The sequence below is a fragment of the Gordionus sp. m RMFG-2023 genome, chromosome 2 (genome assembly GCF_954871325.1).
Source record: "Gordionus sp. m RMFG-2023 chromosome 2, tfGorSpeb1-WG-v2, whole genome shotgun sequence".
In the NCBI taxonomy this organism is placed as follows: Eukaryota; Metazoa; Nematomorpha; class Gordioida; order Chordodea; family Parachordodidae; genus Gordionus; species Gordionus sp. m RMFG-2023.
The window spans coordinates 54,550,367-54,611,314 of NC_088776.1; the positions used below are offsets into that span (position 1 = coordinate 54,550,367).

At 27.4% G+C, this 60,948-nt stretch overlaps 2 protein-coding genes and 1 non-coding gene across 6 annotated transcripts; 1 reads left to right on the top strand and 2 right to left on the bottom strand.

Annotated features, from left to right (window-relative positions):
* The first annotated feature begins 15,462 nt into the window (after positions 1–15,462).
* On the top strand, positions 15,463–27,631 carry LOC135924855 (serine/threonine-protein kinase 38-like). Its single transcript, XM_065459979.1, has 13 exons — positions 15,463–15,651; positions 15,693–15,744; positions 16,003–16,125; positions 17,843–17,926; positions 21,048–21,171; positions 22,120–22,274; positions 22,595–22,697; positions 23,746–23,831; positions 24,055–24,172; positions 24,635–24,758; positions 25,013–25,111; positions 26,503–26,591; positions 26,780–27,631. Exons 1-13 carry the CDS (start codon positions 15,533–15,535, stop codon positions 27,250–27,252), a joined length of 1,749 nt encoding a protein of 582 aa, XP_065316051.1. The 5' UTR covers positions 15,463–15,532; the 3' UTR covers positions 27,253–27,631.
* A 1,495-nt stretch (positions 27,632–29,126) lies between these two features.
* Trnaq-uug (transfer RNA glutamine (anticodon UUG)) lies at positions 29,127–29,198 on the bottom strand. Its single transcript has one exon. It is a non-coding gene; the product is annotated as a tRNA-Gln (tRNA).
* Positions 29,199–36,101: 6,903 nt separating this feature from the next.
* On the bottom strand, positions 36,102–60,469 carry LOC135924853 (uncharacterized). Of its 4 annotated transcripts, none has more exons than XM_065459977.1 (18): positions 60,366–60,469; positions 55,269–55,393; positions 53,142–53,370; positions 52,518–52,816; positions 51,607–52,031; positions 45,244–45,548; positions 44,873–45,061; positions 44,549–44,682; positions 44,165–44,406; positions 43,808–43,862; positions 43,241–43,365; positions 42,442–42,528; positions 41,636–41,785; positions 41,311–41,541; positions 40,280–40,492; positions 39,285–39,404; positions 36,507–36,647; positions 36,102–36,370 (listed from the first exon to the last, which is right to left on the bottom strand). In XM_065459977.1, exons 3-18 carry the CDS (start codon positions 53,300–53,302, stop codon positions 36,299–36,301), a joined length of 2,949 nt encoding a protein of 982 aa, XP_065316049.1. In that variant the 5' UTR covers positions 53,303–53,370; positions 55,269–55,393; positions 60,366–60,469; the 3' UTR covers positions 36,102–36,298. The 4 variants fall into 4 exon arrangements, with proteins under 4 accessions (XP_065316049.1, XP_065316050.1, XP_065316047.1 ...); XM_065459978.1 differs by having other exon boundaries at positions 36,104–36,370; positions 43,241–43,383; positions 51,607–51,956; XM_065459975.1 differs by having other exon boundaries at positions 36,104–36,370; positions 43,241–43,383.
* Positions 60,470–60,948: the final 479 nt, after the last annotated feature.

Genomic DNA, 60,948 nt, shown 5'->3' on the forward strand with positions numbered 1-60,948 from the left:
GAAGCTTCACAAAAAATAATTTGAACATGAGATTTTTGTATTAAAACTAATCTTGTAATGTGTCGTTTCGTTTAAAAAATTATACATTTAGCCAAGTGTAGGAAGTAGTGTTGTTAATTGACTCACGATTTTTAAAAACGACCAATATTTTCATAGAGATATTGCCTAAGGCTCCAGATTCCGCTAATGGATGTCTATTTTGTGCCATCTATGAGAAAAATCTTCAGGCTTGAATATTTTTTTTTTGGATAAAGTTAGCTGTTTTTAAAAATCGGCTCAAATCGAGCCGTTTAACAACACTAGTAGGAAGGACCAGGGTAACAAGGTCAGTATTTTGCATTTTTTACAATAATTAAAAAGCATAGGAAATTATAAATCAATATCTAGCTATCCCAATCCCTCGCTTACAAAAAGAGTGTAACAACTCTCTAACTGTAATACTTTAGGAGATAGGATTTATATTATGAATGTGAAATTCTTTCTATTTTTACCCTGCAACCTGAATAAAATGGGTAAGAACAATAGGGTAAAGTGGTTAAAATTAAAATTTGTTTTATTGAACAAAAATAATTTCAAAACTTATTTATGATTTTTAATTGTAAATTATCGTCAATACACTAATCGCGTCAAAGCAATTAGTGCATTTGGAAATTTGTTTATTTTAGGCATAATTTATGTTTTAATTATTCTTCACTTTTGTTGCTATTTAAAAAGAAATTACCGCACGAAACACATAACTTATCATTAATCCTCCTTTTTTAATCAATAGTTTATCACAGCTAATATCAAGTGCAATATTTTTACATTTTATTTTTGCCCATCGGATTTCAAAAGAAAAATGACAAATTGATTTTATTTTTTTTCCCTGCCAATTTTTACTTTATTTAACAATAATTTATTTTATAAAAAAAAACATAATTTAATTAAAAATATTGTTAAATCTGTAAATGGGTTCGCTGCTGTGTACCTTAATTTTTTTTAAAAAAAATTTAACATTAAATAAATTAAACTTGTCTTGACCATGAATCAAGAAAAATAATTCCCCCCCCCTTCCAAAAAAAAAAATCTCCGTTTTTTAAGATATTAAATATTACAAAATTAATAAAATAAGGAGAAATAATTCCTTATAAATATATCCCCGATATAAAAAAAATAATCCTCAAATAAAATGTTTAAAAATTTTGAGAAAATCAATTCCGAGAAATTATTTTCTGAGAATTATTATTGGGGATTTTTTTTTCCGGGCAATTATTTTCCGCTTACCTGTATACATATATTTGAAAATCAATAGAGAATGAAGCACTGTCAAGAAATTTAACCCAATTAAATTTTTATAGATATTGATATTATTTTTTTTTATTTTTAAAAAATAAAGTAATTAATATAATTGCAGATAGATGGAATGCCTTTATTTAAAACACATCTAAAAATAATTTTATTTTATAAAAATTAATTTTTTTTAATATAATTCTGGTTTTAATAGTTGTATTGTATTTGTTATAATTGTATTTATAATCTAATTATAATTGAAGTTGTTAACATCGCATTTCCTATTACAAGTTTTTTATGATTAAATTTGATAAAAAGATTAGATAGATATCCTGAAGCCTTATGACATGAATTCTAAATCTCTCAGTTTTAAATAATATATGAGGGCGATTTTTATATTTGAAAAAAAATCAGATTTTTTCTTAACAAAATTAGAATAGGAGAGGCTGATGCTATTTGGCGGGTGTTTTGCTTTGGTAAAATGACAGGACCTTTCGGGGTGAGATGGCAAATATAAAATTTAACATAGATTTTTATAATTGCCACTTTAGACATTAATAATGTTTTCCTATGAAATTTAATCCTTTTTTATTTGCTATTTTACCCCCTGGCGCTTAACCAGGGGGGTATCGGGTTAGCTTAATAAAACTTCCTGATAAACCAGAAAGATCGGACTAAGTTTAATCCCGAATATATTCAAAATAAAATTTTATTAGCAGATAAAACCCCATAACAATATAATAAGAAAGATTTTAATTGAAAATAAAAGTTCCTAAATGAACTTATCTCTGCATTAGAAGTCAATAAACGTCAGAATTTTTCTTGAAAGCATTTCATGATGATTAACAAAAACTAAAAAACTAAAAATAATTATTAAAAAAATTAACTGGGCACTCTGGCTAAAATCACGTACATAAAATCACCAAAACATTTTCTACAAATAATGTGAAAGTGATAAATGCAAGAATATATGCCATATTTATCATGTTTTTATGCACTATTCATTAAGGTCAAATTATTTATGATTATGACACATCTACATTTTTTAAAAAAAAATTATAAACGTGATATTTAACGAAAAATCATATTTATGACAATATTTCGTAGCGATATTACGATAAAGATGGCAATAAATAAAATTAACTTTTCTAAATACTTTATGTTACATGTTAAAACAGTTCTTAAGGTTTATTAAGTTATACATAATATATAAACATGTATTATGTACCACTATTATGTATTATTATTATGTATTACTATTATGTATTATTATTATGTATTACTATTATGTATTATAATACATAAACATGTAATTCCACTAAAAAAACTTAAATTTTTAACTATATTTTAAATGAAATAAATCCTTTTATCAAGTCAGCTTGGAATAATTTGTGTTTCATCAAAACTTGATGAAGGTCCTTTTTTTCAACTCCGTAAAAATTAATAATTATAGAATTATTACATAACTTCAAAAAAATATAAATTAGTATAATTAAGCTCGGGCCCTCCCTATACCGCAGGTAGTGTTAACGGCCAAATTCGAGTCGATTTTTTAAAACGGGTGGATTAAGATATTAATCAAAATATCATCACGTAAGTTTGGAGATTTTGCTCATAGATAGCAGAAAAATTTGAACCTCTTTACCAAATTTCGAGACTTAGATAATATTATTTTGGCCAAAATCTTAATCGGAGAGTTTTTTTAAAAATCGGGTCTTTTAACAACACTAACTCCACGCAATATTGATACCATAAAAGAATGCCCTTATATAATGACCTCTTTCTCATTGGGTTAAATTTTTTAGTAAATTCACTCTTCTAATTCATAGGGTCCCTAATGGCAATTTTTTAATTCCGCGTTAAAAATAACGCTTATTATTAGTTTGCTTCTTTTTTTTGCTTTATTATTTAAAAAAATAGTTGAACCAATTTAAATAACAAAGTGTTAAATTACAATGTAAGACGCTTCTGCTTAATTTGTAAGAACGATTGGACTACCCCTTTGTAGATTTGATAAACATATTATAATCCGATTAATTATTTTTTTAATAATTTGTATCTTATTTTTATTTTTTTTTAAAATTGTTTATTATACAATCAGGAAATAGCTTTTTATGCATACCAAATCTTAGCCCTCGTATCCAAAGATGACCAGAGAAACAAAAGAAATTCAGAACTAGTGAACGCTTTGCTGGGCCTGCCAACTAATTTAGATCGAGCGGGTAGAAGAAAGCGACGTTAATTAAAAATTATAAATTTGACTCATAACAAATTCTCCTTTATATAAATATAGTTTTCCCTTTCTTTTTCCTTAAAAAAAAGAAAAGGAAATGTTAATCTTAATTTTGTATTAGGCTTTATTTATTATTAATATCATTATTTTATGTTTGTTATTCTCAAGAAAAATGAATCTTGATTTTATAAAAACATCGAGAGAAAAGTATAAATATACATTATAATATAATATAATATATAATAACAAAGAATTATTAATAAAAAGCAAACACCTATAGTGTCCTTAAGTATACATTGTGTCAATTGAAAAAATAAATATTAACATTTTGATGATTGGGAATTTGCTATTCCTGCATTAACATTCAAATATGGCCAAATCTTTTATTCATAAACTTATGTTTTAAAAAATAATATGAGTGTCGAAACCGAATTCAATAAGAACTAAAATAATTTTATCTAGAAATTTCGTATATTTTATAATGAAGAACATTTGATTGATATGTTTATAACTATAACTTTTATACCATTTAGGTTAATTTCTCTAATTTAGTTTCCTTAAAGAATTTCTGTTACTTTAAATTAAACATATTATTTTTTTTTCATTGTTCCAAAGTGTTAATTACATTTTTTATGCTAAAAATTTAATTAACGAATTTTGAAGTCACAGTAAAAACACAATCTAATTGTTTTGACTGGGGTAAAATAATAGACAATAAAGGGCATCACCCACTACACTGCAAAAAGCGGAAGCCACCCTGGCAACAAATCTATTAACCACGAACAAAATCAGTTGGCTTAATGATAGTTTGAAAAGACCAGATAGTACTACTTTAATACTACTTTGGTCTAATGGCGGACTATTCTTGTATTAATTTCTCAGATAAATCAAACATTTCACACTTTGACTTGGCCCATACCGAAACTTTAAAAAAAATACATCCACCTTCAAAGTGCAATTTTCATGCCTATAATAACCAACCTCCCCACCCCCCTCTTGAGAATCTTTGGAGATTAGACTTTCCAATTAATTAGAAGCTTTGTAAAAAATTATCCTTGGACACCGGAGATCCAAATGAGGAGTTTTATCTGTGATGGAGGACCTTTTTAGGAGATCTCTCGATCTAACTTCCTAACCATGCACCCCTCTCTTGGATGATCCGACACCTTTTTTAAGAAAATTTAAAAAATTTCTCTTTAATCACCTATATTAGTCATACTTTTGAGAATTATTTTTTTAAGTCATTCTTTTTATACACCCATGGTTGTACAATATATCTTATTTAGGGTTAGGGTTTAAATATACTAGCTGATAGCCAATCAAGAATTGGGGAATCAGAATTCTCTCCTTTATTTTAATTAGCTCCTATTTTATTCCCATATCAATATTTTTATATTGATAGAAATATTCCTGCCCAATACCTACCGACCACCTAAAGTGTTGTTTAACATAATAGTCAAAAGATATTTTGATTATCTTTTATTTGATAGTATCAATATTTTATGTTGATAAAAATTTTCCTGAGACCTACCCCCCACCCACCTTCTACACATTTAATCCTAGGAAATTCATATACCTTAAGCAGGATATTAAACAGTTTTAAATTTAACTAATGATTTTCTTAAAATCCTTTTGGTTCAAAATTTTTTATTTTTTAATCACTTTTTATTTGGCTTTCGTAAGAATATTTTAAGTTGTTAAAAATATACCTGACACTCCCCTCCCCCTTCCAAGACAGGCCCACCCTTGTTTGAAATTTATCAAGTAGGTATTTCAAACATGGTGAAATACATTTCCGGTTAGATCTAATTTTTAAGTTTTAAAAAATGCGCTCAAAAAAATGATTTAAAGTTGAAAAATAGCACATTACTGGGAAAAACATTGCCGCTGATGTTTCAGTTATTTATATCCGACGTACAATACATTATAATTTTAAATTTAATTCATCTTTAATAAAAAAAATTTAAGTGAATTAAAACTTTTCAAAAATTTCCAAGTGATGTAAAAGCATTCAACAAAGCGACGTAGTTAATATTTATAAAAATATATGAGGTTTTTTTTATTTTGACACTTTTCAAAAATATATCGTTTTGAATCTTAGATATAATAATTTTCAAGCTTTTTCACTTTATTCAAATGCATTTGTAAAAAAAATTGCATAACACAGTACAGTTTATATTCACCTTTTTTTCTATAATATTCAATTAATTATTAACACTCAAAGAAAATATTATAAAAAATATATTAGTTAGATGGCATAAACAAACATAATATTTTATAGTAAAAAAATTGACTAAAAAATTTTTATAAAAAAGTGGCTATAAAGAGTTACTAGAAATAAAATAGTAAAGCCTTTGTTTTCGCTACCGATTAAAAATGGGGATATCACGCACGCTCATCAATAAAAAAGACATTATTTTTGCTAAATGCGCATATTCACGATTTTTTTTTAATTCCCTGCGAAAACAAAGGCTAATAATCCATAATTTATTCTATACTTTTTTTAAAAATTCTTATCGATTAATTTAATTCCTTTAATTTAAGCCAGAATTTTAAGATCAAACATTAATTTTATTATTTAACATTCTCGAAATCTTATTTTGATCAAATATTATCCAAACTAAAGATCATAAATTAATATTTAATCAAAAATCAATTTATGAATATCTTAATTTATTGTATATTTTAAATTTATTAAAATTCATAAAGTATTTAAGTGAGAGTATAATAAAGAGTTACACTTTTGAAAAATATAGAAAAGTAAGGATTATTTTTATTTTCAGAGTAACGAGAAAAGTAGCATGTAACATTTTACTAAGTAACGTTTAAAATATTGATATATGTTTCTTAATTATTCATATTCTAGGTTTATTTTCAGAAAAATGCAGGAGGCTTGAGTGAGTAGGCGGCAAGAGTGAGTTCTCTAATCATTTCTATGGCCCTATATTAAAAAAAATAAAAATAAAACTTCTTCTAATATGTGAAATTTTTTGGAAAATATTTTCATTATGCTAGGGAAATAATTTTTTAAAATAAATTAGAGGTAATTAACGAATAAATAAAATTTTAAATTATTGTTAAAAAAAACAACTAATAATGCATTTTAAATGGTAGAGTACAAATTGTATTTTTTTACGGTAAGCGTTAAAATTAATTTATAAAAAGGTTAACTGGTTTGATTTTATGCGTTTTTAATTATGCTCTAAAATTCGAAAATGGATAAAAAATTTATTTCATTTATTAATTGATATTATATAATTTTAGAATATATTAAAAGATATTTATATAATTTTGGTATATATTAAATAATTTTCGTATATATTAAATGATTAAAAACTCCATATAAGTATTGAATGCTTTATAAACCATATGATTAAGGTAAATATATATGAATAATGAAAAATTATATTATTAAATAGTTTGGAGATGGAATTTCCACTACATCATGCTTAAAGAAGAAATTGAAAATCTTTAAAAACCAAATAAATAAGATAAAATGGACTAGGCCTCAGGAGCTCCTGGCTCTGAACTTTCTTACAGATGATATGAATGCATTAAATTCATGGAGCCAACAATAAAGGATGGAAATACTACTGATAGTTTTAGTCAAAAGATAATATATTAAAAGAAAAGGTTAAAATTAAATGCATTGTTGTCAAAGCAGACATTCTGTGTTTGTAACAGAAATGTTGGGAACTAGTATTTTGGGATATTTTATGTATATTTGTTTACCATCCAAGGCCTCAAAATCAATTTGGAAGATTGAATCATAAACTCTTAGGCAATATAAATAAACAAAATATATATGTAGATTACCTTATTTTACTGTAAGATAAGAAATAAACTCCATTTAAAATTTATAAAATTTTCAAAAAATTTATAAAATTTTAAAATGACCCTTCAATGAAAAACATACTTCTTTCAATTTAAACAAAAATTTATTACGCTAAAAGACGTACTGCAAACGCTCAAATTATGTGCATTTTAAGGCTTATTGAATGAAAAATTTAACATAAAATCGATATTCTCAATAAATCCCCTTTTCAAGTGGAGTTAACTGCTATCCCCACTTCTTCATGTGATTGAGAGATCCCAGTTAGTTTGAAAACTATTCATATATAATTTCAAAATTAATATAAAAATTTGAAGGCGATATTAATCATTTAAAAAAAAATTATTTCTACAAGATTACTATTTTGGAATCAAAATGATATCTCTTCTTTTTTTTTTTAAATTTTGAAATAGTCTGATGTTTATTACCTTCAAATTTTATTTAGATAATATATATATATATATATATTAAAATATAATAATAATTTAATTAGTCTGTCAGTTTTTTTTTTACTAACAAAATACAAAATATAAATCTTAATTATCATCGTATTTAATTAATCAGTCAGGTAAATAAACTTTTAATGATTTTAGTATAATTTTTATTTTCAATTTTAATCCTTATTTTTCCTCTAAATTAATTATTGTACAATTGAATTTTTCTTTTCACTTCAGTATTTTCAATTAGATTTGATTTTATCCATAAATTAAAAAGATAAATATAAGTATAAAGATCGATTTTTACTCTCGCACAGAAAAATGTATGTCTTAAATTTTACGCGTGACGTAAAGATGGTGTTGTTAAGGCTCGATTTCTAAAAACAGTTAATCCAGTATATTTTAGCCAAATAATTGAAAGGTTTTGAACATCTATTTAACAATTTCTCTATGCTTGCTCATATTATTTGGAGTAAATCCTTTAAAAATAGGTTGAATCGAGCCGTTTAACGACACTAGTGTTACCCTTCTGTCTGATAACTTGATATTTATTTAAATTTATCATCAGATTAGGTTGAAAATCTATTTAGGGAAGGATTATTTGGACCGGGATAAGGACATTGCGAGGGACTGTTGTAGTTAAATCGCAATTAGAAATTATATGTTTAATATTAAAATAATAATTCCTGGTTATATTAAAAAATTTGTGTGTGCAAAATTAAATTGTCTCGCAGACCTTTACTAATCTTTAAAATTTAATTTTATGGCCTTTGATCAAATAAGGCATAATTTTATATAGAATAGGGTTTGGTTTTTTATAAAATAGTTAGCAATTATATGCGTATGCCGTTCACAGGGACAGTCAATCAATATTTGCAATCAAATAGGTAAAAACTTTAAAAAACCAGCAAGAAATGATATTTAAAATTCTTCGATTCCGATTAATATATTTTCAGATATAATTTGATCTAACTAAGCATAATTTTTAGAAATTTAAGCTGCCTCTGTGACCCAAAAATGCCCCTGAATAAGGTCATCCAAAAAAAAAGAATTATAATAGGAATTGAGTAATTATTAGTATTATTGGAATTTAAGCATATGACATATTATATATTATAATCTGTTAAATATGGTTTCCCTTATTTTATTTTAAACTAGTTTTTTTTTTGTCCCTTTTTTTAGCCACATATAAATTAAAAATAGTTTTTTTAAAAAAATCCCTCCTTTGTTTTACATTAAATTAAAACATATGATTTTTGTGTTTTGGATTTTTCATACTTTTGGATTCCTTAGTAAGGTGTTCAGTAATTAAAATTCAATATTTGGGTCCCGGAGATCGCCCTCGGAGGTATAATTTGAGTTCCTAAAAGTATAGGAGGGTTGGTTTTATCCCCAATTATGTAAGATAAAACTAACACAACTCTCTTTTGCAAAAACATTTTTTCCTTTGCCCCAATTTTATTTTAATTTATAATTGCGCTTTTTATTTTCCCTATAAAAGGGACTAATTTTCATGTTTATGATTATCTTATATTTTTTGGTTTATATATATGATATTAAATTAATTCGATTTTACTGGATAAAATCTAAATAAAGCATTTTTTTTTATAAAATACTTATCCGTTATTTGCATGAATTAGAAAAATTGAAAAATAGGATAAAAATAAAGAAAAAATCTAAGAACAAAAAAAATGATATAAATATACATTGCAGGAATTCAAACACTGCACTCCATTTCCCTAGGTTCCTACAAAATTTTATAAAGTTTAAATTATCTATAAAACGCGTTTATAAATTTTGAAAGACCTGGGAGGAATGGTATTCTAAGTAAATTTATATTAATTTTTTTGATATAATTTATTTCACTTTCATTTATAAAAAATGTATTTTTAAACAAATGTTTAGAGCTAAATTGTCTAACTCACAGGGTTAAGTCAGAGCTTAGAACCCGACCTAACCTCAGAGTTGGGGTTCGGTAAACCTGTAAAAAATTTCGGCCGGGCAGGTAAAATATTACGAACCAGGTAAAAATTAAGAGATGCCAAGTTAGTTTATTAGAGATTATAGAAGATAAAAAAAAAATTATTAAAATTATTTTACTGGCTTATGATTTTAATGATTACAAATTATTAATATATTTTATTATTTTAATTTAATCTCAAAACAGGGTTATAGCAGAAATAGGACATATTTTATAATGTATATTAGAATTATTGTTGAAATTTGATATTTGATAGAAGTGATAATCCATAAAAAAATAAGCATTTTTTTTTAATTTAACCCCTCCCCATATTATAAATAGTGGTTCATTTTGGTTTTCAACTACAAATATTTCAGGTTATATCGTGCGAATTTTGGAGAAACCTTGGTAAAAAATTAAAAACTGTCAGGGTCGGGCAAAAAAATAAATTCGCACCAGTACTGATCAGGACTGGGAATTTTGCCATTTGCAGACCACTAGTCAACCATTTGAACTCTACCGATTTAACTTAACCTAACCCTTTTTTTAGAACAAAATACGCTGAATTATGATTCTGTAAAACTTTAAATTATTTAAGTTTTAAAGATTTCCTAAAAACCTAAGTCGATTAAATTCCGTCATAATTTTTGTAAACCCACTACGGCATATACACACAATTATCTTTACTATGTAGAAATGTTAAATGCTAACCTTTTTTATATTAGTTAAGAAAAGTAATTATTTGCCAAGGTTTAGAGTGTCCAATGGGAGAACTCTCCCCATTAAAATCAATTTTCAAAATTTTTTATTTGATCATTTACTTAACATTATGAATTTAATTTTAGCAAGAAAAGAAAAATTAAGTAAATTTTTAAACAAACTTTGGGTCTTTTATGATTTTATTAAAGTCTCTGAGTCTAATTACAGGCTTCTATTATAATTTTTAGATTAATTAACTAGGAAACTGTTATTTTAAAAACTCCGCAACTAATATTAGTTTGATAAAAAAATGATTAAGAGTTATAAATTTTATGCATCATAAATAATTTAAATAATATTAACAATCAATAGTTGTAGACTTTAATAAACATGTATTATGTTTATTAAAAATATATTATTCTTATATTTCCCCTTTGTGTATGTATTTATCCTTTTCGATTTTAACTATACTTATCTTGAAAGCGTTTCTTGAAACCTCTACATCTACCCATATTCAGGTAAATAGGTCTGTTCAAAATAGGTTACGAGACTCCTACCTGAGACATAAACGCGGAATAAACATTTTAGATCGTGTTTACGACTACAACAAAAATTATCCCGCGGACCCTAATAATTATGAGGAACATGCTCTCATAAATGATATAGAATTTCCTAACGATCTCTTGGACACGGATATGATGGTTAATGAATATCAGGATCATGACAACTTAGCTAAATATCGGAATAACGCCAATACTAGGTTCCGTGATTCTCAAGACGCTTTAAAAAATGCTCATAGGCCAAATATAAATTCTCTCGAAATTATGCCAGACAATACCGAGTTCGAAAAAGATTTCGTAAAGAATTATTCAAGCAAACATGGATATTCTGATAGAAAGGGAAATGATGTGGCTATGATTAAATATAACGTGAATAGCTTATTCGACGATATTACCGGCATCGATATGTCTGAATCGGTATTAGAACCGGATTTGTCGGGAATTGATTTTTCTTTCGATAAAGAAGAGGAAAGATTAAATAAACTTTCCGATTATTATGATATGGGTAGAGCTCATTTTAAAATGATAAATAACCATTTAGTGGCCAAGGTTCACACCAAAGCAACTGGTAATACTTGGAATGTCTATACTCCCATCAGTAAATTTACAACTATTAATTCTGTATCATTATCAGACTCACAAAATGATTTGTACCGTATTCGTATATCGAGCGGCGGAAATGCAACTAAGAACGCATATATCCCTCAAAATACCATGATTGTTGATCATTTTAATGTCAGTAAGCAATATGGTTCTAAACATAATGGTTCGTATATTCGGGATTCGCAGAGAAATTTATCAGGTATACTCAAACAATCTAGGCTAGAACCTAACAAAATCAGTTTGCCAGATGACACTAATTATTCCTATCCAGCCATTATGTATAATTCGATAAAGATCCATAATATAAATAATAACGAAAGCGGTGATAAAGTTGGAAAGCTAGAATATTTTCCTTTTAAAGAAAAAAGTATAGGGCTTGTACAAAAGAATGGATTATTTATTACCTTAAGCTATCAGAATATTACGAAAATTGAAGGGCATTCAAATATAAACACGTCACCGCTGCATAAAAAACACCGCAAACATCACTCTTTCAAGAAAAAACAAAGATTTTTGATTAAGAACTTGGATAAAAATAATTTTAGAAAAATGGCTCTGAAAGATAATCAAGGAATAGAAAACTTTACCACATTCTCGTTAACATCTGATATGCCCCAGCATAACATTAATAATTTAACCATGAAACCTATGCAGTCAATGCTCATTGCTAAAACTAATAATGTAAAATACGATATGATTATTGATGAAACTTATAAGCAAATACCACAATCATTTACAAAATATGATATTTCTCCTAAGAAAATTTACAACACTATTATTAATGTTAACAGAGTTTATCATCCGACATCCAATATTGCCAGAACTTATAAGCAAATGCCAAAATATTTCTCCAAATATGATATTTTGACTAAGAAAATTTACTACAACACTATTATTAACGTAGCAAGAATATATTATACAACACCTAAGGTTGTTTTTAAATATTTTCAAAATTCTAATCATCATGACGACATTGTTAATTTAATTTAACCTAATTTCATTTTCATTCCATTTATATCTGAGGTGGGTATTATTGCTTTATTCAACTAAATAATATTATTAAATATGTAGTTAGAATATATATTTTTTTAAATAGAAATTTAATCAAATTTAAAGATATTGACTAGTTTTTTTTTTGGTAAATATAGTTTTTTGAATTATTTAGTTACATTTTAATCTCTAAAATGATTTACGGCGTAATCATGAAAACACAAAATTATCTTGGGGAAGAGAGATTGAGATAATCATGTATAGTATACATTATGATGTAAGGTAACCTCAATGCAAATAATGACATTATTAACGACTAAATTAATAATTGCAAAGTGTGAGCGAGCTTTAGAAATGCATTCGTATTAAATTATACTATTATTTTTTATACTATTATTTTTTATACATTCTGTAGACTCCTTTCAAATTTTATTTAATTTATTAAATTAATAAGGGCTAGCACGTGTTCCTACTACATGTATTGTAGTTACAAGAGCTAATAAAAAGTTGCTGTTAGAGTTTCCGATTCGGACATTCTTACCTCTTAATATATCTCTTCCTTGATGTACTGTCAATTATACGAATAATATTTTAAATTTTATCGATGATTATACATTCTGCACAAGATCAGTGTTAAATATGTCCAATGCAGGTTCTTAAAAAAAAGGATCTAATTAAAATAGAAAATGTACTTATATGCAGAACAAGTATTTTATAAAAAAATATCAAAATGATACAATATATAAGATACTTATATATTTGGCTAAATAAGATTATCTTAGATACAAGATACTTTTATGAAATATTTATCTATTCCCTCTGTACAATAATCCATAAAGCTGTTTAGGAGGTGAAGATAAAGTGGTTCTAAAAAAAATAATATCATAGCTTTAAATGACTTGTGTATGACCCAACAATAAGAGTGTATATGGAAAGATATATAAACCAACCAAGAGAAATACATAGAGAAATAGCATATAATTATTAATTATTACAACAGGTTAGGTATATTTCTTTAGAGGAACTATCCCCCCAAAAAGTCAACTTGTTTAGAAATTATGCAAAATATTAGCAAGCACATTATATTTCAACAATTATAATAAAATATTCTTATACTCTTTATGTTATTATGGTCAAAAATCAAAAGTGTATTATTATAATAAAATTTTAGACAAATAAAATCGAAATTGAAATTACGCAAAATTACTTATTTTATACCAAGTATATTGTGTACAAAGAGCAATCCAAAATGTTGGAGAGTGAAATAACAATAATTATATTTTATATTGCCCTAAATAAGCTATGTATATATGGACGAGAAATTATAAGATTGAATTATCTAATTTGCATACAACAATCATGTTGGTATGCCAATATAAAATAATAAAAATTGTTAAATTTTAAAATAAAATAACAAGGAATGCTATTTAAAATATAAAGATGGAAAGCATAATAAAATTAATCCAAAAATCTACAAGGAAAAAAAATAACAAAATTAAATATATTTTTATAAACAAAAATATATAGAGATTTAAAAATAAAGCAACCTGAATATAGATATAATAAAAATGTCAAAAAAATATAGATAAGATTCTCTAATTATCTTACCCAATTACTCCAAAAATGTTCAGAAACTATTATGACAATTGTCACATTTCTAGTGTACATTTTTTAAATGTTTATTTGCATCAAAAAAAAATCAAAATTTTAAGAATATATATTTAACCCATTTGTATCAAAGGAATTAAAAATAAAAATTATTATTGTCATTTTTCTATGGTATTTTAACTGAAATCATAATTCAACATGTTAAAGTATAATCCATTTACTTCAAATTCAAGGAAATTATAAAAATTAAATAATAATACTAAATTTGAACTTACCCAATATAAAATATAACATTTTATTTAACCTAATTCTGAAAAACAAAATTTAAAATTAAAATAATGATTTAAATTATCATTTAAATGTTCATGGTCAGTTGGTATAAAAAAAAACAGATCTTCAAATTTTATGTTCTTTATAGATCGCTGCAAAAAAATTTTGGAAAAATATATCTTCAAATTATAGACTATTCAAGATCTCGCTCGAAGTAAACTTTGGAATATATCAAAAAAAATATATAAGGAAAATTCGTGGAATCTGCTAAAGGATTACCTATTTTTTTAGCAAGAAACAAGATCAAAATAATATAATGATTATGTGTAAAAATCTGTAATAGTTATTCCTTTAAGAATATGGTGCTGAATTAAGGAATAAGATCCAGACCCCGGTTAATTTTTGAAGATGCTATAACTTGATTAAAAAATTTAACGAGACTTTTTTCAGTTAAAATTTACATATAAAGCAGCCATTATCACAACAAGAGAATAGTGGTAACTTCTAATCTTTCCAACGGATAATAATTAATTTCTTCAATATGTTCAATAACTAATTATTACTGTCTTTAATAAACAAGGATAATGGACCTATAAAAAAAATTTAAAAAATAATATATAGAAATATAACCTATAAACAAGTCAGGCTATTTCATAATTTTATTAATTATAAATATAATATATTTTATATATTCTGCAAAATAAAAACTCTATAGTATTTTGCCATGCCATTTTCTAATTAGAATTTCTATCATGATACAAATATATGATTTAATTAAATATTTATACCATTAAATCAGAATATTTATTTTACATTCTTAATAAAGTGTTGTAATTTGAGGTTGAGCACTAACAGATTTTTTAAGTAATGGTAGTAGTTGCACCACCTAAAAAAATTGCCATATTTGCAGTCCTTACATGTAATTTTTATCTTTTTAAAAATATAATTGAATGCGAGTACTTAAGTTTATTTTGTGGATATATATATATTTGATCATATGAAATTTTTATTTTATATTTTTTTCTCAACTTAAAAAATAACACCTTTTATACCTATAAAATTGTTTTTAAAATGACTACTAACTATAGTGCCATTAGTCCTCATACCTTTGAAAAGGTTCAACGAACTAAAATCACCCTTGAAAACTTTTATAGTAATTTGCTGATGCAACACATTGAACGTCAGAATAGGTATTAAAAAATATTGCAAGTTTATATTATACAAATTTTAGGCAACGCCATTTGGAAAAATCTATGAATGATGAGGGATTATCAAACGAAGAAGTAAGGCATTTCTTAAATAATTATCCTGCAATTCTAGATGTGTTCTTTAGCTAAAGTTGTATAGTTTTATTTATATAATGTTATGTGTTGTCACCTATAATAAGCATTTATAATATATTAATTTCATTGTTTATATAGTTTTTTATTAGAATTAAGTTATTTCAAAAAATTTAACCCTTAAAAATTTAAGCCACACTATTATTCACAACATTCATGAGCATTTATTTTATATATTATCTTGCAAATTATATACACAAGAAAGTGATCAAAAGGCAACAACATGCAATAAAAGAAACAGAATTCTTAAGATTAAAGCGCTGTAGACTTGGCGTTGATGATTTTGAACCAATGAAGGTCATCGGGAGGGGAGCCTTTGGAGAAGTATTTTTTATTTATTTATTATGAGGATCGATTATAATTTTTAAAAAATGTCAAATTATAAAAATCTTATTTTCTCATTTGACACCACGATTCAGAATGGTTTATGATATTTAGTTATAATTAAAATTATTTAATAGTATGATGCCATATCACTTTCTTCCTTTAGCCTTTTCTAGAAAGAGTATTTTAGTTTATTTTTCTTTTATATTCAAACATTTAAAACATTAATTTCTTTTCAAATTTACATTAAATCATTCTCAAATAGAATAGTTTTGGATGTTTTATATCAATTTTAGTGAAACCTCTAAAGATAACAACATGAACATTGCAATCAGGACAATATGGATTAAATGCCTATTAGATTTAGAAAAATTAACTAGTTCTTTCTCATGTGAAATATTGGAAAACATGAAAATTTAAGAGCAAAACTATTTGCAAAAGAGTGTTGTGTATAGACCCTTCAATATTGAGTATTGAGAAAAACATATTTCTAAAGACCATCTTAAATAGTTATAGGATAAGCAACACTTTTACTGGTTGTATTGATAATAATGATAACACCAATTGACTTTAAAAATTTACTTTTAAATGGAAAAAATAAAATTAACATCTGATAAAAAGGAGGAACCACAAATTTCTATTACATCTCTAATCGAAAAGTTCTCACAGGTTAAGAGAATATATAGGGATACAAATATTTTAAAATTCTGGGAAGAAAATTCTTCAATATATCCAGAACTATATATGATCTACTTGTACCAGCAACAGAAGTACAATAGCTATTTATTTTAGGCCAGCATAGAACGTGAATTTTATTCTTTAGAATACGTATTGTCAGAATTCACGTAGAAATCTCAAAAAGGATGATATTTTAGAGGATGTTACAATTTGTGCGATTTAAATAAATCAAAATATAAATTATATATTAAATTTAAAAAAATTTTCTACTTGTAATCTTTATGTTATCCAAACTCGGACCCAAACCCCCTTTTTTTAAAAAAAAAATTCTCTTATTTATTTTTTCTAAAATATTGGATCAGCTGTTTTTTAAAAATCGTTTTACAATAAATATTTAAGAAAATCTATCAATCACGTTTCTCTTATCGATGTTATTATATTAGCTTACATTTTAAAAATGAATTTAAATCTATACAGTAGGCTTGCCTTAGCTATCTTTTATTTAGATATATAAATTAATATACTAACTAATTTAAACTAGTATAATTGGGTAATGGCTAAATGTCGCTAATTCTGCTCAATCTTCAGGCGTCTGCCGGAGAAAATCCGTTAACATTAAGGCGTTGTAATTTATATTAGTATCTTCCAAATTTGAGCTGCTAACTTTGAGAAAAATCCCGAGTTCAAAGTGATGGTTTTCGGCTGAAAACTTGGTTTAGCCGGTTAAAAATGTAGTGTAATTACCCAACTATAATAACTAGTATCAAGAATTAGAAATTATTTATATGAACCGTTAAAAAATTTTTAATTATCGTTATTTTATATTATTGTTTTAGATTAAAACTTTATTAAAAAAAATTATTTCATTTTTTTGATTGGTCAATAATAATAAAAAAATTTTAGAATTTAAATCAAATTGATTATTTTATTTTTTAAAAAATAAGCTTTGAAATCACTATTTAAATCAAAATGATTTTTTTATTCGATCAAACAATTTATTGTTATATTTAAAAAAAATATTTTAATTTTTTTATTATAGGTTAGATTGGTACAAAAAAAGGATACGGGTCATGTCTATGCCATGAAAATATTAAGAAAATCTGAGATGCTAGAAAAGGAACAGGTCTTAATATATATTTTTTATGTGTAATTTTATTTACAAACTAATTATAATATTTTTACGTTCGAAGGATATTTTTTTTCTGCATCTCAATTTGATTTTCAATTTTTTTTAGAAAAAATTAGTTATGACATAAATTTAAGGAATATTTTATTTTTATAAATCTCTTGATTTAATCCTTTTAGTTTATAATTTTTTAAAAAGTTTCAAATTTATATTAAAAAAAAATATAATAGTAATAAAAGAAATGGAAGCAGTAATATTGTGACAAAGATGTTATTTTAAAATCTATAAAAAAAATTGACACTTTCTCTTAGTAAAAGTTGCGAACTATTTAAAATGTGGCGATTAAGTTTTCAAAAAAAAATACTTAATTCCATTGGAATGATTTATTTAATACCTCGATTTAAATTCTAACTAGGCAAGTATTGCTAGGGGGTTAAGCTCCCCCACTAATTTTTATTTTTAGCTTTTTCAAATTTTGAGGAGTTGAGCCCCTTCCCCAATAATTTTTTAATTGTGTATGAATCGCTTTTTTCTATATTATTGTTATAAAAATTGAAATTTTTATATAATCAGGAATTTTTTTTATATTTTTTTTATAGCCACATAAAAGTTAGAGTAAAATGTTTTATTTTCTAATATTTTTACTTCTGCTTTATGTAAGGTTATAGAGTGAGTTTCACCGCCAACAAATAATTGATAAATAGCTCCATTTTTAACAAGTTTTGACGTTACTCTAAGATTAAATCAAATTTTTTTTAGCTAAAACTCTCATCTTAGTCTCGATCAAGGTTTAAATTTAAAGGATGGCTCAATCTTGATAATACGATATACTCTTGCCGACAGCGAATATTTTTAGAGTATTCGGATTTCGACGATTTAACAACACTACAGGCAAGAAATAGAGCAATTTTAACAAAATCTTTTCAATATTTAAATAGAAATTTGAAATTTTCAAATAGGTAAAATGTTGTAATTTTCTATGAAAGAAATAATAAATTGGGATATTTTTTTTATCAGATTCTTAAGTGACCTTTTGCCAATTAACCATTTTTTTTATTGATTGAATGATATTAAAAAATAAAATAAATTATTAAGGAACATATTGACAATAATAAATTATTATTTAAGCCATCTACATTACAGAAAATTTATTGGAGCCAAACACCTCTGAAATCTACCGCCTCCCTAAATCCGCGCTCTTCGGCCGCGATAATTACTCCCCCCCCCATTATGCTCTATTAACCCCATGATATTAATTTTAAAAAATATTATAATGAGCCACCATTTATAACCTTAAAACAATTCTAATTAAACTCTTCCAGGCATCATGATTATTTAGGCCAGGAATTAAATATGAACATTAGTTAGTGATAATCAACTAGTTATTACAAACAATATTCTGAACATTAGCGTTTATAACTTTAAACTGAACTCAAATAAGAGAAATAAATATTTATAAATAAATTTAAATTCTATTTTAGCATTCATTTTTATCATTAGTCTACATATAGTGTTTATTTTTACTTATCCCCATTTGGAGAGATGCCTTCTCTTTTTACCCCTTCAAAAAAATTGAAGGTAAATCGTTTCTACTTTCCTCTCTCATGTTAACGTTATATGCAGGTAAATTATTTACAGATGTCGCTCGATTCAAAAATCCCATTTATTTAAAAATATATCATTTTAAAAAAATCCATAGAGTAAGATTAAAAATAGACCAATTTATAATTTCTCCACAAGCATCATAGTGCGAACAAATTGAGCCTTTTAAACGCTGCGTTGCAAGCGCCAATAATGCCTTTCAAATGAGCTCGTGAAAATTAGTAAGATTAACGTTTAGCGTTAGCAACCATTTAAAAAAAACGCAAACATGTTTGCTTTTTCAATACTTTTTTTATACTTCGTTTTGTAATATTATATAAAATATAATATAAATAACTTACTAAGATCCTAAAAAGGAATATTTAGAAATTAAAGAAATAATAACGCAGACGATATTATAATTTTCAAGCGTTACGTTTTTTTTATTTAAAAATTACCGCAAAACGTAAACGCACAATTTGTGCGCACTATCATGCGGCAGTCCTGTCTAATGGATAGCCTTGAAAACGAGAGTTAAAAAAATGAGTTGAATAAATTTTTATTAAGATGATTTTATTTTTTTAATTTTAGAAATTCTTTCCGATATATTCTCTTTTTTAAAAAAAAATAAAATTGGCCTAATAACTGTCTTAGTATGTTAAAATATATATATATGTATATATTCTCATTAGACGTCAATCAGATGGATTGTAGACATCTGATTGGAGAAAAATATTATTATTATTTAATGTAAAAAAAAGAAATAATAATTATAGTAGTAATAATAGTTATAGATTTGTATTATGGATATTGATGATATTGTATTTTTCGTATAATTTTTATAAAAAATAAAGAAATTTTGAATAATTTAAATATTGTGGTTTTTATATATATATATATATATATATATATATAATTCGAAAAATATATTCAGGAATATACTTCAAAAGAATATACTTAAAAAGTTGAAAATATATTCAGGAATCCAAGGATTAAAATTGTACCAATACTTAAAAAATAACCTAGATGCGTGATTTGGCGAAAGGACAAATAAAAAAAATCTGCCAAAGATTTTAAATTAAATGAATATGGGAAGATGTTCCTACTGAAGATTTTTAAAAATTCTTAAATTATGTGGATACCTAGATTTTCATAAGTGGAATCTTGATATCAGAATAGATTTTAAATCCATGTATCAAAATATTTAAAAGGAATCATCGCGTGTGAAACGATACTTTTTAAAGAAAAATACAGCCCAAAGAGAAATGAAAAAAAAATGAAATTTTTTTAAAATTTTTTATAAATATCTGTTATTTAAAATTTGTAACATTATTTATAAAATATAATAATTAAAAAATAAAAATTTTTTATAAAAAATCGATTTTATATATATATATATCATTTTTTTTGATTAACATTGATTCCAACCCCTAAAACCCACCAATCAAAATTTCTATTTATTATTTAAAATCTCACCTTGTAAAACAATTTGAATCAAATTGAAATATGTATTAATTTTATTTTTTCTAAATTATAGGTTGCCCACGTTCGGGCTGAACGGGATATTTTGGTTCAAGCGGATCACGAATGGGTCGTTAAAATGTATTATTCCTTTCAGGACGCTCAAAATTTGTACCTTATCATGGAATTTTTGCCAGGAGGTTTCTTTTTTTCCTTAAAATGAAATTATAATCTTCGCTCAATATTTTGCTTAATTTTTTATTTTAATAATTTTGAAAGAAACAAACAATATGACAAATCTCATATCCAATTAGGTGTTATTTGAGAAACTAAAAAAAATATCTTCAAAATTTTTTTCTATTTCATCTTAAAAGATTTTTTTATGCATGAAAATTATATTAAAAAATTGACATTTTTGGGAGAAATTTGATCAAAAATATTTGTTCTTCAAAAAAAAGAGTAAGAAATTTTTGTTTTTTTAAACTCTGTTAGAAACTAATCTTATTCAATACTTAAAAAATAAGATTATCTTTTGAACTAAACCTAATATTTGAATTTAAGGTAATAATCATCGTTATATATTGTCCATTTCAAGTTTTGTTTAATCGGCTGATTTTTTTTTAAGACCTCCAAAATATTTTAGCCAAAGAATATCACGCAATCCTGAAGGTTTTGCTCATAGATGGCAGAAAGATTTATACATCTATTTAACAAAATCTCTAGCCTCAGCAGAATATTATTTTGGCTAAAATCTTAATTTAAAATCAGCGAGATCGAGCCGTTTAACAGCACTGCTCAATTCTTGATAAAACTTTTAGGCTACGTCCTAACTGTCTAAATAGAATTTAATTTTTAGACTAAAAAAATAATAAAAAGAATTACATCCTTTAAGCGTGTTTTATAAGGTAGCGTCATTTAACCCTATGTCAAAATCATTTTAAAAAATCCAAAAGAAAATGTATTGTCTGAAGAATTGAGAGCAAAAATTAAGGCACGTTTCTTTCTTTCTTCTTCTATTAGAATGCTTCTTTAGAAAATATAGTTGATTTAATTTTACTTTATTTGCCCTTCTTTCTCCCTTTAATTAATTTTTTTCTCCTATTACTCTAAATGATGTCATGAAACTATTTTTTTTTATTATACTTAAGGTGACCTGATGACTCTCCTCATGAAAATGGACACCCTGAATGAAGAGTCCACAAAGTTTTACATTGCCGAAACTGCCTTGGCCATTCAATCTATCCATAACCTGGGATTTATCCATAGGGACATCAAACCAGACAATTTATTACTCACTGCTAAAGTTTTTGCAATTATTTATCGTTTTAGAATTGGAGTCCATTATAGCTATATAATCCACTTTATAAGTTAAGAAACGCGGAGAGATGTCGCGCGCGATTTCCGCCTTAATAGGGCCTGAGATGATATCCTCAACAACAACAAAAAAAAAATAGACAAGGCTTCATAAGAGGGGGGGGGGATCATATGGGATGGAACCCGAGATTATTCGGAGAAAAATCAATTTGTTTTAAAATAAGGCCAACCTTGGATTATACATTTAGGCCCAATATTTTCAAAGAAATATATATACAATAAATAATTTTGTTTTTATCAAAATAAAAGGGTCACATAAAATTATCCGATTTTGGCCTTTGCACCGGGCTTAAAAAATCTCACAGGACGGAGTTTTACAAAAATCTGTCTCAAGTCCAATCAGAAGAACTAAGTAAATAAAAAAAATTTTGAAAGCAATTATATTTATTATTTTATTAATCTTTTAACATTCAATCCCTACTTTTTGGGCCAAAATTATAGTAGTTAGGAATAAATTGCGTATATAGGGATTCGAGGTCTGCAAGGGGCGGGTTCTTAGCCCGAACGCCCGCCCATTGTTTTTCATATTTTTAACTCGCACTCTTATTCCCCCTCCTCCTCCTGCCCGTTGCAGAATTCCAAAGATATCTTTTCAGCTATTTGGACTCAAACTTTAATTTATCCTCAAATATTATTATAAAGGATATCGTCTTATTTTAAAATTGAATCTCTTTATTTTTGGTTTAAGAGTTATAAAATTGAATTTAAATTTTATTTAAGGAGTTATATCACTCTTCATTCTTAGATAATATAAAATAATACGATAAGGAATTTCAGATAAATTTATCTAATCAACGCTTTGGACATTAGCTAAGTCGGGGTACCCTGTTGTGTTTAAAAATATCAATTTTGTTTTATTTTGTAAATATAAATTTGTTTGTATAAAATTAATTGTTAATTGCTTATTTTAGAAATATATATAGAATAATAATTGAATAAACAGTCAGTTGTTGTTTTTTCAAGAATTTAGTACTATATTTTACAGTACTCAATTTTTTTAAAAACTTTCATTTAATTTTGCCTAATGTTGTTTCAGCATGCATATTATGCCCGATCTAAAGAAATATTTCAGACAATTTTTGCGTAACATTTAGGATTAAACCTGAATTAATATTGGTCGTTTAAAATTAAAATTGATTCAAAAATTTAACGGCAACTATGAAATACATTTCAAGACAAGATTGCTAAAAAATTAAAGTTTGGCTAATTACCCCTGATCTTTTTTTTGATGCTCTATGGAATACATTTTGAGCAAATTCCTTCTTTAAATAAAATAGTTGGGAGATATTAAGATATAATGATCGAGGGATAAATCTGTTTATAAGGTAGTGTTTAATATTTTTATATATTTTAACATTAAATTTTGCTTAATTTTTTTTATATGATAATGTAAATTTTAGGATATTCATCTTCAACTAACCCAGAATTAACATACCTGGATTCCAAACGTAGAAGGGAAAGCTGGAAAAAGAATAGAAGAGCATTGGTTACCTTGAATTTTATTTCTCTTTCTTGCTTAAAAATATCAAAAATTTCTGAATATTTTTTTCTAAACCCGAGTTGATAAATATGTAGAGAGGGAAAAATATATCGGATAATCTTTTAAACTTTTTTGTCCTTTTTACGGGTACTAAGTTTTAAAGCAAACAAAAGTTAAAAATAACAACCAGGTTATAAGATTATTACTAATATATACACATTTGTTTTAGGCTTATTCGACGGTAGGTACCCCTGACTATATTGCCCCAGAAGTTTTTACCCAATCTGGTTACACGGAGTCTTGTGATTGGTGGTCTATGGGAGTTATTATGTACGAGATGCTCATAGGTTACAAATTGCATTTTGATTTTGCCTCATAACAATATGTTATATAGGTTTATTCGTCAAAAAAAAATTTCCTTTTGACATTTTTATTGAAAAAATAATTTATGAACTATATTAGGCCTACGCATTGTTAAACAGCTCGAACGCTGGGTCGAGATTTTCGGCCTTTAAGGTAGAGCCGCTAAAAACGACTCATTTTTAAAAATATTCGAATAGTTTTTCCAAAATGGAGGCTCAAATTAATTTTTTTTAAAAGTTCTGAGTTATTTTTATAATTTCTCTCAATTATTAAATGGCTGGTGGCATGTCCTCTCTTAAATAGAATCGTTATATACGCCACTCCCCTTTTATTAGAAGTGTCATTTAACGCAGACCCTTTAGTCGAGAGTGATCGAGTTTAATTTTTTGATTGACACAAATCACTTGTATAATAACTATTATTCCCTTTTTTTTATTAATTTATAGGTTACCCACCTTTTTGCTCTGAAACTCCCCAAGAAACGTATAGAAAAATCATGAATTGGAAAGAAACTTTAATATTTCAGCCTGAAAATCCTATATCTAATCACGCTAAAGACCTTATCAAAAAGTTATTATTTCCTTTTTCTTCTAAGGACTCGATATTTTTCTATAAAAAATTAAATCTAATTCTACCTTTATTAAAATGAGCCATCTATTATAAAATCCTCTTTACTTAATATATTGACCTGCAGGCCCGGTCCTAAATCTACGGGCCTGGCCATATTAAATTTTTTTTAAATACCTGGGCCAGGTCGTGCAAATTGTAACTGCAGATCTCTAAAATATTGAGATGACGATATATTTTTCCTCTTAAAATTGTAGGTTGTGTTGCGACTATGAACATAGGTTAGGCCACGGGGCTGGTTTGGAAGAAATCAAGACTCACCCCTTCTTCAGCGGGATAGATTGGAGTTTTATCAAGTAATAATTTTAAATATATAGTAGAACCTCTATAAAGTGCTTGAATCGCAAAGATAATCCCCCCCCCCCCCAAAAAAAAACATTTTCCCTTATTAATTTTTTTATAAGAATAACCCTTTAACTTCTCAGGGAAACAAATTGTGGAGAATTATTTTTCGCTTACCATAGTGCTTGCTTGGGGTGGTTCATTAGCTGCTCACTTTTAACAAACAGCTGTCTTTATTTATATTTCTTTTCTTTTATAAACATTTAAAAGTGAAATATAATCATAACATAGATCTAATAAGATTTACATATTTTATATTCATTTTTTTAGTGTTATTCATTGCTTGTATTTTGTTGTCTCTTAATATTTACATTTATTTAAAAAAATATTTTCTGAATATGTAATTTGTAAGCCAGATGCCAGGGCATCTTTCTATTATAACTAAATTTATATGCCGAAACATTTTTTAAATTATTTTCCTTTTTTGGAAGTCTATGGTTAGATTTTACTTTCTTATTGTCAGAACTCAAGATGACACTTACAAAATAGTCTCGTTATGAACTTCCAATATAATATTAAAAACATCTTTTAACCTTCACATGTGCAATTATTATCCGTATATAATGAATTAAAAAAATTTTTTTAGTGGAATATATTTATACAAAAAAATATATCATTTGAAATATCTATCCTGATTCCTCAATACACCTAATAATTGTATCCGGTTTTGCTTTATACCACCATAAATTTATCCATTTAATTTTACTACTAACAGTAAAATTGAATATATTTAATTCTAAAAATTGAGCTGATACACTTTTTATAATATTTTTATAAAATCCTTTAAAAGTTTTGATTGTTTCTTGATCAACTGATGTTATATTTGGCCTTAGGTAGGCTTGAATTCATTTTTTTTGTTGAATATTTTCTCAAATGGTCACATTTGTAGAGATCATCTTAATATTACATTTAAAAAATTGTGATAATAGAGGTTGTGATCAATATAAAGGGGAATAAAAACATTGACCTTTTTAATATTTCATCTCAAGGGACCCAGTAAAACTGTCACTATGAGGAGATGGTCAATAATGTAGGTTGTCCTATTAAGAAGTTTTACTGTATTTTTTACATCTAATTTAGATATCACCTAATATACGATTTTATGATTAATGTCCTTTAAATGTTATAAAATTTTTTGTTAAATCTGTAAAAAATTTGATAATACAAAGGGAGTAGGGTTGGAATGAAATGTTATTTATTATTTAGGATAACTTTTTGTTAAACCTATTTTAATGTCTAACTTATATATGGTGAATCTAGAAAGCCATTATGTTACATCAATGATTATTCAAAAATATATAGCTACAATTACATTATAAAAATCTATGATTTTTTTGTTATTTAGGGATAGGCCAGCCGTAGTTAGGATAACTGTAAGTAGCATAGATGATACCTCTAATTTCGATGAATTTCCCGAAGTTCCATTGGAAATTCGTAAACAATTCTTATTAAATTTATATAATCCTATTTATGCCTTTCGTGAATGAGTCGTTATTTATAAGTTTATAACCTTCCTTCAATTTAGTTTAAAAAAATATATATCCCAAAATATCATTTTTTTTAAGAATACAGAGATAAATGAAATATTTTAATATCCCCCGTCCCCACACATTTGCACGTAGCCCGCCCCTCCAAAGACTTGGAAGAAAGTAACGGCGTGGGTTTTAAGGATTGGGTCTTCGTCAATTACACCTACAAAAGGTTCGACGGCTTAACTACCCGTTTTCGAAACAATAATATCAATAATAATAATCCACTCTCCCATCTCAATTACAATAACATTACTCACACTTCGACAAACGCGTCTTCTTTGGACAATAACGACGCTAATCGAGAAAACCCCTCTTCCTCAACTATCGAAAACGTTGCCAGCGACTCCAGGAATCATGGATTCCAAACCATCGATCGCCAAAATATCGGTTCATCCCATCCTAACACCCCTTACAGCTCCTTTCATAATTGCGACAATGGAAATAGCCCAGGTTGCAATGCCACTAATAATAATAATTCTCCTAACTATATGGTAAATAACTTGAGTTGTGGTAACGATATGCCAGAGACTATTATAATCGCTCAGCCCGAAGGAAAAACTTAATATATAAATCATCTCTTTCGAAATTATTCCTTTAAAAAAAATGTGAATCCAAATTTCTTCTAAATTTATATTTGTGAGCAAAGCAAAACACACTATTTATGCATTATCTAGAAAAAAAAGTTCCTCAAAATGTTTATAAATTTTGATAAATCTAAAAAATAATATGCATTAGTTTAATAATCATTAAGTTACTATTTGGTTTAATATTTAGTATCGCAAATGTATTATTTTTTATATTCCGCAGTTAATTTTTTTTTTAAATAATTGCTTGATTATATATTTTAGTAAAAACTTTTTACAAGGCGACTTCTCAAGATCTGGATATTTTTTTTGCTCATATCTAAATAAGAAGAGATACCTTAAAAGTTTTATGGTTTAGAAATAACCAAAAAAGAATCACATCTGAAAGGTATCAAAGTTTTGACTTTGTATATATTTTCCAAATTGGTGTTATTATGTCACTATTTCGAATTTATACAACATAATTTTCAGTGATTTGAAAAATACATTCTATATTAAACTTATATAATAATTTAATATTTATTTATACGATATTTATAAAGATTTTTTTGCTAACTATTCAAAAATATGCATTTTTTTTTATAATAAAGTAAGTGATATGTTTTTCACGAATTTTACCTATATTATTCCTAAATTTTTATATAGTAGAATATAATAAATACATTTAGAATTTACTAATATGACTGAAAGAATTGCATGAAAAATTTTCTAAATAATGAATTATTGCTATAGTAAATCGTTCCCAGGCTTTGGGCTGGATTCATAGTGGGATTCGATCCAACATGATTAACAGCTGAGCGATTTTAAAAACTTTTAATGAGATCAAGTTTTTCTTATTAAAATCAATAGATTATATTAGATTATCAGGAATAGGATTTAAAAAAAGAAAAATTGATCTCATAAACAAATTTTAAAAATCGATTAGCTGTTAATCGAATTCCACTATGAATCCAGATAGGTAATGCCATCGCCATCCTAAGCGGTGATTGGGGGGGGGGGGGGGTATATTCCTAGCATACATTTGATTGAGTTTTAAGCCCGTTATTATATATTTTTTAAAAATTGAGTTTGGATTTTAGCTATTATTTTAAAAAAAAATAATCTTTTACTATTTTATGATTTATTGTGCTCTTAGGGGGGGGGAGATATTCCAGTCCCCTCAGTAACCTAATGGTGCAGCTGCAACTAATGTTGTAATGGGCCTGTATAATGCATTGAAAGAATTAGTAGAATGGTTAAGAGGCAAGTGGAGCTAAATTTAAATGTTTTTGAGGTTTAAAATCTAAGAACGCTTAATCTTAAAAGCTATGACCTATCGAGGCCAAGGTTTAGGAGGAGGAATTGAGGGCTTGGAGCGTGATAAAATAATTTGGGTTTATAATTGACTATTTATTTGCATTTTGAGAGGGAAAATAAGAGATTTTTTTTAAAAATTTTCATAAGAATTAGATATGTGCAAATCCCTGTTAGAACGAGCTGGGCCTATTTTTTAAAACAATTTCGGGCAGGGCTAGGCGGACAAATAATTTTGGGTTGAGTTTCTCGGTAAAATAAAATAAATTAGCGTTAAGTCTGAAAAATTAGGCTGATGCAGATTATAAATAAGAATTCGCTTTATTTATTGCTAAAGTACAATTTTATTTCTAAGTTTAAACGTAGGTAAATTTTATTTTATAATATATTTTATTTAAAATAAAGTATTATATAATGTATTACAATATTAAAATAAATATATATTAAAAAATAAATTATTTTGCGCATGCGTAGATAAAAACAAATAAATCTACTAAACAAATATACAATATACCCTTTATTTGCCATCGTTTTTAATTAGGAAGCAATTATAAAAATATAGGTCCCACCGAGATTCGAACTCGGGTTGTTGGATTCAAAGTCCAAAGTGCTAGCCATTACACCATGGGACCATATATAAATTCAGGGTATATCTATTACTTCATTAGTTCATATGAGCTGATTTTGTCTCCATTTTGATTTTGTATATAAAATTAAGGAGCTAAAATATAGGATAATAGCTAATAGTGTAATATAAATATAAATACAAATTGAAAAAATAAGATTTAAATGAATATATTCAGAATAGGAAATTAAATTCATATAAAAAAAAATTAAAACTTGTATAGTCTCATGAATTTTTGTAAATTACTTCTTTGTGTCATTAAATATATTTTGGTTTATTATTTTTGTTTATCTAAAAAGAGAAAAAGCATGTAAAAAAAATAATTTTTTAATTTAATTAAAGTTTAAAGAAAATTTTGTTTGTGAATGGATTCCCGCCAAATATTAACAAAGAAACAGTATTTTTTTCAAAATTTGGTTTTAATTTACCAAAAATTTTATCAGATTAAAATACAAAATTATCATCATTGTAATTTTTGATATTTAATACTTTTTTACCTTGATTAAACTTAGTTTTTTGTTTCAAATACTTTCCCTAAAAAATAAATTTTCAAATATAAAAAAATGAATATAATTATTTAATCAAAATAATCTACATATTGGCTGCTAAGTATAAATATAATTTATTTATTTAAAGTTTTGTATCAGTTATTTAATGTGTTTTCAAAAATTCAACCAGTATTGTTAAAATTTTTATAAGCAGCTTAGCAATTTTTTTTTATGTATTAAGTTAGTTTATTAAAAATATCATGTAAACTATTTGTAAATTAAAATCTATATAAAAAACTGTATAATAAAAAAATAAAATAATTAGTATAGTAAATTGTATGTTGGGTGGGAGGAGGTCAAGAAAGAGAGCCGGGGATGGCAATGCAGTTAGATCTGCATATATCAATAGATATGCGCTGTCTGAGATAGAAGCCTTCCTGTGGGTCACCAGTGATGGTGCGGATTTTTTTTACCAAGGGATTTGAAGAAGGTTAGAACATGATTGCCAAAAAAACCGGTTGTGTCGGATACGATTGGTATGAGATTGCAATTGGTTAGAGAAGTGTATTTATTAATTTTAGAGTTTTCCGCTCGTATGAATGAGGGTAATTTTTAAAACCCATATCTTTCTTAATCTTTTATTTTAGTTTGTCAGACTACTGGTAAATTTCCAAAAAGTGTAAATCAATAAATTAATTTATATTTAATGTTAAATTATATCATATTAATTGTATTATATAAAATCGGTATAAATTGCTTTAATATAGTGAAATTCTGTTTTCACATTTTAAATTTTATATTAACGATGTGATTAACTTTTTATTATAAGTTTCTTATTAGATTTAATGTAAATCTTAAAATTTTTTTTTACCTTTCCTGGTGGTAAGCTCATTCAATATCTCTCTCCACTTTATGTTATTTATACTCGTTTATCTAATTTATATTTCATCATATTGGCTCTAACTTTATGGCCCCATTGAAGTTTTGGCCTTCCTCTTTTACGTTTACTATCACTTCCAAACTCTCAACCTTATTTCCTATGTAGTTCATAGGCCTTCTCATTGTATGCCCATACCATCTAAGTCTGTTTACAATTATCTTAGTCTAATGGGCACTATCTTTAAACTTCCTAGTATTCTTGTACTTCGCACCTTATCCTTTCTTGTTACCCCAACAATCACCCTCAGCAGCATTCTCATCTCCATAGTATGTCATTGGTTTGGCCATGTTTCCTAACTATATAGAATAGTTGATTCTACTATGAAACTGTAAATTTTTCCCTTCAATTTGTGTGGGATTCTTTTGTTAAAGAGCACTCCAGATAAAGATCTCCACTTTAAACACCCTTGATTAATTTTACTCTTTATCTCTTTCTCTATTGTGTCGTTTGTTTGTATAGTGGTTCCCAAATATTTGAGCTTTCAATTGCCGATATCTGCCATTCTTTTATAATTTTCTCTGTTTCATCTCCTCCTATCACCATATACTCCGTCTTTTCTCTATTTACCTTTAGTCCGTGCTTTTCTAGGATATTTATCCAGCTCACTAATCTTTCTTTCATTACATTCTTGGATTCGGCAAGTATATCATAATCCACAGGACTGTTTGAGGTATAGACTGTGCTAATACATCTATTACTGTAATGAAGAGAAGTGGGCTGAGAGCCGACCCTTGATGAACTCCTTCGGCAATTGTGAAGCCTGATGAAGTACCCGTTGTGCTACAGACCATTGATGTATGGTCAATATACATATCCTGTATTATTCTTATATATTTTTCTGGAACCTTTATGTGGCGTAGCGCCCACCAGATATGTTTTCTTGGGATTCTACTAAAGGCCTTTTCTAGATGGAGAAAGACCATGTATAGCTTTTTGTTCTTTTCCCTGTATTTTTCACTCATTTGCTTAATTGCGTGGATAGCATCAGTTGTTGATCCTCCAGGCATAAAGCCAAACTGAGTTTCTCCTATTTCGATTATGTCTCTTAACCTTTTTTCTATTATTTTTTCGTAGAGTTTAAGACAGTGTGACATTAGTTTTATGCCTCTGTAGTTTTGACACTTGTGTAGATCCCCTTTATTTTTGAAGATAGGAACTATATAGCTCTGCCTCCATTTTTGAGGGATCTCTTCATTTCCCAATATTTTATTATACAGATTTGTGAGGAGATGTATTCCATCATCTCCTAGTGCTTTAGGGTTCTTTTGGAATATCATCTGGACCCCTAGCTTTGTTGTTTTTCATATGCTTGAGGCATGTGGTTATTTCGTTAAGGAAATTATAGACAAACAAACAATAATAATAAATATTTACTAATGTAATGTAAACATATTTGAGGAAGCTTAGCTCTTAATCGCTCTATTTCCACGACTCTCGGCTGGGCCCTGTGAATATTTCTGATATTAGAAAAAATGATGTTTATATTATTCAAGCTAATCCTTAAATGATTACTTATTTTTTCAAGAATAATATTATTTTATTTTTTGGTATTTTTACTTATTTTCATAATAAAAGATAATACTAAAAAATGGATACACCTTAAAAATATTACGCAAGCCTGAAGATTTTACTTAGAGATAGCACAATAATTTGGACATCTATTAGGCAATCAATGAATTCAATTCATACAATTTTACTTAGTTTATATGAATTATCTCGATGTTTAGTATTTTTTTATTTTTAAATATTTTCTTGTAATAATTTGATTAATGGAGAAAGTTGATTGGTAAATTTTCATGCAGGTTTTTCTAAAATTTGATATTTTCTAACCCTTAAAAAAATATAGTTATTGGTTTACAAAATTAAAATTAGCTTTTAGTTAATTTTACCATAAATAAAAATAAAATAATAGATGGAGTTAAACGTTTTTATAATTAAATTATCAATAAAAATCAACTAATTATTCAAACTTTTAGAAATTTACTTAATTCGTTATATATTATAAACAATATTATAAAATCCTGAATATTTAAACTCTTCATAATTCATCAACATTTGAGGGATAAATATTTCTCTAATAGGCACATTGTATGATCGTACAATAATTTGTTATATGAGCAAAAGTAAACTATTTAAAGAGAAATTGAAGATTTATTTTGTAAAAAAAAATTTTGAGCATTTACTCATTTAAAATTTTTTTAAAATAAATATAATTATGGTTTTTCAAATTAAGAAATAGAAAATTATCATTTTAGTTAAAATAAATTAGAATAAATATTCTGAACATGTTAGGATATTATTCCAATGACAATACAATAAAGGGTGAGGTGACAATTGGACGCACTCCCATTTTTTAATTTAAGTTAATATTATTAAATTAGCCAGGCCCTAAAGAAATTTTTTGAAAAAATACCTGTTCAAAATATTTTAAAAGCAAATTTTTTAAATCACCGCCATTATTATCTATGAAAATTAAAAATAAATATAAGATATCTAAAAAAGAAAAAAATTTGTTTTAAATCTGGGCCAAGCCTTTTTTAAATTTGGGCCGGGCTGGGCAAATGAATTATATTCTTGGAAAACACTTCAACTGTGTTAAGAATAGTATCCCATAAATAAAATATTAGATGTAATCTGGATGGAGTTCAACTAGAAAGCTACCTGCATATGCATTGAATAAATCTATATAGTATATATAATCATAGTCATTATTTTTCCAAACTTATTATTCGATAATTTTCTTTTATATTTTTAAATTAGATATATTAGAACCGAACTTTGTAAAACTTTTTGCTAACCACATGAACCTAAACCGAACCCATTTTTTAAATAAAAATTTAAATCCTTATTTTCGATTTTTGTCCGTTAGTTTCTATTTTTAACATTTTTAAAAAAAAAAAAACAAGTCTATTTGATTTATGTCAGTTGTGTCTTTTTCTGTAGTCAACTATTTAGTTCTAATCAATTTATATAATTAAAATAATAATATGAGAAAAAGTAATTTAAAAATTATCCCCAGAATCAGAAATATATGCAGAATAAGATATATGAATCTCTTCATTGGTTGTTATTGAATTATAGGAGAATTTTATCATGTAGAAACCTTTATGGTGTTGTCGATTTCTTATTTTTGTTAGATGTGTTTTTCCAGAGACCATATTCTTCAAAGGAAGATAATATTAATATGGTTTAAGAAATATATATTATATAAAACATATATATCAGAGTCATGGATAAAAGTGTCACATATGAAATATATATTATATAAAACATATATATCAGAGTCATGGATAAAAGTGTCACATATATTTTTATAATATTTATAATTATCAGATTCATCTTCTTTTTAAAACAAAAGAAAATTAAAATCAATAATAATCTTTTAGAAAATATATTGACAAAACGTCCATAAATGTCAATTACAAATTGACAGATACTACAAAAATGTTTCTTCATTCATTCTAAATTTGTAATGTCTAAATAGGTTTCATTTCATATATTTTATTATAGTCAACTTATAGTGAATCATATCCACAAATATAAGAAATAACAGATTATCATAAAGCCTTAATAAATAAAAAATAAATTTATATTATAATGATTGAAAAATGGGAAAAACGGATTAAAATATTATCTTATTTTACAGTAGAGGGAACTTACAAATATAACAGAGAATATATTATTACATTAGGAATGAATTATTTTATATTATTTTGAAGATGAAAATCGTAACAGATAAACAAACGGAAAGAAATATTAATTACCATATATTTCTAAAATCTAAATGGGAAATACTCCCAAGGAAAATAATTCACGGGTATCTATCCTATGCTTACACCAACAACTTAAACTTAGATATGCAAATAAGATAGTAAAAAATAAATTAAATGTACTAAAATAAAATAGTTATGTGCCATCTAACCCCAGGCCATAAGCCTACTCTGGATTTTCTTAGATTTGGCTTTATTAGTTTCCCCAGACAGGCTAAAGAGACCCATGAGCATATAGTCAATCAACTCATTCCTAGAAGAATGAATTCTTTATCTATGGTTACTCCTTTCTAGTAATAAACAAAAATCCTTTGATTAATGTATTAAATAGTAAAATATTGGAGATTACCCAATGCAATGATATCCACCTGCTAGGTGTAATTAAAAAATCACATCGTCTTTACCTTCTAGAGATGTTGTGATTACACAAACACCCTTACTAGTCGTTAATAAAAGTAGATATCACCTTTCTTGCTCTATGTCTTGTGTTTCGATATAGAAGCAGTTAATACATTAATAACTCAAACAATGGATGAAGCTGGCTTTCCAATTCATGTACAAGTCTTTCAATTCTCAATCCTGGCAGGCCCATGTTTCCTTCAGCATTAAATATGGATCTTATCGACTCCATCAAGAACCTCGAGATAAGTAATCATTACAACAAGATTCTTATTCTCTCCTCTTATTTCTAATACATTAGGATACTTGTTCTCGAATTTGAATGTAAATTAATTTGTCAAATGACCCTAATCATACATTATACTTTAAAAAATCAATTCTGAAATCGAGATAACTACATATTTTCAAAATTTATTTCCTCTACCTATTCAGATATATTTTCAAAAATTAAAATATATATATATATACTCACCTATTTTTATACGATTATCATTTTTTTATCCAAATAGAGTTCCATAGATCCTTATTTCTTATTTATGCCCATCGCCTGTTCCATTCTCACCACCTTCGGTAACAAGGCTCAATTTTAAAGAATTGGGCAGATGTTGAAAGAACCAATCAGCCTAAGAAATCCCTTTTCTTATGACAAAGACTTACTATCACAATTATTTGCTCTAACTATCTAAGTCTTATCTCTTCCATCGAATAATTTTCCATGCTTCATTGTCCTTTCTTTCTTCCTTTTACCGTCCTAGTTTTAATTAACTATTTTCTTTTTAAGACATCCTCTTTTTAAATCCCTATCCTTTCTCCTAAATTCTATTTTTATATTTTTAACCTTCATTTTAATTTTATATTAAATTAAAATAATTAGACGCCATTACCTATTGATAATATATTATATCTGCCTATTCGAATAAATAAACCAATGACCAGTTAAAATTATAATATATTAAATTTTTTTCTTTAAAATTACAGATAAAAAGAAAGGTTCTATAATTTTGATCACATACTAAAAGACTAAATAAATGAGTAACATTATTGTTTTATTTACGAAATCTTTTTAGTGCAATAAAAGCAATAGAAACATATACAAACCGAATTTCCCATCGTAACTCATTATATCCCCAATACGATATATGTAATTATATTACTCATAAACATGCAGAAGTGATTTTGGATTTCAAAATTTAAACGAAGGATATTTTCCCTACACTAATTGGAAAACAGACTCCTTTATAAAATTCGCACGATTTTATTTATTTCATAGGCAAAAAAAAATCTATGAAAAGCTATAAATATAAAACAATAAATTATAAAGCATACACCATCTCTACGCGTACAGTATTATAATATAATAAATATAGTTTTATAAAAGAATATCACGGTTTATATTGCACAATTTTAGTTTACTTTAAATTATTCTTTTTTATAAAAAAAAATATCAATAAATACAAATTTTATATATTTTTAAAATATAATATTTTGAGAATGACGCAATCGAAAGAATTCAAATGAAATTTGGCGTTTCGATCCCAGTCAGCAAGCGAAAGATGGAGGTAGGCATCGTCTTCATTTCAATCTAAATCATGAGATAAAAAGAAGAAGAAAAAAAATTATACATTTTTTTAACCAAAAAATCAGATATCTCCAAGTTTGGAATCGGTGATCTGAAGAACCCCGATTTCAAGCGCGGAATGTTTATTTTTATTATATACCTCGCCGATGCTGGTGGAAAGTATTTTGACAATTTGGTCGTGAGGAATGGCCACAACACTTTCCCCATTTATTTCTATGATCCTATGGCCAACTCTGATTCCTCCTCTTTCGGCTATGCCCCCACGCAATAAGCTACATATCTGCGTTCGAAAAAAATATCATAAAACATAATAATTTATAATTGAGATCGGCGCAGTTGGTCCCGAGGGCTGGGCAAAATTTTTGGGCTGGAGCGAAAAAATTTTAAGGACCGGGCTGAAGTTTTGAAAAAGGTTATTAAAAATTGATACTAGGCGGCAAATTTAAGTCGTTTCCCGTTCGGATAATTCTATGATACATGGACGAAATAAACGAGATTTTTTTTGACCACCATATTTAAATGAAACTTTATATGTTAGTTAAATGGGGAGAAAAATTTATCCGAATCAAAATGTTAGAGCTCTCGAACACTTAGACCCGAAGTTATGGGCTTTCAAAGTCCTGGATATCTGGCTGGTAAAATAAAATGTAACAAATCCTAAAATCCAAGCTAAACCAGGCTTAGAAAATAGATAAAAACAATAGGCTATTAAAATATAAATTTATAAATTACCCAGCTGTTATAAGTCTTCATATACCATTCATTTGAGGGTAGGTGCAATCTTAATTTAAAGGAATCCCAAACTAATCAAAAAATGTTGCTAGAAAAAATCACAAAGACCCCCCTCCCCTTCACACACTTAAATGCTTTTTCGGAAAATACAATTTTTTTAAAGAAAATAAAAAAAACCTTCAGTATTAAAGTTTTTCCGTGAAAATAGATTTTTTATTTTTGTTTAGAGAAAATTATATTTTATAATGCTAAAAACTCATTAAGGTCATTCCCTTAATATTTAAATAATTGAGAGGAGAAAAAATGCCTCTAAATTTTATTAGAGCTTTTTTTTGATAATTTTAGAATAAAAAAATGCTATAAAGATGGCGCTTAAAAGTTATAATTTAATTTTTTTTATAACAGAAAATACGATATAGATAGCGTATTGTTTTAATGGAAGTGGTATTTTTTTTTATAATATGCAAAAAAAGAAGCATAAAAAACAAATTTTGCGTTTTTTTCAAAATGAAAATTAGGTTGGCTTTATTGGGTTTAATAAAAGAAAAGGTAAAAATAATTTTACATATAAAAAAACAAGCAATGAATAGGAAAAAAAAATAGATCAGTAAATGTAAGCTTGCTTATTTGACATATCTGCCGTCTGAAATTATTAAATGAATAAATCATCATCAAACCTCTTTAGGAAATATTTTAAATTCGGTCGATGTTACGCTTCATTTATATTAGTATGCTCGATTTGCTCAAGCGATACGAAATTTTCGCTACCTAATTTGGTAAAATTTATAAATAGTGTTCTTAAACGGCTCGTTGTGAGCCGATCTTTAAAAACGGCTAATTCAATATATTAGCCAGAAAAATATTGCCTAAGCCTCGAGATTTCGATAATATATGTATAGACCTTCTATGAGAAAGATCTTCAGGCCTGCGTAATATTTTTCTAGATGAAGTATTTAGTTAGCCGTTTTAAAAAATCGGCTAAAAATGAGCCGTTTAATAAACACTATTTTTAAATATGGAGCGAAATGATGAAATCGCGGCCAGTTGTTCATGTATATATCAAAAAGTAGTAAAGCTGTGACAAATCAACTGTGAATTCGCTAACGTTTAATTTAGCATCGTTTGAGCAAATCGCGCGTTACTCATTAAACAGATAATCGCAGTTGTTCAACAACAGTGACAGGACTCACATACAATTTATAACAGAGATAAATTAATACTATATCCACAATTTAGTTTTACGGTAACAGATACTAAGCCAAAAAAAACAACGGGATGTATTGATATTGTTATTTAATGTAAGGTCTATAGGAATTTTTTTTTTACTCTCAAAATTCAAAAAAAAACTCAACCAAAATTCAAATCAATACTGACGAACGATATTATTTATTTTTTAAATTGTATTTTCCGAAGGAGAATTTCGAGAGCAACAAAATAATATATTATTTAACAGTAATTTCGAACTTCGTTAAAATCAAGATTACACCTGACTCTGACTTTGAAGGCCCACAATTCTGGTTTCTATGTGAGCTAAAACTCTGAAAGTTAAAATTGGGTAAAATATTTAAAAAACTATTTGATAAATACACAAGGTTTCATTCATTTCCAAGAATGGTGAACAACGGTAGATTTTATGTGGAATGACCCTTCTCCAATTTACATCTCAGAATAATTTCAGTGGCAGGTGCCTGTAGGTCCCAACTTATTAATTTTTTTTAAAAAAATATCGAATCGGTCAGATAATTCGTATGAATATCCGTTATCGACCAATATCGTTCAATTAACCAATTCGATGTATTAAAATGACGTGTAGTTGTTATTATTTATAGAATTATAATAGTCCATTTGATTTATATGTATTTATTTTGGGATTCTATCCCCCTATAGACATTTTTCCCCCATAAAAATGTCACTGTTATAAAAATAGTCGCCCGATATCATATAATATCGTCAAAATCGGATAGGACTGGCTTTTAAAAATGGTACACCCCTTTAATACTAACTAATTGATGGTCATTTAAATAAGACAAAAATCATTCCAGAATTAAATCGGGGGTGATTACAATATATAATATAACATCTCTGAGTTATAACACTAAGATTAGGATAAAGATAAATCAAAGCGTCCTAATATGAATTAATCTCTTTTTATTAAAAAAATATATAATATAAATATTCAAAGTACAGTTCCATTTTGCACGCTAAATCCTAGCTGAAATTTGGAGTCGGGTCTTTTGATCTTGACTTGCACGACGGGAGAACATGGAATCACTTTTAATCTCACTATGCTCTCCTTGTGGCAACCCTAAACAAATATATCATATAATTACCAATCCACTCACTTCTATAAATATATATAATATCTCGAATCAAAATGCACATTAATCCGCTAAAAAAATCCCATAATTTTGGATAGATAAGATCTATTTGGCTTGAAAAATTTTCTAATAAAAGATAGGCGAAAATTTCTACCATTATAAATTATAAAATCGATTGTAAACCGGATTTTATAATCAAATTACATATTTTTTCCAAATGGAAACGTGAATAGGAATGTTTTAAACACGATTAATGATCCATCTTAAATAATTAATCATTTCGATATTTTCAAATCAAATGAATATTATCTTAGCTTTTGGTAGACCCTAACCTCAGTTAAATATTTTTTCATCATTTTAATTAAAGGGATTCAAAAGACGGTTATTAATCGTAACAATCTTAAGTTGAATGGATGAAAAAAATGGCTAATTCAATATTTTATCCAGAAAAATATTACGTAAGCCTGAAGATTTTGTTCATAGAACAGGGAAGTTCCACTATAGTTATTAAAGACTATTAAGGACATCTATTCGCGAACGAGTCTTATAGGCAATATTTTTCTGACTAAAATATTGAGTTATCCGTTTTTAAAAATCGGCTCAAAAGGAGCGATTTTGCATCACTAATAGTAGATCCTCTGCAAACGAGCCTCTATAAAAATGGTTGATTTTTGCCAGCCCAATCCGAATTAGGGGAAAAAATTAGACTGATTCATGCAGGAATTTAATACATAGCATTTTAGTTAAATCAGTATCCTTTTCTTCTCAGAAAATTATTAATTTTTATAGAGTTAAAAAGAGTATTTATTAATTAAGTAAAGAAGAAAAAAGAGATTATTCGCTTGTGTAAAAAAAGGGAAACCTTGATCCTAGCCTGGCAAGCTTCTAATGGAAGTCCTACCAGGCTAAATCCGTTGACGGAAATTATGCGATCGCCGACATTGAGACGTTTTCCGCGCGTGGCTGGCGATCCAGACATGAGGTTGGCTATCGTAACCGTAGGAATTATAGAGCCCCAACCGGATTCCACTATCACCAACCCTAGGATTTCCCCTTTACTTTTCGGGATTACGACCTATCAAAATCATGATTGTATAACCATTCTCCTTTATATCAGAGCTTATAAAAAAATTTCCCTCATGTATCATTTTATGCTTATCATTTCTAATATCGTCAGCTGAGTAATATATTGTTCTATATCCACTTTTATTTTGCAAATAATCGATTTACTACTAAAATTTCCCCACATCATCAAAAAAAATTTTAAAGTACATTTAAAAATAATCCTTTATTTACATTATTACATTGTGATCTCCTATTCATAATATGAGATATATATTTTTTTAATAAATACTATCCTAAATTTCTATAAAATATAAATGGATATAGAACACTTATAATTCAAAGAAATTATAAGAATTGTAAACTTTAAAATAGTACTTTTACTACCGGATTAAAAAAAAATAAACTTCAAGTTTTAAATGATAAATTAAAGTAAAATGCTATATATTTTTATTAAAATAATTGTTTTTAAAAAAAACTCTCGTTTGAATTATTACAATATTTTATATTTCCAGAAAACCCGAATGAGATTAAAATAAAGAAAAATAGAAAATGATGATCATTATTACCAATTTCCTCATTTTAAAAGCGCTATTACATAATTTAGGAATATTAATGAGTATACTTTTCTTAACTTAGCATACGATTGGAAAATTAGGGTTGTTAAACGGGTTCGATTTTCCAGATTTAGGTAATAGATGTCTAAATCTTTCTGCCATCTACGAGCCAAATCTCCAGGCTTACCTAATACTTTTTTGGTTAAAATATTGGGTTAGCCGCATTTAAAAATCGAGCCGTTTAACAAAATTAATTGGAATACATAATGAATACCTCCTTCTGCGTTTCCCTTTTGCTAAAAAGGTCGAGCTCCTCTCCGAAGACCTCTTGGGAATTGAGCACATCTTGATAATCCAAGCTTTGAAAAAGTGAACCGAAAGTGTTAGCGACTTCATTCGGCATCGACGTTTTATTTTCGCCGTTTATTAATAAGCCCTTGGATTTCAAAAACTCCAAGTAGGCTATTTGAAAAGCTTGTCCTAAAGATTGAGCTATCAGATTCGCCTTATTAACAAATGATAGAAGAAAAAAATGACATTGTTTGAAAAACAAATCTCAATATAAAGAGAAATATGGAATATGTATGAATGAATAGAACTTCGTCGGATTGAAAGACGTGACAAATCATTTTATCGTCAGCACTCGCGGGTAATTTCGATTCAAGGCACTTTTTAACCATCACGACGACTATATCTCCAATGTCGGCTATGTAACAAATCGATTTCAAGGGGTGATCCATCATAATTTCCTTTAGGGGAAGTTATTAAAACAATTGTATTTATAATTTCAGCAAAAAGGCTTCTTCAGTGAGAAAAAAACAAAAATAATAATAATTAATACAAAACAAGCTCTGTAAAGCGTAATCTATCTATATTGAATATACATGCTAGATAGATGTAAATGATGGATTTTTTGCTGGAGGATTTATTAGATAAAGCTATACCCACATACATGGTCTTGCGGGAAAGATAAGACCTATAGGACGTAGGGAAATATAATGTAACAAAAGCTTACAATGCGAATGAAAGCAAATCTTAGCACATTGATCAAACATATCATAGTTATTTTTTATAAGGTCTATAAGAAGTAGGGAAAGTATAATATAAACAAAAGCTTACAATGTGAATGAAAGCAAATCTTAACACATTGATAAAACATCAGAATTATTTTTTTTTATAAACGTTTTTTAAAGTTTAAAAAGAAAAATTAAAAAATCTACTTCATATTTGATGACTTGAATTTGCTCACTCTTTGAATAAAAAAAATATATAAATTATTTAAATAAATGATTATAGAAAGATGTAATTTTTTTAAAGAAATCAGAAAAATTCGCGTTTAGGATGGGTTCAAGAGGGCCTGTAGGTTATGAATAAGTCGAAATTTTATTTGATAAGGATAAATTACCTGAAGATTTGTGTTGAGCACCATGATTTTTTCAGTGGATATAAATAAGTCGACCTCGGTACTGGGCTGGCTTTCCCCGTCTAACGCCTTATATTTTTTTGCAGATATTATATTTAGCTTAGAATGATACAAAATAAATATAATGTGTGGGTCATTCTAGAATATTCCATATAAAATATGCGATTCGAATATCTTTTTTTTGTTAATGGATCATTATTATTCGTATTCAAATATTTTTTAAAAAAAATTTATATAATATTTTAAATATATTTTATATTATTATTATAATTTGAGATTAAGGAAATAGCCGTTAGAACAGCTGATTTATTTAAAATTTTATTCGTCTATTTAGAAACAAATGACTTGCCTGATTTGACAGGTTATTAATAAATTGGTTACATTTTATTTTAAGAAAAAACCATTTTTAATATATCTCAACCCTAACTTATATTCTATCCTCTAATAATACTTTCTGTTTAATTTTAAATATATCTAACCCAATATCATAGTTCAGTTGTAATTCATATATATAATCTTTATTAAATAATTTATGTTAAAATGTATGTTAGATATTATCATTTTAAAATTTTTTTTAGTGTATATACTTTTGATTTTAGTAATAATTCCTAATTATTAGCATTATAGCAATCATTTTTTCAAAATGGCCGATTAATTAAAAAAAAATTTATTAGAATATTATTCATTCAAATTAATATTCATATGGACGAATCCGAAAAGAAATATTAGATTCGGGAAAAAATCAGACTAGTAAAAAATGATCAAACTGGATGGTGATTACCTTGACTTGAGTGACAGCTTCTCTAGCTTGCAAAGTGCGCGAATGACGTTTATTAGACCATTGCGAAAGATGGATGTGGGTGGAACCTAAGTAGGCGGCCCTAAATAAGACTCCTTCTATCAATACTGTCCCAATATCAGTCGCTATTTGCATTTAAAAAAAGTTATAATTCAATATTCAGAATTGATTCTATATATTCATTATACTCTCCTTTTGATTATCAATTACTTTATTAAATCCAAATGAGTGGAAGGGTGTATGGGGGGGGGGGGGGAGGTAAGCAAAAATTAAAATTTTTATAAATTAGTTTAATTAATAATAATATAAATTTAATTTTTTAAAAAAAATTGAATAAGTTCAAACAAAATCATTTTGATAAGGTCTTTGTAATAGATAAATGCATTATAATTTATAATAACTCACCGATTAAATTTTTTTGAAGAAATAAAGCGGCATTGATTTTTTTTAAACAAAATAATACAAATTATTACGAGTATAAAAAAATATATAATATTTATGATATTACTAATAAAATGGATATATATGGAATAGGAATGAATGAATGACCTTCTTTAACCTTGGGGGGTTTGTTCGAAGCTTTTGATACTGGAGCGTTGTCATTCTGATATAAAAATATCGATTAAAATAACATTAAAATACAAAGAACTTTAGATTATAGAAAACCCCCAAATTATAAAATCTTGACTTTATCCACAAAATAATAAACCGTTTTTAAAATAATTTGAATATAAGATTACGTGAGTTTGTAAAAAAAACAGGATAAAATAAAAAGGCGACATTTAAATTATGTATTGTTTTTAAAGATAAATTGGCCTAAGTCAGTAAAATTGGCACAGTATCTTTGTACGTCTTATTTAAAGATTTTTTAAAAGAGAGGGGAATTCAACAGATAATTTAACAGACCTCGAAATTCTTTTCTCGAGGAGTCTTGTGATATACGTCTTCGTATACGCCCCCAAGGTTATTGTATTCCTCTATGGAGGTCGATTCGTCTGGTATGGACTCGCTATCCTCTACTGTAAGAAGTAGGGAGGATGATTCCTCGTGAGCGACACGTAATTCGGCATCGTATTCCTTCCTCTTTTTTTCTGTTTTTTCATCTTTTGCGATAATTTGATGTTCGAGACCTTCGCTTTGATTTTTCCCTGTAATAAACAAGGATTGATCAAAACACAGCTGTAAAGGATTAATAAAAAAAAATGGCTCCAAAATTGCTGTTGGACGTAACCCTAAGTTACAAAAAAAATAATGAATGAACGAACGAATGAATATTTTTCAAAAAAAAACCATCAGGAAGATTGGGTAGGAGATGTTTTGGCTTGTATTTGGGAAATAATTTTTCTGCCAGGGCTTGCTGTTGAATGTCATATTTGATCAAATCCATTTGTTTCGCCTCTCTGGAGGCCCTCTCGCGATATTGACTAAATTGATTTTGTAAAAAAACAAAAAGGTCAATCGGTACAACTCCTTTTTTTTGTTTAAAAAGTTTCTTATTCTTGCAGTAATATATATATATTATTTCTCAGAATTCGTCGACGATATTCGAAAGGCAATAACGAAAAAAAAACAATAAAAAAAAATAAAGGAAGATTGGTGTTTAGGTGGAATTACCATTTGGTCCAAATCGGATCTTCTTCAGAAGATGGGGATAAGGTCATCTTTATGGTCTTATCGCAGAAACCATCTATCAATTTGAGAGTATCGTCGCTAATGTTGAGCAATACCGGAGTATTTGATTCTATCATGGCGCTACAGCTAGTATCTTGCTGCATAGGCAAAGGCAACGTTATCTCCAGTTTACTTAAAATGAGTCAAATAATATTCGTGGATCAAAAATTTCTCTTTTTGTATCATTTTAACATAATTAATATGTATTCCAGAATTCATAAGTCGTGAATAAGATTTAATCAGATCCATTATAAATTATAACTAGTAAAAATAAAAATGGTGTATTTACAATACGCGGATATTTTGGTATAAACCTGTCGATATTGTCGGTGGCGAGTAAAGGAGGCGATCTGTGGCGGGTGTGTGGAGCTTTGAGATAAGGATATGCCCCTTCGCCGCTCTCATTTTGATAGGGCGGCGGGTCGTGAACTCCTCGGTAATATGCTGACAAACGCTGCAGATAGGCATAATCGTAGTCTACCACGCTTTTGGGTTTCAAGGATTTGACCCAATCAGTGTTGGCGATCGAGTAAGCGGAACCTTCGTTAGCGCTAAATTCCTTTTCGGATGAGTGTCGTGTTACTACTGGATCGACAGACGAGTCATGATTATCTGATTTCTTTGGATATTGTGTGTGTTATTTATATTATAGGCTCCTATTTAATCGGTCAGAATTTAAAGGCGAATATTCTCAAGCAATAAAATTCTTAGAGGCCCAGAATAAATACTAAACGCTCAACCGAATACTCAGAATTATTTTAAAATAGTCAAATAAAAAAATTAAATTGCTCAGGACTCAATATACTAGTCACTTAATCGCTAAAAAATATTATTTTCTATTTTACTACTATTGATTTTAAGAATTTGTATATGATTATAAATTTAAAAAAATATCCCCCCCCCTCCCACCCTTTAATCAAGCAGAACTGGTTTAACTAGGTCTTATTTTGAAAACTGAATCTTTTTCTTTTATAAATATATGTAGAATTTAAAATTAAAGAACAGAGTTGATTAAATTTTACTTAAAAAATGTCATACTTTAAAAACTATTTCAAGATGAAATCAAAATTTAAAAAATGTTTAAAATTTTATTTTTTAAGACTTTGAAATATAGTAATGGTTAGATTAAATTAGGATAAAATTAAAAAAGAAATTTTATAACTTTCTATGTTTGTTTGAAATATATGATTATTTTTGCTTCAAAAAATCGTTGTTTCCGGCTTTTTATTTTAAAAATTTATATAAAAAATATCAACATTTATGATTTTTTTAAATCATAATAGAAAACTTTAAACTCATAAAATTTTTCACTGTTCTTTTTTTTCTAGTAGATTTGATATGATTTATAAATGTATCCATCCATACTGCGAAAGAATTAGCTAATAACCCGTCAAGAAAAGGGTTTGAGGGGTAATTAGTTACTTTGTATGGTACTAAATATACTTTATTATATAAAAATATTAAAATTTAGGAGAGAAAATGGTAAATTTGTACATCACATCTCATAAGATATTCTTAATTTCTGATTCTTCTATCATCGAATAAGGGAGAAAGGTACGATGACCCGGATGGGCAAAATGAAAAATATAATAACTAAGAGTAGCAGGGCTCCCAGTCAGCATTGCTGATCGCTCCCCAACGTGTGAAGGTGGGAGATGGGTTTTAGGGGAGCAAAGAGATGAAAAAAAGAATGAATAAAAGAAGGTAAAAATTTAGAAGAAAGAGACAAAGATGTGAAAAAATAATTACAAAAAATATAATATGTTTATACCTTAAGACTTGGTAGTTATCATTTAACACACTAGTATTTAGAGCCATATAAAAAAAGAAAATAATCTAAATTTATAATATTAATTATTTTATGAAAAAGTAGGTAAATCTTTAATGGAAATAAGATATAGAGTATGCTTACTTTAACCTAAAGGTAGGTAATATATGGATGGCATTATAAAATAGAAGTATACAAATATTTTTAGTATATATTTTTTAATTAGAAAGCTTAGGTCCTTGCTAAAGCGTGAACAATCAAAATTTTTGTATTTTTTTTTAAAAGTGCAACGACTTAACAACGTAAAGGTCTCCGTGTGAAAATAAAGGTTCATGAAGATATAACCCTAAATGATCAAAGGCTTGGCCCTGGCTTTTATTTATAGTGATAACAAATGCAGGAAGAATTAGAAATTGGCGGCGTTTTAAAATAAAGGGTAATTTTGATTCACTTGGAGTTAAATCAATGCGAAGAATAAAGACCCTGTAACCTTTATTGGTGCCTGTAATTATTTCGGCGTCCAGAAAATAATTATGCATACTTTTGATTATTAACCGGGTGCCATTACATAAGCCTTTTATGGGATTCATATTGCGGAGAAGAATATTAATTGTACCAACTTTTAATAGCATGTGCGGTGGCATTCCAGAAGGAGTTAGAGAATGTAGAAATTCAAGTGGATAGTTAAGAGAATCATCTGTGTGATCGAAAACCAATGAATCAGAGCTATAGTATTATCTTAAAGGGGATGCAAAGCCATATCTGTCTCCTTTACTGAATCACATAATTTTGGTTATGGAAGATTAAAATTGTTGCAATGTAACCTGTGAGCATTAAGGGTATTAGAAATATGATGCAAAGCTAAAATAATGGCAAGTGACTCAGAATTAGTACGCAAGAAATCGTCAATTAGGTAGGGTTTGAATTTATCCCAAAGAAATTCAGGATTTTGAGGTAGACCGAAAACACATATAAAAGCTAAAGTATTCCTAAATTGAAAAGGCATTTGTAATAAGGATGTCTCCTTAAGACAATGCTCCCACTCTTTATCATCAGAATGTCTTTTGATAGCAGCCTCTTTAAAATATAGCAAAATGTCATCAACAGTACTGAAAAAATCGAAGCATGTTGCTCCAGGAACATGAAGAAGAAGTTCTCCACATTTAGGTAGAAAACATTCTAGATATAATCGATTCATGAACAAGTTTTCTCTCTCTCCAAGTATAATTGACAAAAACATAGTAATAAGGAATATCAATGTAAAGATATTATCTGGTGCAAAAATTGAATTGATAAAGAAAACCAAGCAGTAACTGTATTTTTTCCAAATTGGCTCTTTCGAAAACCTCCCTCTCATCGCCCCGTTAAAAAAAATACAGTTGTTAAAAAGGCATATGGAGAGCTAATCAAATAATGGCATATGAACGATCAAGCATGGGTTCTCTAATAACCGTCACATCACTTTACATGAGCTAACAGGGTGTTAAAATGACTTTTAATTTCATCATATTTAGGTGGGAGAGATGCTTAATTTATATCGATATTTGCACAATCATAACCTTTATACACGTATTAAAAAATATATTTAACAGAAGTGCTTTTAAAGATTGATATGGGCATTATATTTTAAAAGAATAATTTTAAATTGCTAAGCCTATCTGGTATCACTTCACAAACATACTTATATAGAGCCTCAGCGGTATCAATTTTATGCTCTGAACCTATAATAAACAACAAATAGGCATGAGGTAGGCCTCTTTTTCCAAATTCAATTGTATAAACATATGCTAATGTTTTTCCAAATATGTAATTTTTGGTGATATTCGATAAAAATACATCTAATATAATTTTAAAAACTCTAGAAGTTATATCACGAATTATTTAACATTGTTAAGCGTTTTATGATTCATGGCACCTGTGGCTTTCTTAATCCTCGATCACCTTGCATGGATAATGGTATATGTACAAAAAATTTCCTAATGAATTTATAAATGATACAATAACAAATATTAAGGGGTATCCTCTTTATAAAAAAAAGGATGTAGGTTCTATATTAATATCCGGTAAACCTGTTGATAATCGTTTCGTTATTCCATACAATACCTACTTGCTTTTAAAATATAATGTCCATTTCAATGTTTAAAATGCACTTCTGTTAAATATATTTTTAAATACGTGTATAAAGGTTATGATTGTGCAAATATCGATTTAAATTTAGAATCTCTCCCACCTAAATATGATGAAATTAAAGTCATTTAAACACCCGGTATGTTAGCTCATGTAAAGTGATATGGCGGTTATTAGAGATTCCCATGCATGATCGTTCATATGCCATTATTCAATTAGCTCTCCATATGCCTTTAAACAATCTGTCTATTTTTTTTAACGTTGCGATGAGAGGGAGGTTTTCGAAAGAGCCAATTTGGAAAAAAAAACACACTTACTGCTTGGTTTCTCTTAAATCAATTCAATCCTTGCGCCAGACAATATCTATTCATTGATATTCCTTATCAATATGTTTTTATCAATTACCTGGCGAGAGAGAAAAGGTTACCATGAATCTATTATATCTAGAATGTTTTCTACCTAAATGTGAAGAACCTTCTTCATGTTCCTGGAGCAACAAGCTTCGATTTTTTGAAAACTGTTGATGACATTTTGCTAGATACCTTTAAAGAGGCTGCTTCAAAAGACATTTATCATCTGATGATAAAGAGTGGGAGTTGTGTTGAGGAGACATCCTTATTATAAATGCCTTTTAAATTTATGCATACTTTTACTTTTATATGTATTTTCGGTCAACCTCAAAATCCTGAATTTCTTTGGTATAAATTCAAACCTTACCTAATTGAGTATTTCTTGCGTACACTTATTCTGAGTCACTTGCCATTAATTCACGAAATATAAGATATATCATGTACCACTTCTGGAAAAACTTACAATAACAATACTTTAATGCCTTATTTTAGAGGGCAAAATAAAAATGTATTGTCATTTGCTACTACAAGAATTTCATCCATACTACTAATTGGTGGAAAAACAATTCATAGTGGCTTTAAACTTCCTAAACCTATTTTAGACATATCGGTTTCACGTATGAGACCTCTATCTAAACAAGCTAAGGAACTTAAACTTGTCCATTTAATAATTATAGATGAAGTATGATGACAAAGCATGCCTTACGTTGTATATATGTCTTGCTTAGGGAAATATGAATATAAATACACACCTCGGAGGCAAAGTTATTTTATTAGGAGAAGTTTTCGACGATTTTACCTGTTATACCTAGGGCTCCTAAAACATGTATTATCGAATCATGTGTTAAATGTACAAATTTATAGCATATTTTCCACCAAATTCAATTGACCCATAATATGCGCGCTTATTCTGGGGAGGAAAATTATATTAAATGACTTCTACAAATAGGTGAAGGAAATACAACTCTATTACCTTACCCCTTCCTTCCGACTATGTAAAAATTTCCATCTCTATGCTTGAAGATTCTCTAATTTCATCCATATATGGTGATTTCCTTTTACTTAATAATATTGATTATTTATTTAACTGCATAATTCTAACATAAACGATATATCACTAAACTTAAATAACACTATTATATCAAAACTTCCATCCCCTTTAAGACAATACTATGGCTTTGATTCATTGGTTTCCGGTCACAGATGATTCTTTACTATTTACTTAAATTTCTTTATTCCCTAACACCTTCTGGAATGCCACCGCACATACTATCATTAAAAGTTGGCACAATTATTATTTTTCCCCACAATATGAATCCTATAAAAGGCTTATGTAATGACACCCGGTTAATAATCAAAACTATGCATAATTATTTTTTGCATGCTGAAATAAATAAAGGTTACAGGGTCTTTATTTTTCGCATTGATTTAACTCCAAGGGAATCATAATTACCCTTTATTTTAAAACGTCGCCATTTCCAATTCTTCCTTCATTTGTTATCACTATAAATAAAAGCCAAGGCCAAGCCTTCGATCATGTAGGTTATATCTTCATGAACCTGTATTTTCTCACGGACAACTTTACGGTGCCTTAAGTCGTTGCACTTGTAAAAAAAATACAAAAATTTTCCACGCTTTTACAAGGACCTATGCTTGCTAATGAAAAAATATATACTAAAAATATTGTGTATACATATACATACCTTTATTTTATAATACCATCCATATTACCTAAGTAAGCATACTATATCTATATCTTATTTCCATTAAGGATTTACTTACATTTTGATAAAATAATTTATATAATAAATTTTATATTATTTTCTTTTTTTTATATGACTTTAAATATTAGTGTGTTGAATGATAACTATCACTTAAGGGATGAACATGTATTATATTTTTTATAATTATTTTTTCACTGTCTCTTTCTTCCATATATTCACCTTCTTTTATTCATTCTTTTTTACATCTCTTTGCTCCCCTAAAACCCATCTCCCACCTTCACGCGGTGGCGAGAGAACAGCAATGCTGACTAACGGGAGCTCTGCTACTCTTAGTTATTATATTTTTCATTTTTCCCATTAAGAAAGACTGGTCATCATTCTATTTTCCCTTATTCGATTATAAATGAATCAGAAATTAAGAATATCTTATGAGGGGTGATTCACAAATTTACTCCTTTTTTTCCTAAATTTTAAAATTTTTATAAAATATATTCATAAGGTATATTAAGCACTATATACACAAACTAACTAATTAGCCCTCAACCTCGTTCTTGACGGGTTATTAGCTAGTATACATATATAAGACACTAAACTTTTTATAAAAAGATGAAAACATTAATTATTGCATTATAATTTGAATTATTTGCGATAATTAATATAATTGTAAAATTAAAAAAATAATAATTAATTAAAAATCACATTACTTACATAATGATGGAAGGATTGAGTAGGTGGAAGGTGAGGCAGTAACCTGCGAACTGCAGGGGCAACGCGCGGGAAGAAGGCATGAAAATCGGGCTCGTGTTCTTCGGGAGTCAACGAAGTGTCGAATTCGGGAAAATAGTAATCCACTCCACCCCCTTCACTCACGTAATGCGAGTCCACGCGATCGGTCGAAACATCCGTACATCCATCATCCGATGATTGACTTCTACTCCGGTTAACGTAATGTTTCTCTATAGCGACTTGCCTATCTATCTGGGAATGGAGGCTAGACACCGAGGGCATCAAAACTTTGACCCGATTACGACCGAACCTAACACTTTCAGAATCGCGATCTTTAACGTGAGACAAATAATTATCCTGATTACCTAAGGAATCTGAGTCATTTTGCTTACTTAAGATCGCATTTTCTGTAGTATAATAAATTTAATTATATACAGCATTTTAGGTTGTTTTTTAACACTTAACAAAGTAAAAAAACTCAATATTTTGGAAGTCCTTTTCAACCCCGTAAAATCGATAAACTCTACATAAAGGTAAATTAAATAAGAACAAACGGAAAAAGGGGAGAGGGAATTTACTGGAATGAAAGAAAATTTATTAATTTTGATCTTTTTTCCTAATCTATTTTTTTTTAAACTTACGGTGTTCATGCAGAGTTCCGAATCTGAAACTAAAAAAAAAGATTCGAGTTGATAACATTTTTATTAAAAAAACACCGGGTTCCGGTTCTTATAAATTTTTTAAAGAGGGATATCTGGTTCTTCGAAATTTATCCCGGGTTCGAGGGTTCTGGTTGCCATACTCTGTGGTTATCGATTGATCAATATCTAACCCTAATTAAGTCTCATATCGAGCACTACAAAATATACTTTTAATTTTAAAACAAACTTTACCTATAATATCATTATTATTATTGCCGCATTCAGGTGGTAAATCCTTGTTGACATCCATTAAAGTAGTATTTACGCTGAGAGATTCTATATTATTGGCACTATTTTTTTGGCCATTGTGTGTGAGAGGGTCTTGGACGTGTTCCAGCGTATCGGCGACATCTAAGTACAGTGGGTCGAATTGGTTAGAATCGGCGAAAAAATGTTGAGAAGGCATTTCTTGGACGTTATTTTTACCCGATTTTTTGACTACCTTAGATTTAACCCTACCACCTCCTTGTTTGATAATTCCATTCGTTTTCCTGCCAATTCGATTTAATGTTTAGAAAAAAAAAGTTTTTTGTGATGAATAAGTCGTTAACATAAGACCATCCCCTCTAACACAGCGGGTATGTCCGTAAGGATAAGCCTAGAAACTTTTAAATTAAAATGCACATAGGGTGTAGGGAACTCCATAAGATTGTTTGGCGGGTGGGTCCTGAAAATATTGTTATGTATAGACCGATTCGTGGCAGAATTAAAATATCAATCCACCTTTCGATTTATATATCGATTTTGATTGTAAAAATAATATATATGCGATATATAGATTTTTTTTAAGAAACGACGGGTAAAATAGAAAATTACTTTTGATTCTTATTTTTGTTTTTGGGTGGATTTTCTTGATTCAAGTTGACGAATTTGGGAGCGGGCGAAGAGGGGCTTTTTACAGCGCGACCGTTATTATAACTTTTATTGATGGCGCTTGGAGGAGAATCGTTCCAATCAGATTTCGTCATTGTCATCATTTAAAAAATCCCCAACCTCTAAAAGAATGAGTCTATATTCTATTTCGGGATTCCATCATTAATAAGTTCTGAATTCATTTTATTTCGCATATAAGGAAATGAATTAAATAAAATATAAATATTTAAAATGTTAAATTTAAATAAAACTTGTTATTTAATTTTTCTTTTAAATTTCTATTTAAAAAAAAAATTGAGATTGAGCAATGATTGGAAAAGGATGGGTTAATAATGTTCATAATTATAAAATCATCAAAAAAATAATTTCTTCCCTCGAATCTGATACAATTGAAAAAAAATTTTATAATTAAATTTGAAAATCATTTTTATATTTAATAATTTTTTTAAATTAATTAATTTTAAATATATAAAATTGTTTTAATATTTTAATATAAATAATATTTTTAATAATAATTGAAACATTAGAGTTATATCAATAATCAGTAGTTTTAAAAAAAAATTATAAAAAAAAATTTTAATTTTAGTTATGATCTTTTTTAATCATTAAAATAAAATAAAATGTCTTAAAGATAAGGCATATTGAGACAGTTAACAAAATGGAAAGACATCGCTATTTCGATTCGAGTCCAAAGCATACTAAACTCCGGTTATTTCGGGCCGGATCGGAAAATTCGAGCCTCGACAAAACTTTAAAAAAAATATTTTGTTTTCCTAAAATGTTTTCGTATATACATATATATTTATTGTTCCCCTCGAATAACACAAAATTTAATTCTTAATTTTCCCCTTTCGTTGAAGATATCATACTTAGTGTTGTCAAACGGCTCGATTTTAGATTAATATTTTAGCCAAAATAATTTTTCGCAAGCCTCGAAATTTAAAAAAACCCCAATAACGACCGGAGCTATGTATTATCATTACCCCATTATATTATGGTTCGCGAGAGGTAATACTCGCACTATTTCTAAGAGGTCATGATGAAATGGTTTGTGAAATTATTCCGATATCTCAGTATCGGTTCAGGATCTAAAGAGAAATTTTTGTAAAATTTTTAGGTTAACAGTAGAAATCGATAAATAAATTAATATTTGTCTGTAAGACTAAAAAAAAATTATGTTTTGAAAATTCATCATAAAATATGTCTCGGGAGTCAATAAATTTATTTGTAAAATAATTTTAAAAATAAATTTGTAAGGAGTTGGGGAAGAATTTCGCGATATTCCTTGTGGAGGGAAAATAATTTGTAAGAATGTGGAATGTTTGGGGTAAAAGCCAAAAAAAAAAAAAATATAAGTATAAAAATAGGATAATAAATGAGATCAGCGTTAATTCAGCATCAGACCATGAAGATTTCGCGCTTGCGCATTCAGGTCGAAAAACAAAATATTTTCTTATTTCGATCACAAGGTGAGTGCCGGAAATAGAAAAATCAGAATAATTGAGGTGCATCGCGTGACGATATGCGCAAATTAAGCGTGCGTTTTGCCGTACTTTCTAAAAAATTTTTAAAAAAAGGTAACGCAATCCTTGTTTAAATTGAGGCAAGGATAATAATTTTATATTTTATAAAAAAATGGAGTAAATTGAACAAAAAAAAATGGGGACTTGAAATATAAAAAGGTAATTGAAAAGAAAGCCAGCCAGTTTGCATTTTTTTTTAAAAAAAAAAGGCTTCGAGCGCCAAAACGACATGTCCAATTTGTGCGATATCATTTGATTTATATTATTCGCGTTCGCAAACGTGGCGTTTGAAATCCTCAATTTGTGCGTTAATTTTTTGATTACGATTCTCCTTCATAGTGGAGCCATTTTTTTTTTATGAAAAGCGAAACTCTCGATTTCGGGAAATCGAAACTAGTTTAAATTTTAAACCTTCGACCAGACTTGAAAATGTGAATTTTTTAATCTGGGATTGAGCTCTGCAGGCCGGGCTTTTAAAAAAAAATGCAAAAAATAATTTTTTTTTAAATTAAAATTTCGGGTAGAGTAGATTAAAAAAAAAATTCACTTCGAAGTGTTCCAATATAGGCGCGTCCAAACGAACGTAATTTTCGCGGATCTTTGTCCGATATATATTATGACCGAGCCAAACCGATCCGAGGGGGGGGGGAGACCTGAACGAACTCGGCCAACCTTTTATTAATGAATTATTTTAAAAAAATTGATTTATAATTTTAAAAAATGGCGAAATCAATATTTTAGCCAAGACAAATATTACCGAAGCCTTAAAATTTCGAAAGAGGGCCTCTTTCTGCCTTGTTTTAATGAAATCTCGATGAGTTTAGGGAATAACCGTTTTGTATAAAATTCAGATCTCACCTTTTTTTTAATAAAAAACAATCCCTTTTTATAAACAACATTACCTTTTTATTTAGTCCCAAAAATTTCATTTAAAAATTAAAATTATATTTCACATTATTATAATATGAAAAGGTTTTAATTAACCTTTTTTTTTATCGCGACTCTTTCGATACACGCGACAAAAAATATTAAGAGGCGTTAAAATTTCAAGGTCTAATGGATAATTTTTAAAAATAAAATTTTTTATAACTTTTATGACAAAATTTAATGAATTTAAATGCTATAAATTATTATTTTTTTAAAAAATAAATTCATAAATATATATTATATTTATAAAACATAAAACACTTTTCCACAAAATAAAATAGCTCCAAGGTATAACTTATTATACTCATCAAAAAAAAGAAGAGATTAAGGCAAAATTTATAAGGTAAAAAATAAATAAATAATTAACATAAAAATATTATAATATTATAATATTAAGATATCTAACATGCTTCGTGCACGATTACTCTTCTAGAATATTTTTCACCCTTGTTTTTTTATTTTGATATCCGGGATAAAAAAAAACTTGGCTGTTTAAAAAGGACTAGTGCAAAACCTATTTTATGAAATGCTCCCTTTACCCAAATATGGAAAAACTCTAAGGAAAGGGTAGAGTTGGATAGGTCCTTCGGGATGCGGATTTACAAGTATCTTATTTAAAATATCCCAAAAGAGATACAAAAATGTAAACTCTCATATCTTTGGGCCAAATAAGGAGTATCTAGAACTTTTTTTATGAATAGGTGGTTTAGTTATCCCCTTCCGCACAATGAAATATATGAGTCGATGAGAAAGTCAAGAAAAACTTTCATGATAAATAGGGAATTTTTTTTTAAAAAAAAATCCGGGTTTAAAAATAAAACTTTAAAAAAGACGAGCGCTATGGACCTAAAAATATTTATATTTTTTTTTACAAGTTCGATTAATGGGGAGAAAAAAATATGAAGCCGGGCTAAAATTATGATCTCTTGGAGAGCTCTCGTTTTCTATAACATATTAAAGTAACGAATCATAAAATATTAGCTATAAACGACTAACAACAACGCTCTTAAAGTCTTTTGGTGCACGATTATTAATAATTTAAGAAGAGTATAGATTATTCATATTAGCTTCTACTATTCGAACACGAGGAAAACCTCTTCGTCAACGCATCATTTCGATACGTTTCTGAATAGGGATTAAATGTAAAAAAAATACAAACCAGGAAATCGAGACTTTTCCTCGAAAGACAAAATCTCCTGGTGTGTCAATATCAAAGACGGCTTATATTTATTCCCTCCCCCCCCCCTTCCTCTAGGCAGACTTTTGTTATTTGAGGGGGAGGGGGGAGGTAATAATATTCATCAATTTGACTCCAACTATTTATAAGAGAAAATTCAAGATTTAAAAAATTATATAAAATTGACATTTTAAAAGGAAAATATAAAATTAAACTTTAAATGCTTATTATTTTTTTTACATTTTTTACAAAAAAATGGAGTAAAGAAATGGATGGCGGAGACACATACAGAAGCAAAATTTTTATTTTGTTTTTTTAATAAAAAATATATCTTTCACTGACCCTTCCTTATAAATATTATTATATAAGTACTGTAAAAAAATAAAATAAAAATTATATAAAAAAAATCAATAGTAATAAAAATAAAATATATTATATATATTTTATTTTTTTAAAAAATGTGGTGATAATTCATTCGCCTTTCGCTTCGAATATCGATAATTTAAATTTTTATCATTTCCTTTCAAGCTTGACAAAAATATCGTTTTTTTTAATTTTTGCTTATTGCGATAAATATATTTTAATTATGACATGATGTTATTTATATTTCTAAATCTTTATTTATTTTATAAGGGAATTGATGAATGAAAAGATAACTAGGAAAATATAATGGGCTACTAAGTCTACTTTCTCTTACTCTTACTCTTAACAATATATAGCGTTAGCGTCAATATGTTCTTTCCGGCAATGTGTTATTTTTTTTTTCAACTTTAAATCATATTTATGAGAGCGTTTTTCAAAATTTAAGAATCTTATATTATCGGAAATGTATGCCGTCATGTTTGGAATACCTTCCCTATAAATTTCAGACAATTTTTCCATGAACTTTTGAACTTAGTATAATATTTATTATTAAATTTTCCATATATTTTTTATATAAATTATAAATGACTCAAAAGGTTAACATCAAAATTGTCTACAATTCATTAGATAGGTATATTCCAAACATGATAGAATATATAAACCGGGAAAATCAGATTTTTAAATATTAAAAAACGCGCTCAAAAAATGATTTAAACTTATAAAAATAATACATTGCCGGAAAAAACTCGTTGACGCTAACATATATATATATCCGAAACCTGCAGAGGTACCATTTGCACGGTTCGGCCCGAATTTTTTAAAAATAGATTTTATTTATTTTTACTTTTTATAGACAATAATGGCGATTTAAAATATTCGGTTTCGGCCCGGGTATTTTTTTTAAAACAAATATTTTAGGACCGGCTCGGATATATTTCCATTTTAAAAAATTAAAATATTACCCAGTCCCGTGTACCCGGGCCTCCAAGTCTCTGATATATATATATATACAATTATCATATTTTAATATTAAAATCTTCAAAATCTTTGCACATCTATATTAGGTTAATTATTTTAAAATGCTTAAAATGCCAAAACCTTAATATAGAAGTTTGAATGAGATATAAGTTTTAAAATAGGGGTGAGTATGGCCCGCCCAACTACATGCGTTATTTTTTTATTTTTGTTTTTAACTTACTAATCAAGAAGGGTAAATTTATTCTTAAAATATATTATATTTTTTAAATAAATTGGAAGCGTTTACAAATATTTGTGGGATGTTTACAAAACATTGTTAGCTTGTTTCGTTATTAGGCGGTGTCATATAATTTTTAATCGAGTTTTAAGAAAAAGTTATAAAAATTGAATTATATCAAGTAACATGTTGGAAAATCAAAATCATAAAATGAAGGGATCATTCAACATTCATTCCTGACTTGTAATATTTTCAGAAAATTAAAATTCTGGACCTGGCTCAAAAAATTAATACTTGGGGCAGATTAGATGATTTTGTCAAACAGCTCAATTTGAGCTGATTTGTAAAAACGGATTTTGTAAAATAATATATTATTTATAATTTAATATTTAAGGCGTTATATTGTTACTCGATAATTGGTCATTTTATTATGTTTATTTTGAGTTTAAAAGTTAATTGTTTAAAAAAGAAAAAAATATATATAAAAAGGAAATTTTTTATATAATAATTAGATTGAAATCTCTTGAATAATATACTATCATTGTGTCACCATCAATTCTATATCCAAAACCGTTCCCATATATCATATTATTATCGACTCAAACCCCAACGTTAGTGTAAGCCCCCCCCCTTGCAACAGGCTAACTTAATATTTTAAACTGGAAAATATTGCCTGCCTCTAGATTTCGTGAATATATTCCAAACATTTTTATCAACTTGTGTTGTTAAATGACTCGATTTGAGCTGAATTCTATAAACGACTAATTCAATATTTCATCCAGAAAAATATTGTGCAAACCTCGAGACTTTGCTCAGAGATAGCCAAAAGGTTTGGAAATCTATTAGGGGAATCTCGATACTTAAGCAATATTTTCTGGCTGATATTGAGTTAGTCGTTTTTGAAAATCAGCTCAAATTGAGAGGTTTAACAATATTAGTTGCTACAAGGTTAGAAATGGGGAGAAAAAAATCAAATCCAAGCTGGATTATTTAAAAAAATTGACCTCTGCTAGCCTCCAATATTTTTAGGAAATCACGTGATCCACTTAAACAGTGATTGACATTTATAAAGCTAATTTTTTTTGTTGAAACATTAGAATTTTTAATAGGTAAATTATAATACCCCCCCCCCCCACCCACCCACAAAAGCAAAATTTTCTATTTATAATCATCATAGAAGGGAAAAATAAATTATAAATAATTTTGATTTCAAAATTCCTTAGTTAGTACATATCAACTGAAGGTATTAAGTTCTATAAGACATCCCAAATATTTTTGGAATTAGTGTTGTTTTGAGTCAATTTAAACAACTAACTTACTTGATATTTTAGTATTACTTAAGCCTCAAGATTTTGCTAATAAATGTTCACACCTTTATGTCATGATCTATGAGCAAAATCTTATTTTTTTGGCTAAAATATTGATTATAATTTTTCTAGGACTAAAATAAAACAATTAATGATTTTTACATTATTTACCTTTATAAAAATGACTTTAATTTAATAAATAAAAAATCTAGGGCGGTGGCCATGCCTAATTAAGAGTTGGGCCTTCTTGACCAGTTTAAAAAAAACATTTTAAAATACTAGTACAAGTTGGCCCAAAAAACTGAGATGGCAGTATTATATTACAAAAGATAATGTTGATATATTACAATGATACATCAAAAACTTAAGACAAATAAATTTATTATACATATAGCATGATTATTAATTGAAAACTAATTTATCATATTAAAATTCACAATATTATATAACTCTTCATGCTTATAATAGTAATATTGATTTTTGTATAAATAGAAAATAATCTATCATAGCAATACATCTCTTTATAACCATTTTTTAAATTTTAAAGAAAATACAGCACCCTTTCCAAATCAGTATATATAAATATGGAGGAAAAATAAAATAAAAATTTATTCTTATAAGCTAAATGAATTATATTTTTTAAAGATTTTCATAAGGAAAAAATATGAAGCTTACCTAATGTGTGTATAGTTTTGAATAATTTAGTTTTTATACTAATAACTGGCTGCTAATAATATATTTTCAAAAATAGATTTTGATATATTAAATTATAAATTTTAGATTTTAATAATCACATAGACCTAATGGATTGCAAGCAAATATTTTATTAAAATTTTAAAAAAATTTTAAATCTATTGGTAAATCAGATGTTCGACATGATCAATATTAAGCGAAACATCAAATTTGACAGTTGGTTCTCAAGTATTTTTACGTTAAAATGTAAATATTAATTTATATAATAAATAACAAATTTTTTGAATACAGTATAAAAAAATTATTTATTTAATCCGGATAGGAGGCAATAAATGGTTGGAGATACTCATAATTTAGGCAATTTCATTAAATGAATGCATTGCCATATGAAATCCAATGCATAGGAATTACAAGTCATTGTAATAGTGTTGTTAATAATCCACGTTTTTAAAAAACAACCTGACTAAGATTTTAGCCAAAATATAATTATATAGGCCTGGAGATATTGCTAATATAGATGGCAGTTGTGTTTAGATCTCTTTTTGCCAAATCTCGAGGCCTCCAT

Bases quoted from the DNA above. Each gene is read 5' to 3' on its own strand.
- LOC135924855 (XM_065459979.1), top strand. From the start codon at position 15,533: ATGACTACTAACTATAGTGCCATTAGTCCTCATACCTTTGAAAAGGTT. The intron at 22,275-22,594 runs GTTTTTGCAATT...TCAAAATAAAAG, and splicing joins ATTTATTACTCACTGCTAAA to GGTCACATAAAATTATCCGA. The intron at 24,173-24,634 runs GTTACAAATTGC...ATTAATTTATAG, and splicing joins TATGTACGAGATGCTCATAG to GTTACCCACCTTTTTGCTCT.
- LOC135924853 (XM_065459976.1), bottom strand. From the start codon at position 53,302: ATGATGACAATGACGAAATCTGATTGGAACGATTCTCCTCCAAGCGCC. The intron at 45,549-51,606 runs GTAAGTAATGTG...CAATATCCAAAG, and splicing joins CTCAATCCTTCCATCATTAT to AAATCAGATAATCATGACTC. The intron at 42,529-43,240 runs GTAATCACCATC...AAAAAATATAAG, and splicing joins AAGCTGTCACTCAAGTCAAG to GCGTTAGACGGGGAAAGCCA.